Consider the following 72,089-nt stretch of genomic DNA (forward strand, 5'->3'; position numbering starts at 1 on the left):
TTTCTGGAAAGCCCCTGAGCAAGGTCTGAGTAGCATCTTTATCTACTGTTGCTTTGTTTATAGATACCACTGGCTTTCCCAAGTTGCTAATCCCTCAGTGGGTTCAGATTGCGTTCCTGAGGATGGAGTGGTGCAAGAGGGCTTTCCAGTTCTGGACCTGCTTACTCCTGCTCACCCAGCCTACCCCAGGCCCTGATTTGGAGCAGGCTCCGGAAAGCAGGAGAGAGCAGTCCACTCTCATTAGCATCCTGAATTCTTCTCGTCTTTTCCCAGGAGGAACATAGTCTACCTTCTTATTTACTGCTGGGAAAAGTCTTACTTGGTGTTTTTAAGCTCCAAAGGGATTGCTTTACTCCTGGCTTATGATACTTGTTTAAGACCTCTCAGCATGTCTACCAACAAAACAAGGCCTAGCACTGCTATAGCAAAACCTCACTTTGGGCACCAGTTTTTCTATTACAGCGTATGGTGGTCTGCTTTAGAGAAGGGATTCAGATACCATGCTGTGGTTCAGATACCATGGGATCTTCTTTCTGGTTGCCTGTCTTGAGATGAGCGAATCCTGTTGAAAGGGAAGGAAGCTCTGCCATTTGCTGCTGGCTTCTCCAAGTACTCCTCATTGAAGAAGGGAACAGTTTGGTGGTAACTCCTTCAGCATCCACAGGGATATCTGGCTGTCTTGCTGGGGAAATTATCAGAACACCCAAAAGATGGGTCCTTCTATAAAATCCACGTTTATGAGTAAAGGTCGGCAATCTCAAGAAAGCATCCTCTAGGACACTTCTGTTCTTCCTGCTGCCTCACTGAGATCTCCTCTAGTTGATGGAACATTCCGGGCTCAGCCCTTGACTGGCCGTGGCTGTCTATATCCATTCCCAGGCCACCCGTTTATGGTTTGTTGTTTGTGAGGTCTCTTGCCTGGTATCCTTCCTCCTCAAGAGCTTTGTGCTTGGCACGCCTTGCTGGGCCTGACCGCCTGGTTTTGATTGGCTCTCTGCCCTCTGTTGGTAAAATATCGCCTGCCCAGCTAGGTCTTCTCAAACTATAACGCTGCACTCAGCGCTTCTCTGGCAAAGGCCTTCTGCTGTCTGTGTTTACCAGAGTTCTAGATTCTTCCCCACCTCCTGGCCTCTGGAGCCTGTGCTTTTTATGCAGTCGGTGATATGTAAAATATGTTATAATAATCTTACCATAGAAAAGTCACTTGGCTACTAAATAACAATGTAAGAAATGTTAAATTCATATCTACTTATACATAAAAGTATTAAGCTACAAAATTAATAATTAGTAACTCATCTAATTTGACTAAAATGTCACAACACAAAACATTTTCCAAAAAGATGTGTTTTAATGGTGAAAACAGCATTCAGTACATATTTTTATGATATTAAACACATCCTATCAAATATGTAAAGTTTAACTGATAGGAGTACAGTTCGCTTTATCATGAAGGGCTTAAGACTTCAGTTTCTAAGAAGGCTGAAGAAGCTTGTCTCAGAAAAGGACACTTGGGAGTGGATGGCATCCGAGCAGGGACATAAACCATCCTGCAAACAGAATGTCCAGAAGGATAACACGCAGGAGCACTGGAGCGCCCTCTAGTGTAGGAAGTCAAGTTTGAGAGTGAGAATTTCCTCAGAAATTCCCCTAGATGTTATTATAGTCTTTTACTTCTAGGTCTTATGAAAAGCAAAATGAGCTGGGAGGTGGTGGCACACATCTTTAATCCAAGCACTCAGGAGGCAGGGGCAGGTGGATCTCTGTGAGTTCAAGGCCAGCCTGGTTTAAGAGCGAGTTCCAAGACAGGCCCCAAAGCTACAGAGAAACCCTGTCTCAAAAACAAAAAACAAACAAACAAACAAACAAAAAAACAATAAAACTGATCCAAAAACAAACGTTTGGTTCAAGCCGTTTCAATATAGTAACACACACAATTCCTTTAAGAAAAAAAAGCAAAGAAGAGGAAGAGGAGGAAAAAGAAAACCAAAGAACAAGGAGAAGAGGAGGAGGAAGGGGAGCTCATACTAGTCATTTAAAACACCATCCATTTGGCAGCGGCTTATCTTCTAAAACCAAACAACAAAAAGTAAACAAATCCCCAGTACAAACTGCCCCACACAGCGAGAAGATCAGCTGGCTTTATGAAACTCGGTTTACCACCTGCTGGAGTCCCAGCCCAAGAACCAGCCCGTGAATGTGGGCGGCTCATGGCCCTGCTTGATGATGACAATCGGTGTTCTCTTATCCCTTCCAGAAGGGTCTGTCTCAAGGTATGTTTTGGCTAAAAAGAGTTGAAAAGACAAAAGTTCAGTTAGTTTCAGTTCAATTGGAACAAATATACAATGAAAATTCTTTCATACAAGTAAAGGGTTACATTCTTCTTGTCCCCAAGTAGTCTACTACAAACAATTTCCTAATACAAACAGTGTTTCTCTCATCGGCTATAAAGAGTACATTATAAAGTCTCATTTCGACTGAAAGAATTCCAAAATTTATGAGATTATCCTTATGGGTATCCTTATCGTTCAGTAAATAGAAAACTGTGTTTAAAAGGACACCAAAGCTTTTCAGAAATAATCATATTCTAAATTTCAGAAAAAATTACTCTAAGCTGGGTAGTGGTGGTACATGCTTTTAACCCCAGCACTTGGGAGGCAGAGACAAGCAGATCTCTGTGGGTTTGAAGTCAGCCTGGTCTACAGAGTGAGTTCCAGGACATGCTCCAAAAGCTACAGAGAAACCCTGTCTCAAATAACTAATACATACACACACATATATACATGCATTCTAAATTAGGCAACAAAACATTTTTTTGTATCATGAAATTTTTCTCACTTTAAAAGATACTATTACTCAAGTTCTGACAGACAACTGGAGCTCTCCGATTTGATATGTACTTTTGGAAGACAAGCTGAGACGGGCTAGGGACAGGCAGCCCGGCTATGATAACCACGCTGGGTTACTGCTACAGTTGTACCAGGACAGCTTACCAGACTTCATTGATTCCTTTTTCTCAACTTCATTGGCATCTTTGCCAATCCAAATGAAGATCTGAAAGACAGAAGGAAAGCCTGTGCTGTACAGGGGGTGCTGACTTGGCGCTTTGCCCACACTGCCCCCTTTACCTTGAGAGCCCCACACGGGAAGGGGGGACCTGAGGAAGCTCATTGCTTCCTCAAGGCTCCATCTCACCAGGAGACCCTTGCATTTGCATTCAGCGTCTCTGACTACAGTTATATTTGAACGTGTTTGCACAAGCTATTCTAGTTACAAAGTGGGCTTGCTTGCTTTCACAAGATCAACAGCTTCTTGACAACAGGCCGAAGCCCTTGGCCTAAAGCTGTACAGGTGGGTGCTGTAGAATTCTTCTCGGAGTGAGAAATCACCAAACTCTATGACATTCATCTTGAGTGCAGTCTAGGTCCCCAGGCCCACTTATTATTTGAATTACCATTCCTCAAAGCAAGTGCTGTCCACTCTCAATCATAAGGACAGCCTCTCATTGTGAGCAAAACATACCTGTTCCCACGCATCGAGCAACATGACGTCGTCTTCTGCTAAGTCATCCTGCGTGAATTCTCCAGGAACTTCTTCAATCTGAAATGTTTGGGGAATTTCATGACCAAACAATACAGCAAGAAAGTTTCTGATACACAGGAGACAAATGCTCTCTTGTACTTTTGGTGACAGGGAAACACTTGATTAGTCACATTTTCCTCAGTTGAGGGGAACAGATTTATCTATGTAATCAAGTATCACATATTGATGGTACAGTCTGGTCTGGGTAGCGCCTAATATAAATACAGCATTAGAACCCCTTTAGGATGGACAAGAACAGTTCATGTGAGCATAGTTCCTCTTTAGGATGGACAAGAACAGTTCATGTGAGCACAGCTCCTCTTTAGGATGGACAAGAACAGTTCATGTGAGCACAGCCCTCCTGTACTTGCAGTTCCCATGACAAAGGCTCCACAGATTTTGTTGCCTGCCTAGTCTCAATACATTTGATATAATTGTCTGTGTATGGAGTTACCTTTTATAAGTTATAGTTAAAGAGTCAGTAATTAATTTAATCAATTAACAAATTTAATAAGGCAGTATAATATATATGGAAATTTTCATTGTTTTTAGTTCTAATGGAATACATTTTGCTTTTTAAAAAATGATTAAATGATAAAGTTACTGCAGTATCAATGTGAATAAACACGTTAATCTGTGGTTCAGTGTCTTAGAGAATTCTGCAATTCTCCCTAATTATTAGGAAAATTTGACAGTTTAGGTTTTGGTCCCCAATTCCATGTACCTTCCATCTGAGCAGTGAGTCACATGCATGGAACTGACCTTGGCCTCTCCCAGTCCATATTAACAAATGTGACTCAGCAGTACTTTCCCGTGCTGCTGACTATCACGGGAAAACAGTGTAGAGAAGCTAACCAGGTAGCCTTACCCTCTAATGTGTTTGTTGTGCCCTGAGGAGATTCTGAAATCCTTAAGATAACACAAAAAAGCAAAAGCAAAACAAACCAAAAGCAACCTAACATGTTTAGAGAGGAATTAATTGCTTTATATTGTGGGGCGATGTGTGGGAGGAGGGGGAGGGAAATGGGAAACGGAGAGGAGGCAGAAAAAAATTTTTTTTTAAAAACAACTAAAATAAATAAATGAATAAATTTTCCAAGAAAAAAAAGATTATTAATAATTTTTTTTTGATTTTTCGAGACAGGGTTTCTCTGTAGCTTTGGAGCCTGTCCTGGAACTAGCTCTTGTAGACCAGGCTGGTCTCGAACTCCGCCTGCCTCTGCCTCCCGAGTGCTGGGATTAAAGGCGTGCGCCACCACCGCCCGGCTGATTATTAATAATTTTGTGTGTGTGTGTGTGTGTGTGTGTGTCAGGGGTGTGTGTACATATGGCCCTAGGAAGTCAAAAGAGAGTGTCTTGGATTCTCTGGAGCTGGAGTCACGTGTGGTGGGATCTAACTGAGGAGAGTTCTGGGACTGAACTTGGGTCCTCTACAAGTGCAGTCTGTGCTTTCAACCACTGAGCCACCTCTCCGGTCCCTTACTGTCTTCTTATAGAATATTTATCAATCATTTAATCATTAAAAAAAAAACTTAAGTCAGAAGAACAATATTAGGGCACCCACATTTGTAAAAGAAATGTTGCTAAAGCTTAAATCATACATCAAATCACATACAACAATAGTGGAAGACTTCAATACCCCACTAACACCAGTGAACAGGTCTGTCAGAGAAATGAGGAAAGTGACGGATGTTATGACTCAAACTGATCTAACAGAAATCTGCAGAAGGTTTTTTACCCAACCACAATACACCATCTCAATACTTAAAGGAGGTGAGTGGCTATAGCCTAGAGTGAATTTCACAACCCAATATAAAGTCATGTACTGTTATGGACTGCATGTTTGTGGTTAGCATCAGGAGGCAGAGGCTGATGGGAGGTAATTAGGTTTAGTTGAGGTCACGAGGATAGGCCCAGTGACAGGAGCAGTGTACTAAGAAGAGACAGATTCAGCTTACCGGGCCACGTGATAATGCAGGAGGGCCCTCCCAGGCAACAGATATGCTGGTGCCTTGGCTTGGACCTCCCAGGCCAATAAACACCCCAATCTACCACACTTGTGTTAAAACAGCTTACACTAAGACTTTGTGGTGCACAATTTCCTCCCAGATGAAACACTCCACCTGGGAGGGAAGCTCATTAGCACTCAGGGAGTAATGTTCTAAAGGGAGGTGAAACCGTCCGTCTTGCATTGAGCTCATGAAGTAAAACACTGAACAACTTCAGGAAGTACCTAAAACTGATTAAACACACAGGTGTCTTCCTCCCAGAACATGCCTAGGTAGCAAGGACTGCTGAGAGACAAGACCAGGTAAGAAGCGCGGAAGAGACTTTCTCCAGCCCACTGAGCTGCCCACAAGCCCTGCCGTGTGCTCCAGGTTTCCAGCTTTCATGAGCTGTCGTCCATGCAGGAGTTGGCGCTGATGCCGTAGCTCTCTTTGAGTCACTTCTGCTCCTATAAGTATGACTAGTAAAACTCAGTGGCTCACCAAATTGGACTTGTGGTTTCCTTCCTTTGGACTGTCACTGGTTCCCTATCTGGGGTGAGGAGACATTTGTTCCTGTCTCCCTAGGATAGTGCCACACAACAGACGTCCCTAGTCTTCTAGGTTTACTTTTGATTGCCTGGATTTCAAAGGACTATAAAACAAAGCATTTCCATGGATGTCAGTTCATTTTCAGGGGACCACAAAGCTCTCTGTGACTTTTTTCATTCAGTCAACCTGGAGAAAACTTCTATTCCTCTATGAAACTACCTGGAAATCTTATACTTGGTCCCCCAGGAAAGTATCTAATTTCTAAATGAGCAGACCCAGTCACCCACAGTTCACAAAGAAACACCAAAGGCTGATACGGGAACAAAGTACCTATTTTTAAGGGCATTTTGTTATCTATTACTTTACAGTTTTCTAGATGTTTCTGTATTGGTCATATCATTGGGCCTTAAGCTATCCTGCACAGAGTGAAGACTGTCAACCACAGTTGACAGAGAAGCTCACCTAGGACTCACAAGGGTCACAACGGGAAGTTCTGGGAGCCAGCACAGAAGACCTAACGCTAGGCTCTGTCTATTTAAGACACTTACAATGAATCTCCCAGTCTTGTTGGAGCAGCCGTACAGCCGAGGTGGATGGTCTTCAGCCCGGGTTTCCAGCAATGGTGAGGTCTGGTAGTCTCCTCTCCCTCCAAGAGCATTCCAGAACTCCTCTGTGGAATGCACAATGAATGAGTCAATGCATATTCAGGAGCACGTGCTTGGTATGATTTTACCTGAATGGCAATATTGTCTCACCCTAATGTAATTATACCAGATGCCATCAACACGTTTGCAATTAAAGGAGGCGTCCTTGCACAACTCTAATGATACAAAAAATGACTACTTATTGACTGAGGTCAATTAAGCACACTGAATAAGAAAGTGGCGACCCTAACCCACTGCGCACACCTGGTTCTTCGCCTTCCTGAATCCTTGCGGTTTTGCACTTGAGAACATCAGTCACATACTCCGCTCCTTTCTCCTCCTCCTGACTAGCCCCTTTTCCGATCCAGGTGAAGCCATTGTTTTGTGGCAGTTTCAGGACAAAAACATCGTTGGAATTCAATGAGTTTGCATCAACGTCAACCTAGAGCATGAGAGAAAAGTAACACAAGGATTCAAATGAACTACGGAGGCTATCAGGAGATTCTGCCTAAACCCAGGGAATCAGTTCAGGACAGAGGTGCATTACATGCCTGGAACACTGGAGGAAGGACACCTTGGTCCTGGTCACATGATGCTCAGCTGCTTTCAGACAGTAGAGCAAAGTTTAAAAATTTGGCAGAGTGTGGTATCCCAAGCTTCTAATCCCAGCACGCAAGAGGCATAAGCAGGCAGAAATCTGTGAATTCAAGGCCAGCCTGGAATGCACAGACATCCCAGAGCAGCAAAGCTTACATAGACAGACTCTGCCTCAAAATTAATTAATTAAAAATAAATAAATAAAACAGTCAAGTCATCAGTCAGGAATTGAGGGTTTTGGTCAAACATGATAGTTCTCACCTATAATTCCAGCACTCTAGGGTGAAGCAAAAGAATCATGAAAAGTCTAGCCTAAGCTACACAGAAGACTCCATCTCAAAAGCAAGGCAAGAGGGCAGAGAGTCAGTTGAGTGGTTAAGCACACACACTGCTCTTTTGGAGGACTTGAGATGGATCACCAGCACTTACAATGGGCAGCTCCCAACTGGTATAATCCAGCTCCAGGATATCCAACACCTTCTTCTGGTTACCAATCATGGTAGGCAAACATGGCAGACAAACCTAGTAGATTTTCACATAGACACACACACAAACTAAAGATTTAAAAACAACCCAACTGAGGACTTGACAAAGTAATGAAAAATAATATTCAGAGATACCACAGGGGGCATGATACATGTGACACCTGAACAGAGGGTGCAACATCAAATGCTAAGCAAAGAAAAGCTGGTCCCTTTCCTCCCCACTGAAGAGAGGGACCCCCAAGCCCATAAAACAGGGAGGGCAAAGCAATGGCTTCAGGAGCACTACAGTAGTTTTCTGACTCAGAAAAATGCTGGCTCAAATTATAGGTCTGTGTAGGGGATGAAAAGCAGCCCTAGCGCACACCTTCACTTTAAGCAGAAGCTGAAGACAATGCCTCAGGTCTCCCAAGAGCAATTTGGATTCCTGTGCCCACAGATGAGGGAGCTCAGATGGGTTAGACACTGGCCAGTGGATGTGGCCCATGGAAACATCAGACAGGGCCAAGACCCCTGCAGTCTCTGGCCTGGCCATGATCACCAGCATTCCAGGATGGGCTTGGATCTACGACTCTGTGGCTTGGTGACATTGTGACTACGTCTGTGAGACCTGGTCTGAACACACAGTCACATAACTAGGCGGGATTCTCTAAGTCCTGTGGAGCTGAGTGCCATATGACTCCCAGGGAGACCAGGAACAAGCAAGCAGTCATCCAGACTGAGACAGAGCAAACCAGGAGGGATGAGGGAAGCAGGAGAGTGGACAACAGAGACTACAGCCAGGAGCATGTCAAGAAGGCTGGGGTGAGACACTGGGCAGATGTTGCTGCTCGGCCCACCTCATGGAACCGTCCAGATCAACTCCTCTGCTGCAGGAGAGATGGATCTTGCCAGTTTGTGACAACCTGACCTAGAGAGAAAATCTAGAGGAGAAATGGCTGTTGGAATTTAAAAGACAAGCTCTGGGGATTGGCAGCATTCTGGCAAGCATAATTGTCCTCTTTCAGCAGGAACGAGGCCTCCTGGACCCAGCTGAAGGAAATCATCATCAGGTGAGTTGGTGGAGAATGCTAGCCACCAGGTCTAGATTTCCTTTCTGTATGTTTCCTTTTGAATGCAGACGAAACAGCCAGAAATACGAAGAAAGGTGACAAGCAGCCAGTGCCCAAAGTGGTGTGAGCCTGGGGAAGAACTCTTTCCTGTTTAGGAAGCATCAGCTTTCCAGGAGACAAGACAGAGGTCACATAAAATCATTGTGACTGATATATGGGCAGAACTGGAGGGGTAAAGGCAGATTCGGGATGCTGCAAGAAGGCGGGGGGGGGGGAATTGTTGAATTCAGTTGATGACGTCTCCTAAAGAAACACCAACTACGGAAGAGACCATGAGTCTTACAGTGTAACATAGTAAGATGCTAATCTAATCCGCATCATTTCAATGATAGTATTTTGTGCTGCCAAAGCAAGCTCAAGTGGAACAGTATGATTTGGCTCTCCCATCTATAAATTAAACGAGTGTCCATGGAGAAAATAAATCCACTGTCAATAGAATGGATTTAAAAAAAAATAGTTATGATTGAACACATGAGAATCTGAGCCCAGAATCCTGTAAGTGAGATCAATATGGAGGCCAAATTTAAATGATTGACCACTTAGGATCACCTTGACCTGGAACCCTTAAGTGCCTAGAGGGCAGGCAGAGTAAACCCCAGGAGAACCGCTCTGGAGGGGTGGCTAGGTTTCAGAGGAACGTTCAGGAGCCTCACGGACACAGCCACATCATCAGAGAACTATGTACAAGGAGGAGACGGTTGGAAGAAAAGGAGCCTGTGGCTGAAGCCATCACAATGAGAGAAAGCAGGACCAGCTTCTCAGACTATGACAGCTGTGGGGGAGGGACCACAGCGGGAGGGGCTGCCTTGGTGGAAGGTGGGAGCACCATAATAAGAAGAGAAATGAGGGGGGCCTGAGTGAGCAAGAACACTGTCCTGCCTTCCCCATCCAGGGGTCCTTTAGTGAATGGAGCCAGAGAGGAATCAGTTTCCACTGCAGAGGGTTGGTGGAGGCAGTCCTCAGAGGACAGCCAGAGATGAGGCAGGAGGAGTCTCAGAGAGGCTGCAGTAGACTGAGGAAAGATGGGCTGGATTTTCAGAGCTCACTGAGTGACTCGTGAAAAGTGAAAGGGTTTAGAGACAGCTCCAGATCTGGGGAGACACGGAGCCGTGGAGCCATGGGAGAAAGCTGGATTTCAACGGTGGCTCAAATTCAGACTGTGATGGATTACTCCAGTGTGGCCAGATTTTCTTGTTCAAAGGGCTTCCTCCTAGATATCCCCAGGTTTCGTGGCCATCTGACCATGCCTCATGATCCTCCTACCCCAAGATGGAGCTGTAGCTGCTTCCTGCCCCTTGCTGCCACAGTTTTCCTGCCTGTGATATTCTCACGCTGCTGACGTAAAAGGCATTTGTTTGCCAGTGTGTAGAGGCCAGGCATGTTGGCAAGTGCACACACGGTGCGCATTCACAGAGCATGTAGCCTTACCTCCACAATTCTGGTGATAGATGCCAGGTTCCTCCGGACTTGAAAGAGCCGAGTAGGGGGAGCCGGCACCTGCCCCTCTTTCTTGGACGTCCCATTCTTATAAATAATGAGCGGTTTGTCTTTGAATAAACTCAGCAGGTGAGCGGGCTCTTTGCCTTGAGAGACGCGGACCTGAGTGCACAGGGCAGGGGAGCAGAAATATAATGAAGAGCCTCCAGAAGCTAGGCAAATGGGAACTTAGGGGCATCCCCAACTATAGGTTCCCGGGAAACACTGAAAATAACTGATGTCATGGGTTCAACAAGCCCACATCCAAATGGGTGAGCAGCTACTTATGAAGCATCTTCTGGTGTGGTTGCTCAGTTTGGAAAGTGCAGGACGGAGCACTGAAACCTACAAATATGTCACATAACCTTCAAACACCGGCAATCGCCAGCGTGAGGAAGGGGCACTGGCTGCCGTCCCTGCTTTCCTCCAGAGAGGACTAGAGAGGGCAAACGGTGGATTAAATTGTGTAATAACTGCATAAATATTGCCAAGATACTCTACCAAAAATGCTTGCAAGAGCAAGGCCGACCTCCACCTATTCTAGAATCATCACTGTGAAGTTGTGCCATCTAGTGTGAGTCAATAAGAAATTAGCATTTCGTCAGCCGTAGGATTCAGCGGGCTCGTTCCTGGAAGCTTGTGAGTTGTATGGCATCTTCTGTACTGAGAAATCTCGAAGCACGATGTGTGGTGCAAACATTTTGATTCATTTGTGAGGAACAGCTGTAAGCTCAGCTACACAACAGAGGTGATATCCTACCCGACTATAAATACTGTATATTCCCGTGATGAAATACTTGGTTAAGAATGGAGCTGCATGCATCTAAAGAATCCAGCAATCTTGTTAATCAGTTTTTTATAAACATGGTTGGTGTGCCCCTTTACGCACGAGTCAACTTGTTTGTGTGTCTATTAACTCAGACCAAGATGGAAAGAAATCAGCTAAAGACCAAGTTCAGCCTCCACGTCAGCATCTTATGCCTTAAGGCATCTGAATCGTCTCTCTGCTTAATTATGGCACTTGAAAAATCAAACCACGTATTTATAAAGGTTTGAAAAACAAAACACTAAACAAAAGCCCTTTTTTGTTTTTTGAGACAGAGTTTTTCTGTGTATCCCTTTACCCATCATAGAGAAAACTCAAAACAAAACCACCTTTTATGGCACAGAGAACCTGAGTTCGCCTGACATCAGACACGAGGTAGCTAAGCTGCCACATCCTTGTGACGAGAACACTTCACGATGCTGAATCAGAACCATCAAAATCAGGCCAATGGGAACTGTCTAGAAGATGTTTTTCCCAGCTCATGCAAACAAATGGCATCCCCCCACAAACCCACTAGAGAATACAGCCAGGTGGTAAGGTAAGCAACAGGGCTATAGAGAGAAAGGAAATAGAAGAGACACAGAGAGAGAGATGTCCAGCTAAAACAAGCATGTGCAGATGGCAAGAGAAGACAGACACACTGCGGGTAGAGAGGAAGGGACGAGAGCATGCATTCTTCTCCTTGCCTTTTTCAGGACCTAGAGGTTGCCTGGGTTCTTTCCTGGGTCCCTCTTTCCCCTAAAGCCAGCAATTCTCCGAAGAGTCTCCATCAGCCTGCATCCTTCTCACACTGCTTGTCTCAGCAGTTGACTCCTAAGGACCCTGATGAGTGCTTTGCCTCATGCAGTAATCCCGGGTCATCTCCCTAACTTGAGGCCAGATGTGGAGTGATTATGAATCCGTCTTCGATTTTAATTCTCCTTTGCTTTGTAACATAACATCTTCACAGGGTCTCAGGATTAGGATGTGCACATACAAACACATAATTCTGTCTATTATTACTGTTCGTTCATAACTGGAAATGTCAAGTGATTTTAACATATGGGGGAGTCTCTATGCTTTCTTCTTGGTCTCTGAAATTATTAGTTTGTTGATGTCTTTATTTTGCCTTTGGTGAATCTGAGATCATTAGTGCATTATTTACTATTTGAATTTCAAAATAAAAAGAAATCAACATAAAAGTTTCAAAATCCCTTAGAATGTGGGAACTGAGCCTCCCTTAGGAAGTGGGCTAGGAAACTCTGGCATCGTATGAGATGGAAGGTAAAGTACACCAACCTGCACAGCCTGTCCTCCCAGGGACCGATCCAACTGCACAGTCAGGAATGCAGACATGGTCAGCTCATCTCGTGTAGCTTTTGCTCCTTGCCTAGAGGAACGTAAGCAAACCACACTGGCTTGTGGTTAACTTCCAACACCCTCTTACATTCTTACACCACTCCAAAAAGAGACCTAAGGTACTGTAAAATATCGAAATGAAGCATATGGTGCAGATCATGACGAGAACAATTAAAGCTACTGGCGTATTGTTACCTACTAATCCTGGATTGCCCTGTGGACGTCTAGAGATATGTGCAGTGGGTACTTACATATCCATTTGAAAGAAACATGGCCTTAGCCCCTTGTATGACTTTACTGAGTCATCATGTCTGCCTAACCCCTGTTATTTTGGGAAATCATCCCCGTGGTCCACATGATCTGAGTACTAGCTGCCTGCTGTAGTCAGGGGTGCTCTGGAAACACCCACCATGTGTAGATGATCTGGCCTCTGGGGTAAGTGTAGAGGATAATGTAGCAGTCGCCGCCAAAGAACTCGCCGTGGGACTGCGGGTCGATCTGCGCTCTCCCGCTGCTCTCCACGCGCCAGATCTGAAAAAGAGGGATGAAACAGAGGCTGTTGGAAGCTTACTGACCCAAAATACCATTCATAAACTATAAATAGCTCCCACTTCAGACTCGGTATCAAGCAATGCTTAAGTTATTTTTCTAACCAGTTTATAATCAAGTGAAAACAAGGTTAATGAATTTGACAACTTCTTGACTTTGAAAATCTGTTTCTTGTGCTTCCTCCTCAATTTTTAGCCAGTTCTGAGAATTTTGTTGTTGATGGTTTTGCTTTTAAATCGTGGTGCCATTCTGCTTTGAGACAGGATTTCCCTATATGTCCCAGGCTGATTTTGAACCCATGATTCTTCTGTCTTAGCCTGGTAAGTGCTAAGATTATGGGCATGTGCCACCATGTCCAGTAGTTCTGAGACTGTTTGTCTCTCTCTCTCTCTCTCTCTCTCTCTCTCTCTCTCTGTGTGTGTGTGTGTGTGTGAGAGAGAGAGAGAGAGAGAGAACACATGTGTATCTTTAAATTCATGAAAATAATATGATACTACTACAATAAAAACTGCAGTGCAGTTCAGAAATGGGCTTCAACTTTAGAGTAAAATATGTCTCCATCATTTGTGAGTGTCCAGTGGACAAGAGGCCACATTGTGCACCTGCATAGGGCACAATTCCTCCCACACGAGTGCCGGAAAGGAGCAGGGCAGTACTGGCTTTGGAATGTGGAGTAAGCAATTGGAAAGAACAGGGCAGGGAATCTAGGGACCAGCATCCCTGAGCCATCCCTCTAGAGAGCAGAGGGATCAGCAACACAGCCTCACCAACCCCAAGAGCCTACACAGAGCCTCCAGGGTGTAGCATCCCCAGTGTGGCCTAAGAGGCCTTCCCAGAGAAGCTGTGGCAGAGCTGAGACTTCTCTGTAGGCGCAGTGGGTGCTGGGAGCTTCGTCCATTCAAGGGCATTCTAGCCAAGCTGCCTGTGCCAAACTCCAGAGAGGACACCCAGGCAGGAGAGGTTGCAACCAGGAAGTTGATTTCCTTTGGTGGTGGCATCAGAACATCTATGATCTTTTCATTTCCCACTCCCAACACCTGTGCAGCTTAGTGTCATACTTCAGTTCTCTGAAAGGACGAAAACTTAATCCCTAAATTTATCAGCATATCTCGTTCAAGCATTGTGATGAGACCTGGGCATGCAGATATGAAGGCGCTAACTCATGTCCTCAAGAAGCTGAGAAGGGGCCAGGAGAAATCTGTTAGGAAATAGCAGTTCCATGGCACTTATGAGACAAATTCTGTGGAAAGTATCTTCTCCAAGCACCGAGAAAGGCCTTGGAGGCGGAGCTGTTGTTGGATGGAGTTGCTAGGAAACAGTAGTTCATGGAGGAGTGGGATGCTTCAGATGAGGATGACCAAGACTAGCATGAGGAGGCCAAGGCTCAAATCCTGACGGTCCCAGAAAGGAGAAAGGCCTTCAGTAAAGCCAGGGGGCCATGAAGATATTTTAGAGGAGAGATGTATCATCCAGTGATCATTGAGTTGGATCCCTGGAGAGTGGACTGAGTTTGAAGAGATTTGATCTTAAAACAGCTGAGAATTTTAGCAACTAAAATGTTGATCAATACAATCAAGTCGAGTGCTCAGAAGAGATCTGCTTGTAGCTCATTTTGTTTCATGAATGCTTCCAACAGGTAGAGGGAGAAAAAACGGCTGGTGCATTCTGAGTCCAACCTTGTACAACCCCAGACATGGACTTTCTGGTAGAAAAAGCTGTCGCCCCCACCACCACCTTAACGTCAGTGTACACCTGCGCAAACGCAACTGGCATCCAGCAATAGTTCTCTGGCTGTGGCTCCCACCGCTCCGTGTAGTCTTGGACCACCTGCCTTACTAAGTAAAATTCACCCTTTACAAAATGTTCAAAGATTGCCAAAGCTATGTTCTCCCTCCCAGACACTGCCATAAAGAGGCCTAAAAAAAAAAAACACACACACACACACAAACAGAAAGAGACAGACAGACGTGAAAATACCTCCACCGGCCTGATAAAAACACAAACAGAAAGAGACAGACAGACGCGAAAATACCTCCACCGTGCCAGAGCCGTCGTCCACCATGTTGTGCTGGGCTGCCATCTGCGGGGAACTGTGCAGTTTGGATGCATCGAATGGAATTTGCTGTACGTGAGCCACTCTCTCTGTGACGTAGACCTTCCCAAAGCCATCGCTCTGGTCCCTATCTTTCCAGTCCTTAAAGAACTGTTTGAAAATTGGCGTTTCTCCGCCCTCGGGAAGAACCTGAATCTGCAATTCAAAATAATAGTCAAGAAAAAATAAGAGACAGAGAAAAATATCTACGGCAGGAGAAAGAAGGAAGCAATGAAAATACCGTCCTTGTTTCTATGACTACACTCGTAACCCTGTAAGTCTGTGCAACTATAGTCACCCAACCTAGGGTTTTCTCACGACCAGCCGCTGAACCTGAGTGACAGACGAGAGGAAGGTTACCCGTGTTCCACCGCACAAATGTTTGTTCACGTTAGGTTCTCAAAGAGTTGGCCAGGAAGAAATGATCTCACTGTATGATTTGTACCAGGGTAAATATGGAGAAAGGGAGTAGCTAGCTAGTGGACATCTGAGCTGATCTGGAGGAAACCAAACCTGATGAGGTGTGACCCAAGTCCTCACAATGGTCTAAGGAACGGCTAATGGTCTTTATGGAAGTTATTGTTATTATTTTTTCTTGAGACAGAGTTTCATGCAACTCAAGTTGGTCTCAAACTCTCTCTGTTGCTGAGAATGGTCTTGAAAGTGATCTCCATGCCCGCACCTCCGGAGGGCTGGGATGACAGGTGTGCGCCACCACACAGCCAGTGTCAGGCAGCAATGGAACTGGAGTCCAGGCTGTCACACGCTGGGCATGCGCTCTCCCAACCACATCTCCTGCTCTGGGTAGCCCTACCATCTGATCACCACTGTCTGCATAATACTCCTCACAAAAGGACCACTGGGGACATGACACAAGGCAACACATGCTCAAGTGGAGAAGGACTACAGACATACACACACAGACACACACACACACGCACGCACACACACAGACACGCACACACAGACACGCACACACGCACGCACACGCAGACATACATGCACATACTCACATGCACACACGGGCACACACGCATGCACACTTATGCACACACACTACTTTGAAACAAACTTTCCACGAGCTTTGTGGCAACTACATGCCTCTCAAGTTTTAAAGGGTTTTCTGGTGATTTCTTCCCACACATACTTGAGTATTGGTAGAATAATTCATTTTCTGTAGAAACTCCTCGGCTGTCTTCATTGCAGTCTTCCTCTCCTGCGGGTTAGCATTTTTACCTAACATAAAAATAAATAAATAAATAAAGAAAGAAAGAAAGAAAGAAAGAAAGAAAGAAAGAAAGAAAGAGAGAGATATAATTACAGATGGGGACTACACTACCCTGTACATGGCCATACCACCCCGAACACGCCCAATCTCATCTGACCTCAGAATCCAAGCAGGGCCAGGCTTGTTTCTCCTCAGATGGGAATACACTACATGATTAAGAAATACTTACATACCAAAAATACACGTAGTTATCATTTAATTTATATATATAGCAATGGGAGAATGGTGACATTCCCTGGTGCATTAAATACATTTAATATCACAGTAATTGATGGTGTACTCAACTTCTGTTACTTGAATGCTTTCCTTAGCTCCCTAACCTTTGGTGAATAGTTCCGAAAGTTTGACCCTGGCTGCATCTTTGGTGAGATATTTACAAACTCTATCTCCAGAGGGAGCCTGTTCTTTAAACTCAGGATATTTCCACCACCCCCCCCCCCCCGGAAGAAGAGCGTCCGTGTGAGCACAAAATACAGCAAGCAGAGCAGGGTATCTCTTACCTTTCCACACAAAAATTTGTTTGGCGGTACCGTGGTCTAAGATGAAGCATTCTTCGGAAAGCAGCATTGCCATGGAGAAGGGATTTTCTTCAGCCACCAGGGTCACTTTCATGGATCCACTCGCGTCGGAAACCTACCAGAAAAACCAAATGATCTCTTTTTGGGAGGAAACAGACGTTCTAAATCTGCTGTGGTGATAGCTACCCACTCTGTGGGTGCAGTGAGCATGGACTGCGCATTTTGAGAACATGAGCCTTATGATATATATATATATATTATATACATATATATATTCTCAAGACAAAGAGACAGAGCATCCCTGTGCCCAGCTGTATCCCAAACACTTTTGTAAAAAAATTCTTAGAGGCAGAAGAACTACTAACAGAAAGTTAAACTTTAACACTGTCTAAAACATCGAAAACCTTGTTGATAATCATACTGTGTGAGGGCTCTCACAATGCTAGTGTATACTAAGTTCCCTGAGCCCTTTTTTCCATGATCATTTATTTTAAATTTTGGAACAAACTTTCCAAGAGGTGATGATGCTACACTCATTGCGGCCCACACAAAGCTGAGCATAAACTCGCTTAGGCTTCTGTCACTGGGTCCCTAGCAGGCGGCAGTCGCCGCACCGAGGAACACGAGTAGATTTTTCCATCTCAGTCCTGAAATTCAACTACGCTTTGAGAGAACCATCAAGGCAAATTGCTTGCTGTCACAGGCAGAGATACAGCTTTTACGGAGGCTTTGGAGGTGGTTGTACAAAGTTGAAGGTGGCATTTCTTTATGAACCACTGCCGCGCACCGGGTTTTACAGTCAGTTGCGGGCTGCAGGATGATCAGTTGCATGTTTGTCGGATGTGAAGGCTCCGGACCGAGATTCAATCAGTAACCAAGTTTTGCAGCTGCAAGGGGAGTTTGCATTCTGTGTATTTAGAAAGTACCCGCAGTGATTGGCTTCCCAGTCTTAGGTATTCCCAAATGTTTTCCAAGACGACACAGCTTACATTGTCCACTACACAATAGCCCCACTAGAGGGAGCCATAGCTCAAGATTAATACTTTCTTACGTTGAAATTCATTCATACATAACACTATTCAAGATAGGAAAAGAGTTTTGATCAACAGTGGGGAATAAATGACATTTGTTTGTAAAAAGAGTAATGAGCCACAAACTATGTAGTCAACAATGTCTGTACGGACCGTGTTAAAATTATCAGTGTTTAGCAGATATGATTATCAAATCATATTTTCCTTGCTCACCAAGGAAGGAAAGAAGCCACTTTCCCATTATAAAAAGGAAGTTCTGCTTCATAAATTAGTAATTTATCTTCATTCAGAACTTTGACGTTAGTAAGCTAGAAAGTTCCTTAAAGGTGTTAGGTGTGGTGGCACACACCTTTAATTCTAGCACTGCAGAGGCTAAGGCAGGTGACTCTCTGTGAGTTCAAGACCACCTTGGTCTACAGAGTGAGATCCAGGATTGTACAGAGAGACCCAGTCTCAAAAAGGAAGAAAGGAAGGAAGGAAGAAAGAAAGAAAGTTCCTTAGAGACTGCCAAATGTAGTTTTTCTTCTTGTTGAAGAGGAGAAAAATCCCTAAATTGTGCAGGGAGGTTGCCACCTACTCCAAACTACTTACTTTTAGGAAATTCTAAGAGGGGGAAGGGCACAGAAAATTCTCATCCTCACAGTCCCCTTCCCTGCTGAGTTTTGTGGCTTTTTACCAAGGTTGGATTCAAAATTCTGTTGTTGGAAGAAACCTGAGCAATCAACAAATAGGACCACTTCTTTCCTCCTCCTCCCTTCTGATCTCCTCCCTCCCCCTCCCTTCACCCCCTTCAGATTAGAAAACTCAGATGACTATGTCCCACACAGTCACTAGGTCAGTCAGGGCCTGGTTCAGGACAGGCTCCACCCTGGCTCCTTCCAGCTGACTGACTGGGACAAAGAGAGCACTCCTCGTACCGAAAGGATAGTCTGAAGATGAAGGTTTTACAATCCCATGGAGCGTTTATAAGAAAAAGCTTACAAAATGTTTTATTCTTCAAAGGAGACATTTTAACAGCTATACTATATCAAAATCTAACAAACAAGGAGGTACCTATACCCTACTGTGTAAGTTACAGCAGGAACTCTTATCATTAATGAACAGAGTAAGAAGGTACAGAAGTGAACATTTTAGTACACGCATGTAGAAAATCACTCCACGCTTCCCTATGAGGGCAAGATGCACTCTCTACTACATACAGTAGGGACCGTCTCTCCGAAGCCAAGCTCAAAATTCCACACCTGTGCACTCACCATATAGAGCTTCGCCATCTTCCTGTTACTTAAATCTGCCACGGCGTCGTCATCGTTGTCCCCATCTGGGAGTTCAGGCTTCTTCCCTAAGACCTGGGAAAGGGGGAGCACAGGAAAAGGCAGTGAAGAATTTTACAAACAATGAACCACCTTACATTCATAAAGACATCAACTATAAAACAAGCAATTAAAGTACCCGAGGCAGGAATTTCTTGTCAATTTCTATAACCCAGACCTCTTCCCATGAGTCAAAGCTGCAGGCATTTTCCCATGGCGTGAGATAAGCTAATGCTGCCCCTGCTGTTGACTCGGACTTCCAAGAGAGCCCGTGTGAAAACCTAGGTGCACCCCCTCTTATTCAGACTAACAGGGATTAAGTAAAATGAGTTCCTCAACTCAGCTCCAGAGCAGACAGAATGTCTTCCATGGCCTCTGCGTGTAGAAATAATCTGTAGTTCCTAATTCATTACTGGAATTATTGTTTGGAGATAAAATATTGTGATGGTAAATTAATCTCAACCTGATCTAGTATCGCCTAGGTGACAAGCTCTGGGCGTGTCTGCAAGACGTTGTGTTGGTTAGGCTGAGGTGAGAAGATCTACCCTAGATGTGGGCGGGGCCACTCCCTGGATTGGAGCCCGGAAACTGTCAAGAAAGAAGCTAGCTGGGGACCAGCACTCATGACTCTACAGGTTCTACACTCCCCAACCATGACTTTTGACTTTTGACGCTGTGACTTCCCTACCGTGACTCAATGCGCTCACAGTGTAAACTGAAAATAGCTCCTTCCTTTCATAAGGGGGTCTTGATAGACTCCTTTGTCAAGGCACTGGGATTGTAGGTACACACACCACACCCACAGCACAAGTACACTTCACATCTGACAATGCACAGACATGGACCACAAACAAGCTTTGTTTCGTGCTGTGCTTCCAACTTCCGGAACAAAACCCGAGACACAGTATTTATCATCTACAACTAACTATCAGCTGCACGGATGAGTGCATTTATTGATGCTTTGTATGCGTGATGCAAACTGAAAGTTCAAGTACGTTCTTTGGGAGACTATTCATTTGAATCTGCTTTGCATTTGTTTAAACTAAAGCTGCAAGATATAAGAAGTTTAATTCATCAGTTTAATTGGCATAAATAACACCGGACCGACCTAAATAAACTCACTCTAAGTAATGTGATTGTCAGAGTAGACATTTAAATTTGAACTCAGAAAAGGGACAAAAGGTATCCACAGAGATCCAACAAGTGGCTGGTGACAAGATGGGTGCTCTTAGCTGTTCCTCTCGCCACTCCCTCATTCTGCCATCGTGGACTCTAGCCTTCTGGAGCCGTGAGCTCAGTTAAACATTCTCCTATAAGTTGCCTTGGTCACGACGCTTTGTCACAGCAATAGAAGAGCAACTAAGACATCAACACAGCATGAAAATACCTGTTACTGAGTGCCAGACAATACCAGAGTCCGTAAACCTTACACGAGCATGTGTAGTCTCAAGTTGGAAAATTCTCCTGGGGACTTGGGCTCTGGGAACCTCACATCTTTTCTTTATGTGCATATATTGTTTATGAGCAGTAAAATATTTTAATTATTATATAGTCTAAAAGGCTGCAATAGAGTTTCTTTTTTTGCTAAAAGTTGGATCATATTCCAAATTAAAATACTTAAAATTAAAATCTCCTTTTAAATGCATTTGTGATTGATAAAAGCAAGTGTGGCACTGAAGAATCGCTCATCTCCTCGTGAAGCCCCTGTAAATCTGTCCCAACCAAAACAGCCGCTGGGAATCAACAATTCTGGTTAAGATATAACTAATCCCGGCAAGGCCCCCATTGGGCCAACTGAGTCTGTTTAATTTCCAGACAGCAATTCCCACCTTAGCCAGGTGTCTTAATTAGCCCTTTGAAGGATGCTAACACAGTTGGGAATTGAACCAATGTGACTTTCTGAAAACAGGCCAACTCCAGGGTAGCGGCGGCATATGCTACTGTATCCCTAAGGGTCGTCTTAAGCCTCAGTTCAACAATAGAGCATTTACCAAGTAAGTCACTGGGGAAAGAAAGTGAGTTTCCAAACACCTTGCCCGTCCCTGAAGGGTTCTACACTCTGCCTAGAAAGAACAAAATAATTAAGTTACATCACTCTAACCGCTATCCTGCGCGTCCTCATCTTTGAAACAGACTGCTCGTGCCCTTTTCTGTTTCGTTCCAGGCAAGATTGAACATAGGCGTAAAATGTCTTCATTTTCAGTTCTGTGCGGTTGGCATCTGCCCCACGAGTCCTCTGTGTGTGGAGTAGGGTGTCCTGACAGCGCAGTGGGCAAGGAAACAGAAGAACACTGTCGGAGTCTGTCCCTAAAATCTCACCTTGCTCCTGTGCGGTCCTCGACCTTAGAGCTTGCTTCTCTTCCCACGCCTGTCAGTGAGCATCTCTATAAAACATCACCACCATACAGCAAATTCCCAACCATCAATGTTCCTTCCCCTGTTTGCATAAGGATAGCTCCATCCCCTCATCTTGAACTAGAAAGCCCACCCTCCACTCTGTCACTAAATGTTACCATTATGGTCATGGAAGGGATTCTTCATATGGACTCTAAAGAAGGTCCCATCCTTCCTGCCATGGGCCACAGTTCTGCTGCCAGCTCCCTCCTGCCTCCAGCCTAACCTCATTCTTTCTCCACAAGCTGCCCAGCACACTAGCTGCCGACCTATTTTATACCATCCCTGTGCTTCAGGAATAGAACTTGAAGTCTGCCCTTTGAAGCACGTATGCAGCTGCAGGACATTGTGCTAAGTGAAACAAGCCACACACAGGAGGAAAGATCCGACATGCTGTCACTCATATGTGGATCTGAAGTATTTGAACTCATGGGAGCTGGGGTGGGTTGTGGATTCCAGAGATCAGAGCCTGGTAGAAACACGACTGTCTGGTCGTGTGATCCAAATTGCAGGTATAAGATGAAAAAGTTCTAGAGACCTAATGAACAGCCCAGTAACTTGTTAAAGGAATGCATACATGAGATTTTCCAAGAGAGTGGGTCCTAGTTTTACATACATACACACACACACACACACACACTATTTGATTGTGATAGTTCCTTCACAAATATACATGAACACCAAAACAAAGTCTGACTTTGTCTTCCTTAAATACAAGTAGCAACATTTCAGTTAATTCAGAGGTGAGTACTATCCTGTCAAGCCATGACCACACTGAAGATTCCTTGCATGGAAAATGAGGCATCCCACAAATCGTCATCTCGTTAGTATGTGTACCTTCCCTTCAGCTTTCACAGCCAGCTGAGGAAGCTCTGAGGAAGGCTTCAATTTAATCCTCAGCAATGTTTGCATCCGTGTTCCTCCACCTCAAGGAAAACCAATCAGAAGATCACAGCACACAGAGCATAGAAATCAATAGTAAAAACATAGGCAGCTCCTCTGCTGTATTTACTTGCTGCAGCATATTTGGCGCCTTAGGTAAGATAAATATTTGATAATGGGGAAGATGCCTAGAGAAATAAACACAGGGAATTCTGAGGAAGGGCCGTGGCCTCCTGTGGCAGCTGCCTCTCCCCTGGACATGAGATCCCAACGCTTGCTCTCAGCTCTGAGCTTACCAGCTTCTTCAATACCCTTTGTCCTTTATTGCAGTATCAGATATATGGAAGGTCTTTGTATTAGGTTGTGATTGGAGGCATTCAGGAGTGAAGAATATGGGACACGTGTGGGATGATGAGAAGGGTGACGCGATGGGAGCATCATGAAGTGATCTAGCACAGGCTACCCACGAGCACTCACTGCAGTGATGCCCCCCACAGCAGTGATGCCCCCCACAGCAGTGATGCCCCCACAGCAGTGTTCCTGCACGCTCTTGTGGCCAGCCATGTGTCACTACGGATCCCATGGAGTGTGGTTACTGCAACTAACTGAGTTAAACTCTGTGCTTCCTTTCAGCTTAATTAAATTAAACTTAAATGATGACATAGATCTTGAAGAAGCCGTGTGGACCATGAGATTCTGGGAGGTCTAAGAAATGCCTGGGGAAGCTGGATGTTGGTCTAGTACTCAGTGTTGTTCTAGCGTCCATACATGAAAGGTGTGATTTCAAGACTTCCGGGAGAGCTAACTCATACGCCACTGGCATTGCTAATAGGAGGTCCTATACAGAAAGTTAATGCAGGAGCTATTGTGTGGAAAAGAAACTCAAAAACTGTTAAAATGTATAAGACAGGAAGCCAACATTTGATATTTTTTTCTTTGCAATCAGAGCACCCACATATTCAAATCCACCAATTGCTTTCACCAGTTGCATATCAGAACGATCTGGGCAGTTAGAAAAGAGAATCTCAATGTCTGAGGGCAGACGAGTGAGTCAATGCCTTACCCTATCACTGTCTCTGCAGAACCTAAGCCCTGCTGGCCCCTCTGATAATGTGATCTAGGGACTGGGGGTATCAGTACTGTCAATCACCCAGCTCCAGCTAAGCATGCTGATGCTTGCTTTGCCCGCCCTGCACACCTTCCCCGGGCAAGAACGCTAGTGGTCTTGAAGCTGCTCGAAAGCAAATACCAGGGAAATTCCACCCTTTCTGGACACGACTAATCATTCTCCTGTTCTCCTGTAAGACCTCAAGTCCACTTTGAACACCTCTCTCTGTGAAGTTCTTGAACAGATACTGCCAACATTTGCCTTTTGAATGACCATTCATTCTGCGGGGTTAGGAAGGCTGAGCTACAAGGAGCATTTGCAAGACCCCCTGAACTTGCTTCTGCACTTAAAATGGTGTGTTGATGGATATCACTTAATGTGATTAATCAAAAATGTATGTCACATGATTGTTGATATTACTGGCACACTGTGAGCACAAAAGCTAAGCCCTTCAAATGTGGACTGTTACCCTGGCTGTATGGCCCTGCATATTCCTACTTGAGTGTGTTTTATTAAGGCAGGGTCTTCACCTTGTAGTCCTGGCTAGTGTGCAGAGATCTGCCTGCCTCAGTGTACAGGAACTGGGATCAATTACCTCACCCAGCTTGAATCTTTTTCATAATGGCTTCACCATGAACTTTAACTATCTTCTCGTGAACTTATATTTTCTTGTTATTCTTCATCTTAGTCTAATGACTTTCCTAAGCAGATTGCATGTCAAAACAGGATGTCTTGTTGATATTTTTTTTTAACTAACTAGAGGCAAAGTCTCTCTCATATGTCTCAAGCTGACCTCAAATTTACTGTTTAGCCAAAGATGACCTTGAACTTGCAATCTTTCTGCTTCCACTGCCCAGGTGCTGGGACTACAGGTATGCACCACCCAGTTCAGGTTAAGTGATGTAGGGACCAAACGCAGGGCTTCCTCAATGCCAGGAAAGCACCCTACCAACTTGGCCACAGCCCATCAACTGCTCAAATCTTATATTTTATATGTATATGTATAAAACGACAAGGTGAAGAGGAGTCTGTTTGTCCCTCTCTCAGCACAACAGAGAAGCCATACTAGCAGCAGGGCAGTGGTTGACCACGCCCTGACAAAAGAACAGAGCAGTCATCTCTTCCCTCTGAGCTGTCTCTGTATTTATGGTGTGTACAATGCCACTACAACCTGGTTATAAAACAAATTCTCCTCTCCTCCCATGTGTTAAACTCTTATCTCCTCCCACAGACTTGCACATAGGACTTTATTTTAGTGAAGCAAGAGACATCAGTTAGGCAAGATTTACTCTGGGAGTGCCTGGGGTGTACCAACCAGTTCCCTGGAAGGTGGGGGATGGGGAGGAACTATGATTCTTAACAATTTAGCTGTGGGCCTGCACTCAGTCAGCTTTCAATGCAGGGATGTAAGTGGGTTTCCCTGGTCACTGCTGAGTGCCAGCATGGGCAGTGACTCCTAGATGAGTCTGTAGAAAAAGATGTTCACATGGTCAGGCAGTTATTTCACATTTCAGCAAATAGGAGAAAAGAATGAACCAACCCTTTGACCTATTTTTAACTCCAGATATATCTAAAGCGATCGTGTGGATTCTGAGATTCAGAATTGTTTAAAGAGCATCTGGTCTTCCAAAGACCAGTGGCCTGTTCCCAAAGCTGTTTCTGCTCTATAACAACCCTGAGCCTCTTTCCCCAGCAACCACTTCCTTGTTTTCAGTAAATCTGGAGAGGATTGCTGGGGAGAGGTCTCAAGCTTGATGAGAGGAGGAGTGGGGAAAAGAGGACTGCTCCCCGCACCCCAGTTTCTTCCCGTGGGCAGAGAAAAATCTACACAAGTGTCCCTCAGGCGGAGCATCAGTGGACCCTCCATGGACATTGCTTTGCTCCCCTCCTTTCCGTGTATGCAAGTAGCTTTTATCATCCATCCCTTCAAAAGAAGGTAAAGAACTCTGGCTTATAAGTAACATTTAGCTAGATTAGGCCAGCTTCCGTTTTAATGACAAAACCTCCTATGTTGACATAATCCAGAAAAATTCTAAGCACAAAAATTAAATTGCACACACCCAGCGTGGTTTGCATGCACTGGGATAGGATGGAAGTATCTTTACATCTTTCGTACTAGGCTTAAAAGAATGTAGTTTTTTCCTAAGACAATATCTATCCCAGTGATGCTGAATCTAATGCTTCCAGGGAGAGGGGCAGCTGGACAGAGACAGTAAGGGACCTGAGACAGAGTAACCATCTGGTCTACCCATGGCAAACATCCTGCTATCAAGACTATGAATGAGAACGGAGAAGACACAAAATATGATCAATTTATCAAAGTAGTCTGCCGAAGGGTTTTGAGTTATAGAAAACCCCAGGGTTTCTGACATTCTGGACAGTTCAGAATGGATAACCTAAGCTGGGCAAGGGGTCTCAGGTCTTCTCAGCATTTGAGGTGCTGAGAGAAGAGAATCGCTGCAAGTTTGAGGCCAGTCGCCTGAAGTCTTCTCAGAAATTACTTAGTTAATTAGACAGAGAAGCATGTTTGTTCTGGAAGGTTCCCCAGCGCCTATTCTTGTTTTCACACAGCCTCTGAAGGACTCACTTTTCCCATCTATAAAGTGGGCACATTGCAGGTGCTGCAGTGGCCCCGCCAGGCCATCCTTGCCCTGCCTCGGAAGTCATCAGGAGACTGCGCCTGAAATGTGAAAGCCTTTTCTCTTCCAGACAGTGTCACCAGCTACAGAACGCGCATGTGCACAAGCTTGCTAGTGGTTTTGAGCAACAAACATCCAACGACTGACCCTGAGCCAATGAAGGGTAGACTTGTTGCCTAAATCTTGTAGTCACCTCAGCCTTCCCTGGGCCAGTTCCCAAATGTGCCCCACACTGCTTCTCCGGGGTCTTTCTGGGACTAAGACCTGGGGCCTGCTCCATAAGTCACTGACAAGTGACAAGGTCTCATTTGACCCCTATGTGTGCCTTCAGGAGTATCCTCCAGATCGTAACCTCCCTTCCCTCTAAGTCAGGTTTTGTGGGGACACTACCCAAAGGAGAGTGTAAGAAATATATCCATATCCCAGAACTTCTTCCTGAGGCAGCTCTTCCTAGGCGATCCATAGAAGATGCCTCTCACACGTGAAGGATGTTCATGGTGGCAGTTACTGCCTCCTTCAGAGTAAATGCACCTATTTGACTATGTAACTTCTAAACTAATAAAAAGTTATGCTATCAAGAGTGAATGAGGACTAAAGAGAAAAATTCACCCTATGACAAACAGGCCATTGTCCAGCCCCAGAGCTCCAGGGCAGACAGTAAGCATCGCAAGTCAACTGTGGTGCTCATGGTACCCCCTCCCAGGAAGTTTCTAAATAGCTCATTGCCTCATCTACACAAATGCTATCATTACATTTTATTTTTTGTTAGTGGTTTGCTTCATAGCTTATTCTTTGTGACAGAACACTAGCATTTAATTTCTAGAGTATACAAAGCCGAGGACTTCATTTAACTGTACTTACACGGAGTCCATGGCATACAGATGTGAACACATTTTCACTTTAGTCATAAGGTTGAATTGTTTTCATGATTTATAGAAATATGGACTTTCTAAAACTGATGGCTTCCTCTCCCCTTGTTGACGGCAGAGTACTATAGTTATCTGAACAATGGTTTCCTTATAAGGTCATTTTAAAATCATTAATGGCTCTGGGCAAACAATATTAACACCGTATTCAGATGTCCTCCACCTTAGGGAGAAAGATCTTCATTCTACAGAAGCAATTTCTAGTCGTAAAATAAATGCTAAAGGAATATGAGCTGATGAATCATGAAACCCTTTTAAAACACAGGCTCAAAAAATTCTAATCACGAGAGATAGCAGGAAGCTGACATAAACTTGGAGTTACTGTCTGTTGTTTTAGACTTAAAAACTATGCCATTATGAAACAAATGTAAAGGAGCATAACCATTAAAGAAGAAATTTGGCCATTAATATCTTGGGGTAGATTAATTTTTGGCTCAAAAGGACTGAAGCCTGCCATCTTACTATGAGTTCCTTACTAATACTGATAAGATGGAATCAATATTATAACATGAGGTGCAGGTAAACGACAGAGCTGAAGCCTGTCGTTCTAGATCAGTTTTTATAGCAGTTTATCTAGTTTAATGTTTACACGAACTTGTTGACTCAGAAGTAGACTTTGGGGGCAAAGTTTTACTGCTCCCCTGCTAGTCGCTGTCTTGGAATGACATCACCCCACTTGCAGACGCTTCTGCCAGGCTCTCACTTCCACAGCCAAGAGGAAGTCAGTCATTCAGAAATGATTGCCACGTGGTATCATGTCAAGCCCACGCTATGAAAGTGCTGTCTTATCAGTAAGGTCACAAGTCACCCTGTTGAACTTTGAGGAGACAATGACAATTATCTAAGACTCTGTCACTTTATTGCAGCGTATGCATACGGCTGACCTTGCTATATCTACACAGTTCTTATCTTGGTTCAAAATATTTCAATTCCTCCCATCAGAATTTGATAAGGGACAAATGCCTATTGGAGTGAAATAAATAACAGAAATTCAGATAATAGATTCATCGAATTAAGTGACTGAGTCGTCTGGTGCGACAGGCCTGTAATTCCAGAGACTGAGGCAGGGGGATTGAAAATTCAAAGCCTGCATGAGCTACAAAGTGATGTCAAGGCCAGCTGGAACAACTTATGGGGCCCTTAAATTAGAAGAGGGGGAAAACGGTGCATATGAGGGGTAGATCCATGGCCGAAGCTTAGCACCTGGGTTCAGTCCTCACTACTGAAAAAAATAAAAGTTAAATGAATGTCGTGTTGGCTAGTGCTTGGCAATAAAGCAGGAGGAAGTGGCTACAGCAGCTATAGTGCAATGTTAGCCCGCGCACTTTCTCGGCTATCAAGAAAGAAGCTATGCACAGCATCATTGCTGCAAAAGGAAAGTGGAAGAAAAGATTTTCTCGCAACGCAACAGGGAAGAGAAAGGGGAAGGAGCCTGCTTTCTGGTCCTGCAGCAAATATTTGATTCCTTTCAACGATCTTGAACAATAAACTAAACTGTGAATGAAAGTCCTCTCACCTGGCTCTCATAATAATATTAGTTCAATGAGATAATAAATTCTTGCAACCATCTTCCATGGAGGAATGAGGGTTTGACAATATTTAAGGCACTGTTCAGTTTCTCAAGAACTAACAGAAAGGTCCAGGAGAACAGGGGAAGAGTCAACACTGAGCCGTGGGCTACCTGGAAAGCACACCAAGACAAACATAGTTTTCTACCACTCTTTCTTATTGTTTCTCATGTCAAATGATTTACTGTGTCTATTGACCAAATAAATTTCTCAGGCATCTCAAATTTCCATTCTTACAAAGTACAGAGTTTTTGCTAACAATAAAATACATGAGATAGTTACAGAAAACAGTTTAAGGAGTGATTGTTTTAACATGTGTATTATAGACACAGAACAATCTTAAGTCTTTCTTATATTTAAGGATCTCAAAACTTCCATGCTTGCTCTCTGATGATAAGAAACAGGGTGATTTCATTTTTATTAATAGTGTTTTCCCGTGAAGCTTCAAAGCCTTTAAAAGTACTGTATACATTGTTCCAAAATGACCACAAAAGATTTTCACACCAGAACCTCGGTTTTATTATTATACTTCATTCTGACTCTATAGAGATAAATGGAGAATGGTTTGCCTAATCCCTAGGAAATAATGCCTCCTCCTCTCCAGACAGGACAATTGAAAAGAGGTCAGATTGAATTAAATGGGTAATCATGCTTCAATTAGAAGAGTAACGCCCAAATCCTGGGGCTGGAAGGATGGGTAAGTGCATACAGAGGACCAGAGTTTGCTTCCCAGCACCTGTGTCAGCTTTATCAAAATCCTTCATCTCCTTTTCCCAGCCCGATTCCTCTCTTTGTGCCTTACATGCTGAAATACGCAGCATGGATGGGTGCTAGGAGTGAGTGTCCCAAAACTTAGGGCATCAAGTTCAAAATTGCTCCGATCTCTATAAACTGAAGCTGTGTGATACTTTCAGAAACACTGGAAATGGGCACAGCCTTTCACTCTTAAGCTGTGGGAAGGAAAAGACATAAGCCAGATGATTGAGAAAAGAAACTGGATCTCTAGAGCTGTGCAATCCCTTCGGGTTCTGGGAGCATTCCCCTTAAGTCAGAGTGGTTGGTGGGCGGTTTGCTAACAGATCTTGAAGGAGCAATACTGGGGTGACAGCCAGGCCAAGTAGCCAAGGCCAGTGAGCAGCAGTGGTGTGGCTCAGAGGGAGAGGCAGATCACACGTTCGTGACTGCTGGACACATCCAGGAAGCCGACCTAGGAAGGGAAATTCTCCAGATGGGTGACTGTGTATTATTATCAAAGGGACAGTGGCTGCATGTGTTCTAGAGCTCAGGATTTCACCTGGGAATGTGATTATCTCAGAACACAGTAGTGACTTTTCTGGGAGTTTATCTGTAACCAGCTACCAAAACAACAAAGACAAGTCAAATACGGGAATTATTCTCCTCTAAATGCTACCTTATACAAATGTAGTTGGTCTTACCATGTATTTTGAATAAGAATATGGCTTTGAACTGAGTGGTATTGGCCCACGCCTGTAATCCCAGCTCTTGGGAGGCAGAGGCAGGTGGATCTCTGTGAGTTAGAAGCCAGCCTGGTTACAGGATAGGCTCCAAAGCTACAGAGAAATCCTGTCTCAACAAAAGGGGGGGAAAAAAGGCATTAAGAATAAGACCTTGTTCGTGTATTTGCCAGCACTGTCATCCCAACCTTGAGAGAGTAGAAAGGGCACCATTTCTGTATGTGTGTTCTGTGTTATCTAGACACGGATGAGCAACGCACACGAATGTGGAGGCAATGTCTGGCCTCAAGCGCTGTGGCACGCGTTAATAAGATGCAGATTTTATCTGGTAGCGTACTTTGGGGAAACACCACTAAAATTTTTGCTCTTTGACTAAATCAGATTTAGGAAAGTTGGTTTAAGAGCCATCTGGACTCCTCGACTCTAGTCTTTACTCACCAGATTCCCAGATCTGTATTTTCTAAATATCAAATCAACCTGAAAGAATACTAGAGAAATTATTCTTCATTATCATTTATGACTGATAAAAAACAAGGACACCCCAATTCACAGACTAGGCCAGGCTTTAGAGGTTAATCTAAACTATCTGTGACTATCAAAGAGCTTGAACTATGAATTTCATAAGAAGGATCCCAACAAATTGACAACTGCTGTGTGAAGTGTGGGGCCCTCAGCCCCCATCACTACTCTTTGCCTTTTCTGGAGCTTAGCTCCTTTGCTAGACAGTAAAATGAACTGAGACTATGATCTTTAGTGATAACGAACCTGTGATGTTTGAACGAGAACAGCCCTTATAGGCCCATACATTTGGACGTTTGGTTCCCAGCGAGTGGACTGTTGAGGAAGGATTAGGAGACGTGGCCTTGTTGGAGGAAGTATGTTGCTGGGGGAAGACTTTGAGATTTCAAGAGCTCAAGTCAGGCCTAGAATCCCTCTCTCTCCCCCTCCAACTTAAGAATCAGAAGCAGTCTCTCAGCTACTTCCCCAGCGCCCTGCCTGCCTGCCACCATGAGGATTGTGGACCCACCCTCTGAAACTGTCAGCCAGCCTCCAGCTAAATGCTTCCCTTTCTGAGCTGCCTTGGTCATGGTGTCTTGGCACAGCAGCAGAAGAAAAACTAAGACCCAACCCAAATGCTCAGTAAACACCGTGAGACTCAAAGTGATATCCTGATTTTCCTTCCAATTTTCTTTTTCAAGAATCTGAAACAATGTTTAGACATACGACATTGCAGGACCCTTAGCGCTGTTTTTATAAAAACAAGAAAGGAACCAGTTCAGCCCCACAGTGGCTACCTGTATCTCCGGAGCTGGTCTTATGGGTAGTATTTGCCACCATCATTTATAGAGAATATAAAGTCAAGTTCGCTGCATTACACTTAAAAAGAATTTGACTTAGGAAAAAGCTCGCCCCATCTCAGTCTGGCATCTCACCAGATGCCATCTTAAAACAAAACAAACCAACAACAACAAAAAGTCTATAACCTAGATGATCAAACTATTATATCCTTCAAAATACGCGTTAATGAGTTCAGTGGCAGATGACCAGCCTATCATACTCAAGGCCCGAGATGTGAGCACCAGTACTGAAGAAAGGAAGAAAGAATCTAAGTGGGTGAGAGATCCTAGAGAAAGCAGGTGTGACGGAGTTCCCACCGTACCAGCATTTATGTGGCAATTAGAATGTAATTGGCCCCCATAATGCCATAATCCCATAATTCCATAATCTCACGATTAGGAGGTGTGACTTTGTTGGTGTGGGTACAGTTTACACACTACACATACACCTATACACACACCATACACCACACACACACACACACACACACACACACACACACACACACACACGGCTCAGACTGTTCACCGACAAATCACAATACCTTCATCAGCTCTGATGGCTCACTTCCTTCTTCCACCACAATGAGCTGAGATCGTCCCTTCCTCTCATTGTCCCGAATGCCAATGGCAACCTGGCTGGCTTTCAGACGCTCGTATTTGTTGCAGGAGGAACCACACCACTGGTAAATTTCCTAAAAAAAAAAAAAAAAAAAAAGGCGGATCATTTGACATGAAATGTTTGTAGAGGACTTTCAGCCTTAGTATGAAACTCGCTGTGATTAATAAACATGGTTTGATAAAATACGGAAACATAATAATGTTATTATATGTCATAGATACACAAAGGATGCTAACTAGTAGAAACCCACAACTGTCAAAGTGCAGAGAATTAGTGTCTGCAGAGGGCTCAGCCATAAACCAAACACCGGTGTCACATGCTCTTTGACAATAGCTCAGAGAACACAGAGGAAGAAGAAGTGGAAAGATTTAAAAAGCCAGAGTTCAGGGAGAACTGGGATGTTACTTATATAAGTTCTGCACAAGATAAACACTCAAAATTCCAGCATGGATTCAGAAGAGACACACAGCCCCATCCATCCCTAGTTAGGAGCCTGACAGTAGGTAGCTGCTAGGAGAGAAAGCCAGTTCTCTTTAGGGGTGTGTCCAGTGACTAGCCCCACACCCATGGGCATAAGGCAGCCTTAATTAGATCCTGTGGAATAGATAGATAGATAGATAGATAGATAGATAGATAGATAGAGATAGAGATAGATAGATAGATCATGAAGTTGGGAAAGGACCACAGGGAGTAATCCTGGAGGAGTTGGGAGCAAGATAAGAATGATCAAAGTGCATTGTATACATGTCTGAACCTCACAAAGAATACATACAAATGTTATACTTTTTAAGAAGAAAATTAGAATCAGCTACTAGTGAGGTATACAAAATTTTATGTATTTATCTGCATCTTATTGATTTGATGGCATTATAAGGAAAGCATTTAAATGAAAACTACAGATAAATATCATCACTCTTCTTACTTATCTACTAACTATAATTTATATAAGTAAACTTACATAGACTTACTTAGATTAAAATTTTTAAGGTAGCCAAAATCTGTTAAAGTATTAAACTCTGATGCTCATAAATTTTACATAACATTTTTGTAAAAGAATTTATTTACTTGTTCATTCATTTAAATTAGCCAACACAAATTATGTATATACATGTGTATGTATATATGTATGTGTATATACATATACATATTTGTATATAGATATAAAATCCCATACAATATGGAACTTTAAATAGATATGTGTTATTGAATGACTAAATCTAAGAAACTAAGAAATATAACATCACACAACAATTCTCTTTTGTTTCTTTTGGTTTTTTAGGACAGGGTTTCTCTGTAGCTTTGGAACCTGCCCTGGAAATCACTCTGTAGACCAGGTTGGCCTTGAACTCACAGAGATCCACCTGCCTCTGCCTCCAAAGTGCTGGGATTAAAGGCATGTGCCACCACCACTGACTGAGTCACTCAACGATTTTTATAAAGAACCATGAGAAGAGTTAATGACCTTTGACTCAGCAATAATTCATTTTAATAACTGTTCACAAAACATGGTAAACTTACATGTACAAGAACTGCAACCATTATGTGATGTTAGTGAGGCGGTACAAAGATAGTAAGTATTCCGTAACAGGGTAAGCTGTTTACATTAAGATGCACAGAAAGAGATGGGTGCTAAACTACTAAGATTATTAACACAGAGATGCAGAGAAATAGGAAAACGTGTTTATTATATCACAGAGATTGTACTATGTGTTACTTAGCCTCAAACCTTACAGATTTAAGTTTGAGAACAGTGCTCATAATACACACAACTGCATCTGTACAATAAAGACGTCTGAAAATTCCTTTGAGAATATAATCTCATCACTTTCCCCTTTTCTTTCCCTCCCTCCAAACCCTCCCATAAGCCCTTGCTCTCTAAAGTGAAAACTTTTATCAAAAAGTGACTTAGCAAATGAAAGAAGCTAGCTGGTTCCCGGGCACCCAGCCTGGGCGAGAGCTCCAGATTATCACACTGTGGGCGATAGAAACCCACAGGAGCTTCCTGTGAGGGTACTCTAGCAGCAGAGAAAATCACTAAATATGCTTCTAAGACCAGGAGTTTCTACGGCTCTGTACTACAGAAAGGTTAGGACCTGAGTTGCGCTAGCAAAGAAACGCATCCACAGAGGGATTGCCACGGAACTGCCATACAGGACACTCAGGATTCGTCATCGCAGAACAAAAGGTGTGTTTTAATCGGGTGTGGAAATCTCTCAGGTAAACTAGGAAGAATAAAATAATCCCACAGAATAATACACGTAAGCAGAACCAAAAATACGCATTGGCTACAGAGAAAGGTATTTAAGGAGACGTCGCTTTAAGTGCTATGGAGGCGTGGCTAGCTATGGAGAAACCCAAACTGTCTCGTTCTTTTATGAAGAGCTCGGTGTGAGGGCCATTCTGGAGAAGGAGGATAAATATGACAGAACCAGTAAGGATGTGTAGAGAGACACTGTACTGGTGTTTCATTTGTGGGTCAATAAATAAAGCTTGCCTGAGGATCAGAGAGTAAAACAGCCCCACTGATGAGCCTTACAGACCAGGTGATGGTAGCACGCACCTTTAATCCCAGTAGCCACATAAATTTACCATAGGAACCAGGCAGTAGTGGTGCGCACGCCCTTAATCCCAGAACTAGAGAGCATTATAAAATGGGAGGAGACAGCTCTCAGTCTCAGTCTCTCATTCTGAGATTCCAGGAGGCAGGATCGCCATTTCGGACTGAGGTAAGACTCAGTGGCTGGCTGCTTTGCTCTTCTGACCTTCTGGATGGACCCCAGTTTCTGTCTTTGAGTTTCTATTAATCGAGCTTCAAGACACCTGCCCTAACATATTTGCATCACCATGGTTTTCCAGTTTCCACAAGTTTCACCTGGTGAACTGTGGAGCAGTAGTTAGCACGGTAGCCAAATGTGAGGAGGGTTAAGTGTGAGCAAGGAAGGCAGCGACTCCTTGGTATGTGACAGTGTGTTTTCAGATTCTGAATATACATATTAATAACATGTATATGTTTATATATGTAACATACTAACAACAGAAAGCTGAAGGCACCCTCACACTGTGAGACATCTTCATCCCAGAGACATTCTGTCACTCACAAGCAGTGAGCTAAAACAACAAGCTTTCTTGGGGGTACCGGGACAAGCTGGACAACATGGGCTTGTGCTGTCCTGTCCCTTCTCTTTATCATGTTACAACTGACTTCATCTTTAGTCCTCTTGAAGAACAAAGCACGCCCATGAGCAACTCGAGCTTTGATAAGAAATACCAAGAACTGTGTCTTCTAGTCCATTTATTCTAGAATGTGATTTCATTACTCGGTATCATCTCTTTCATGTTTCGAATAGAGTGGTTTGTTCCCATTAATGCCTCCCTAGTCCGTTTTCCAAACCTGCACATTGGAATTTGAGGCATGCATGCAAAGCCACTTGAATTCAACACCAAGGTCAGCAATTATAATACATGAAAACACGTGGTTTCCAGTGACTATTAGTCACTGAGAAATAAGATCAATGGAGCAGAAAAGGGCATTTTAAAAATACGGAGATATATACAGAGCCGGGAGTTTCTTTCACTATCACAGTTCATGTCTGAACTGTTCTGTGGTATGAAAACACAGAAACTCCTGGTGTTAGAAGCATGCTTAATTTTTTTGGTCTGCTGTCAGACTGCCTTCACAGAAAGCTCTACCTGAGAGGATCACTGAGAAACAACTTACTGCAAGGTCTCTGGGAGATTCCAGAACTCACTAGCATCAAAACCATCGTGGGTCACCGTGGGCACACAATATATACATGGCGCCCAGCCCACCATTCTGCCAAGTGCAACCCAGGGTCTCAGAGTCCTGTCCTGAGCCCAGCTGACGACAGTTTGCAAGCAATTCCTTTCATAGTAGATGTGAGGGAGCAAGCTTAAGTGAACACTAATTCATAACACATAAAACAGAGAAAGGCCAGAATTAACTCTCTAGGTCTCTCAGATTAATTAGTGGCTTTCATAACAGATTTCCCCCATTGTTACATCATCATCTAATTCATTTATATTCTCGTTATCTCCTTTGTATAAATGACCTCTCTTCTATTTCAGAGACTTATGTAAAATCCTAATTGTACCATCTTTAAAGCCTAATGGAAACTTAGTAAAGAAAATAAATAACAATAATTCCATGAACATTATTACTTGTAATAAAATTGTATGATGGTCTATGGATTCCAAAATCTTATCTGTATTTTTTGATGGAGCTTTTCATATGCATATCAATTTACAAATAAAGTCAATTATCAGTTGTATAAAATATTCCTCACTATTGTGTACAGAGACCAGTTTCTCTGTTCAAATTAGGGGGGAAGTAAGCATTACTCATATTTAAATGAGTAAGGGTTCTAAATGAAGATTTCCTTTGAGCTTCAAAATGACTACAGAACTAGAATTGTAAAAAAAAAAAAAAACATAACAGTTTGGCACTAAAGTGAATTGTTTGTGTTATGCTTACTATTTATTATTTTTGTCATTTTCTTACTAGAGTTAGTTTGCAATGGTAAAACGTAAAAGTCAGAATAGTTCTGAGAGCCACGTTTGATGTGCAACTAGCTGACTGTCTGCTGGCAGTAACAGGTTAAGCTTGCTTTAAAGGTGTAAACAGGGTCAGATCTAGTGCTGGCCAGGTGAGGTGCAGGGCCCGCTTTCCTGAGTGCTGACAGGGGTAGGGGTGAGCCAGCTCTGAGAGCCTGAACATGGGAGATCCGGCCCTGTCCCTCACCAGCAGCAGCACTCTGAAGAGTGGCCCCTGCACCTTGCTTGGGCAACACAGTAGAGCTGGCCCTGGCAGTCCAGGTGAAGGAGGGCCTGCCCTGAGGGCTTGAAAGCAAGAGAATTGCCCCCCAACTTGCTCGTTGCTGCAGTGGGTGAGCTAGCCAGGACAGTCAGTGCTGGGGAGCTCAGCATGGGGGTGAACTAGCCAGGACAGTCAGTGCTGGGGAGCTCAGCCTGGGGGTGAGCTAGCCAGGGCAATGTAGCAGAAGCCAGGGGCTTGCAAGGAAAGATAGGTGTGCAAAAGGGTTTATGTGTGACTCACTGTGTCACACTACAGATCCCATGATGGGATTTTTTCCCTTTTTTTCCTTCTTTTAAATTTTATTTTATTGGGGGGTTTGCAATGGCAGAGGGTGGATACAAAGGGATGGGGAAATGAATGGAATGGAGATGCATGATGTGAAAAACACAACAGACAAATAAAAAGAAAGTTAAAGAATAAACAAAAGTGGAAACAGAATTGTAGCGATCCCTTCCATTTAAACTTCGCCGTAGGATGCTGTGCCTAGGGTGTTTCATTTGAACAGAGCCTTCGCTGTGTGGGAACGGGGCGGAAGGATATTAATAAACCACGCTGCCCAACACTCGTTCTGGTCAGGGTAGACGGAAGACTCCTTAGCTTTTCCACACAGGGAAACTTTGTATTCAGTTGGCACCACGCTTGAATAAACTCTCCTATAACTCAGGCTGATCTGTTTTCTAAATTTGAGTCCAAGGCAATTCTGAGTAGAACTATAATTTAAAAAAAAACAAAGTCCAGATTGACAGGATAGTTTAATGTGTGCCATTACAAGAAAATGTCTGCTATGGTCCAAATAATTTTGCTTATAATACTTGCATAGGATTTGACTGAAAAACTTCCATCAGTTTGAGGATACTAGGCACTGAAAATTGTGAAATAAACATGGTTTTAGAGGCAACTGTTTTGCCTTCTAAGATGGTCAGGCATTTAGCAAATATTAGATGTGGTATTTCTTTGGACACAGACTATTAAAAACATCTCTGTAAAGATGGACACATCTGCACAGTTTAGAATGATATTTGCTTAAGTTTTTAGTTGTTATACACATATTGTCCATGCATACCCTCCTTAGAAGTTCACAAAATGATCAGTAACTTCTACCATCCAAGCTGTAAGAGGAAAACAAATTCCTCTGCAAAACTGGGAAAGGAAGAAATAAGGACAGAAAGAAAAGACCACCTATTATTGACAATTAGTCTGATCCATGAGTAACCAGAAATAGAAGTGGGCATAGGATAATTACAGAAACAGGCACATTTGAGGAGGGGCGGCCTATTACTTATCTACACAACCAGCATTTCAAAATTTTCCTTTCAACTATGTGGTCAAAGTTAATAAGCAAGACATCAAAGGGCAGCCAGGCACCACGGGGGACAGGAAACAAGAGCAAAAATTAGCCAGTGCTCAATGATGCCCTTGGAGGGCATTGAAAGGGGCACAGAACAGCCTTGTGGTGTTGACTCACAACACTGCAAACTTGGCAGAGCTACACTGCATTGGAATTCTTTCCTAAAATTTTACAAAGGAAGAATGGTGGCCCAGACTTCACTTCTTCACCTTGGTTTTTCCTGTGTTTAATTTTCCTTAGACATAGTTAACTAAATACAGAAATCCATCAAGAGACTCCTTTTGTCCAGAAGTTCTCTAAGCTTCAAACAATGATTTTGGATTCTTCCATATCACCATTTAACCTCTTTGGTTTTGGGGATAAACAAATGCATATTTATACGCTATAACCAACTTAATTTACCATTCTTCAGTGGTATATGTATTTATTTCTCCTAAATCCATTTTGTTACTTTTTACTTTTATTTTAAAATCGCAGTGTGTGTGTGTGTGTGTGTGTGTGTGTGTGTGTGTGTGTGTCTGGGGTGGTGTCTGGGCATGTATGCATGCGCATGGAACACGTGAGGAAATCAGAAAATAACCTGCAGCCTTCAGGAGTTGGCTGTCTCCTTCCACCACGTGAGTCCTGCGGGCCAAGTGCAGGTTGCCAGGCCCAGCAGCACAGTCCCTTAAGGGCTGCTCCCTCTCACAGGGGGGCTTCTTTAAATGAAGGGTGGAAGGTGAATAATTGATACACAACGCCACTGAGTATTTGGGGACCGGAAGTAACTGCATCCTCACTTGGGCAGAGCAACAGTAACAGAGGAGAAGCGATGCGATTTAGAAAGACAAAACCTGCAGGACTGACGGACTCTGTAATTCTAAGTAGTGCCCTAGAGCAGTGGTTCTCAACCTGTGGGTCGTGACCTATTTGGGGGTGGGATCAGAGGACCCTTTCACAGGGGTCCCCTAAGACCCTCAGAAAACACAGATGTTTGCATTAGGATTCGTAACAGTAGCATAATTACAGTTATGAAGTAGCAATAAAATAATTTTTTGGTTAGGGTCATCACAACATAAGGAACTGTATATTAAAGGGCTGCAGCATTAGGAAGGTTGAGGACCGCTGCACTAGAGGGACAGAGAAAGGGGAAGTAGCTTGGACAGTTCTTGTCTGCTGATGCCAATGCCACCCACTGACACCAGGTTTCCTGCTTTGCGTTTCTTGCCACACCAGCACCAGAGAGAGCAGGCAACCCCGTGTTCTCTGGACGAGGAAAGTGTTTGGCAAGTCAAAGGGACCTTCCAGCCACTTATCAAAAGCCATTTCCAGCCACTTTATCAAAAGCTGTTTCCAGTAGCCGTGTCCATCGGCGACTCAGCTACTCAGATGACTCACACAGCCTTCGTGCCCGCAGCCCTGAACCGCCCGGCACCAGCAGAGAGCTCCCACCCGGAAGTGGTTCTCAGCATCCACCCTACCCCAGAATAGGCAACCCAGGCAGAAGGAGCTTCCAGATCGCCCAAGTGTCACCCCGACCTATAAATTCAGAATCCTTTGGGATTAAATGACAAGTTCAGCATCTAAATATTTTTTTCTAAAATATCCAAACATGGAGGCACAAATGAGAACTGAAATAGAAATCCTAACGTCACCGCCATTGTCGTGCATCGACTCCAGGGAGACTGTGCCTTCAGCGTGCTCCCCTTCTACCCTGCCACGCTCTGTGCCTCACACCTAGAGGTCAAAAGTCAGCTCTTCACCCTTACCCACCGCTCGCTGAGCAGAGAGGCAATGCCATGGGCCCTGGCTTGTACTGCAGGGCAGAGTGTAAGGATCTCAGGTTGAGTTTATTTGTCTTCTTATCTTTGCCTTTCACCACAGGCTCCCCTCTTAGGAAATGGCTATTGCGCACTACTTTGGAGTAAGGGCTAATTTATTCAGAACAAAGAACAATTGTTGAGCCCATCTTTTTTTTTTTTTTAAACTTTTTTTTTTCATCTAAAGCAAAGATAAAAAAGGTAAAAAGCCTGTATGAATTTGGGATTGTGACAAAAAAAGACTCTCTTTTGTCAGCAGAAGGGTTGATCCTAGGGCACCATGTGTAAAAGGCAAGCACTCTACCGCCGAGCAGAGCCACAGCCTCAACAGAAAGATTTTTATTCTGAGAAGAGAATGAGAGAATGATGTCTAGAAGGATGGTTTGTGTACCAAGAAGCACGGTCGTGTCCTTAGGAGCTAGGAAATACTGGAACCATGGTTCCTAACACTCCACTTGTTGGTTTGGTTGGTCAGTTGGTTGGTTTTTCAAGACAGAGTTTCTCTGTGTAGCCTTGCCTGACTTGGAACTCACTCTGTAGACCAGGCTGGCCTCAAACTCATAGAGATCCACCTGCCTCTGCCTCCCAAGTGCTGGGATTAAAGGCGTGCACCACCACCGCCCAGATCACAGTTCCTAATTCTTAGGCAAGACTATAATACAATGTAAGGAAAAAAAGAGACAAAGGAAAGTGGACTGGAAGCAGTGATCCCCATATGCTTGCCCTCAGTGGATTTGTCTTCAGCATAGTTTGGATAGACATCACAGCCCGGGATGCTATTGGGAAGAAGCAGGGCCTTTAAGAGATGGGGCCTGTCTAGTCTAGTGGTGAGAGAGTGGCGTGACCTTAAAGGAGACACTGAGATCCCAGCCCCCCTTCTTCCTCCATTTTTGCTTTTCAGATGCCATGAGTAAGTTATTTCCTTGGCAAGACATTTTCCACCATGATATGCTCTCAGATAGACCCCAAAGCAATGGGATCAAGCGACCATGAACTGAAACTACAAGCCAAACTAATCTTAATCTGTGGCACTTTTGTTAACGGCACACAAAGATGACCAAATTCATCACTCATATCGTCATCCTTGAGCATGAGAATTAGAGCAGAAATGACTGTGGGGCATGGTCCAGACAGTCAGGCCACTGGTGGACGTGGTCCAGACAGTCAGGCCACGGGTGGACGTGGTCCAGACAGTCTGGCCACTGGTGGACGTGGACAAAGTGGCTCTACCCTCTGTCGTGGCATGGGAAGAACTAAGCAGTGATCCTGTGAGGAGATATAAACAGCAGCTGATAGGAGAATGTGATGTCAGAAGACTAAGTTCATAGCAAAAGGCCAAAGAACAGAGGCCAAAGCCCAAAACTCAGGAATGAACACAGCTGGGTGCAATGGCGTACACCTACAATCGCAGTCCTTGCAAGGTGGAGGCAAGAGGACCAGAAGTTCAACCTTGGCTATACTAGAGTTTTGAGTCCCGTGTGGGATACAATAAGACCCTGTCTCAAAAGAATTGTTTGTTCCCAAAACACTAGGAAACCATATGGTGGCTTTCCCTGTGGGAGGCAGAGGCAGGAGGGGTGTTTTGAAGTTGAGGTGAACCTGGGCTAGACAAATGAATTCCAGTCAACCTAAGCCACAGAAGGAACACATGACTGAAAAATAAGGAGACAGACACACACACACAGGAGGAGAGGACAGAGAGGGAGAAATAAGAAATCAAAACAATAAACAGAACCGCATTGGTACAGTGAAGTTTCTAAGTGAATTAAGGTTAGTCGACTCATACCCAACCTCACCCTATTCCTGGGCACAACATTGTGTGTGTGTGTGTGTGTGTGTGTGTGTGTGTGTGTGTGTAGTTTACATTTTAGACCTGCCCATGGAAAGAGGCCTCTGAGGATAGAGTAAGACTGAGTTATCAATGGCAATGAAAACCGTATCTCTCATCACGAGCTCCCGTGAGCCCACGTGCTTTCTGCTGCATAGATACATGTTTGTATCCATATCTGCTCAACAGTTCCTGTGGTTCCAGGCTTTGTGCGAGGAACAAATCCTTCTGAGTGACTGGAGGGAAAATGCAGCAAATGCCTCGAGAGGTGGGACATCCTCCATGCTGACAAAAAGACAGATAAGCAGAGACCTTCTGCCACAGGCTGGTCGAGGCCGGAAAAGGAGGTCAGAGGACATCCTGCAAAGAAGGCAACATTCGTGACATGTGTCTGAGCACGAGACGCTGTTGGGTGTCTGCAGGAAAAAGGTGCTGCAGAAGTGGAAACTATCCCAGGCAAAGGAAGCTACCTGAAGAAGCAAAGACATGGCCTCTGGAGAGAACACGTCCAAGGTGTCTTGAGTAGCAATGGTGATGAAAGGATGGGCAGGTCTAGAGTAGACTTGGAAAGTGATTAACTGTAAGAGGCACCCTGGAAGAAGTTTTCAATATGACTCCTGGCTTTGGAGTTTCACAGCCCCAATGAGCAGTGGTTCTGTTACAAGATAGGAGAACAAGAGAAATGGTTTGAAATGAGAGTGAACCTGACCGTCTTTTCATTTATCTATTTATTTATTTAGATGTTTTTGAACTTGTTCAGTTTAAGGGTCTCATGATAAACAGAAGTTAAAATATCTGGGCAAATCAGACATACACTGAGCTCAGGGACAGACTATGAAATGGAGAATTGCCAAGGCATAACATTTAAATTACCATGAGAATGGGTACAATCCCAAAAAGAATGTGATAACAAGAAAATAATTAAAAATAGTGCCACCTAGAAAACACTGCTTGGTGGCAGGTGGGCACACAGATCAGGCAGATGAGAAAGGAAGATGAGCCAGCCAGCGAAGGAGTGAAGATGAAAATAGGAAGCGGTAACACACAGTGCCCATGACAGCCCAGGGAGGGGGATGGGGGGTATGGACAGACGCACGGACAGACAAGGGTGACGGTGAGTGTATGAGGATATAGCATCCATGATATCACAGAAATCATTTCCAAAAATAAACCAGACACTGTGGACTGGTGCCTGGTGAATAAGGAAGTAGAGACTGCTTTTTCAAAGCGAAGTGGTTGGACGTTGGGGGAGGGTGACAGGTTCCAGGCAGCAGAGCAGGGTCAAGCCTCATCACTCATCCAGTGAGTTAACAGGGAAACATAGCAAGCAGAAGGCCAAGGCCAGAAACTGGCCACAGGAATTTCCACTCCGCGGGAGGCCTCCATGCCTCCTTCTCCACTTGTGGCTGACTCACAGGCATTTGTGAAAGCCAGCCACACGTCCTGGGCCTGGAGAGTTATGAGTGCATTGTTGGATTGTTGTTTTGTTGGTTTTGAGGTAAGGTCTCATTTAGCTCAGACTGACCTTGAACCTACTCAGTAACCAAGGATGAACCTGAACTCCTGACCCTCTCCCCTCTACTTCTCAAATGTTGGCTCTGGCGAAGATCTAGCCACCTCCCGTGTTATTTTTCTAATGACAAATATAAAAACCACTCCCTAAAATAGCCACTATTTTCTCTACTTTCATACTGACTGATCAAACTCGTAACACTACAATCTCATGTCTCATGCTCAGCAATTCACACCTTAAGCCGAGAGAATGTCCCCACACCTAAGATCCCAGGAGAGAGCGTTTCTAAGGCACTTAGAATTCACGTTAGTAATACTGTTTATCACAAAAGCGACATTTCTCAAACATTATTAAAAACAGGGTTTAGGTTATAAATATAACCTAAGTGTTGTCCAGCTGGCTTTGCTTCAGCAACAGCTTTGGGCATTGAACTTGCATCTGTCAAACTTGCGTGGTAAAGCAAACTGCACAGGCTTCGAGTCCGTGCCCTCTAAAGCAGCTAGTAGTCTTTGAATGATTAGCTTAAAGCTACCCTTGAAATATTAGGGTTCAGAATAATCTTGTTCAAGGTCCCTCTTTGTTCACTACGCCACACCCCAAAATAAAGTTATCAAGATAATCACAAAGATCTTATCACCACCATTCAAAACCTTGAGCAACAAGTCAACGGGTTAAAGGTTAGTGACTCAGGCACAGATCTCCTGGTCACTTACTGCAGAGTCAAGAGGATCCTGCCTGGGTACCCTTCAGGGTGCAGGAAATTTCCGTGCCCTGAGAGGTAGCTGAACACGCTGCCTCTTCATCTCATCTATGAAGCCTAAAAGCAGGGAAAACTTGAGTTTTGCTGAAGATAACTCTATAATTTGGGAGCTGGAGAAATGGCTCCGCAGTTAACAGTGTATACTTCTCTTGAAGAGGACCCCAGCTAGTTACCAACACCAGGACTGGGTGGCCCACAGTCATCTGCAATTCCAGCTCTAGGGGCTTCAGTGCCTTCTTTGGACCCTGTCAGCACACACGCGCATACTCACACACAGACACACAAGCAAACACACAACTGAAAACAACAATAAATCTCTACAATAAAGATTATTTATTGTTAAACAAAATGATGTCTTTGAGTTATGCATACCCTGAACCCTTGAGGTTTTATGGGCATAGACCCATAGGCTGGCATTGCCTATGAGAAGAAGCACGTGTCATTGGAACCTTAACCTGCCTACCCCATCCAACTACCTGGCCCGTTGTGAAACTCATCATTCGTTTCACAGAGTAATAATTTCACAAAAATGACTCTCAGTAGAACCCTAGACAGAGAGACTTGCATTGTCAGTTCTGAATTCAGCAGATTCTGAAACAATTTCAAGACGCTCAGCCCCACGCCATCTCACACAGCACAGCACGTACTCTGCGCAGTGACAAGAGTGTGTGACATAGAGATTGAAGCCTCAGGCCCCTCTGGGGTCACCACTCAACAGGAATCACCCACACACACCTTCGAGGACTTTGTTCCTTCAGAGAACTGAAGTGATGACTGCTCTCTCTCAGGCATGAGCATGCTGGGTGAATCCCAGTCAGCTGAGGCTAGAGAGAGCATCAGAAGCCAGGTCAGGATGTGGAGACTAAGAGGAAGCCAAGGTTCCAGAGGTTAATCATTTGCCCAAGGTCAAAGAGTAGATAGTTAGAAAGCTGACTTGGAAGTCATTCGTGATAACTAAATGGATTATGGCATTTGGACAACAATGGGGTAATGCATCCCCTTCAGAACGTAAAATCTTGTGAATGCGATGAATCAGGGCACTGGAAGGGGCTTTTTGTTTAAGGTCTCCAGAGATCCCCTAATCAAATTACCTTCACAGATGAGAACCTGAGACCACTGTAACAAACTAGAACTGAGGTCTTTCTTCTTTGTCTTTGAAAATGCTATTATTTCATATGCAAACCACTTGTAGAAGGCTTTAAAAATATGTATTAAAAGCTAAAACAAACACTTAAAAGTGCGCAGGTTTAAGGGACAATTGCAGGTGATTTTTAGAACTGTGTAGCTTAATAATACCTTTGGGCTTTTACTCCCGATAAGTATTTCTTTATTTTTGGTGGCAATGAAGGAGTAGCCATCCTACCCAAAGCACTCTACCGATTCAATGCAATCCCCCATCAAAATGCCAACACAACTCTTCAAAGATCTTGAAAGGACAGCTTTATGTGAAAACACACACACACACACACACACACACACACGATAACCAAAATAATCCTGAATAATGAAAGAACTGTTGGGGGTATCACCTTCTCTAATTTAAAGTTGTAGTACAAGCTATATTAATAAAAACAGCATGGTGTTGGCACAAAATCATAAATGTTGGTTAGTGGAATTGAATTAAAGATCCTGACATAAACCTACACACCTATGGACACCTGATTTGGATGTGTGGAGAATTCAGGTAGATCTATGCTTATCACCCTGCACGAAACCCAAGTCTCAGTGGTCACAGACATCGACATAAAACCAGATACACTAAAGCTGATAGACAAGAAAGTGGGGAATGGCTTTGAACGCATTCGTATTGGAGATTCTCTGAACGGAACATCATTAGCACAGGCATTAAGATCAGCAATTAATAAATGGGATACATTAAACACAAAAGCTCGTATAAAACAAAGGATTGAGACAAAGTGGCAGTCCACAGAATGGGAAAAGATATTTACAAACTCCACATTGAATAGAGGATTAATATCCCAACTATATAAAGAAATCAAAAAACTAAATATTAAAAAACTAAATAATAAGAAATGAGGTAAGTTCTAAACAAAGAATTCTCCGTAGAGAAAACATAAATGAGTGAGAAACACTTAAAGAAAGGTTCAGCATCTTTAGCAATCAGGGAAATGAATCAAAACAACTTTAAGTTGCCATCTATGCCTGTCAGAATTGACAAGATCAAAAACACAAGTGACAGCTCACGCTGGCAAGAATGTGGAATAAGGGGAACACTTATCTATTGCTGGTGGGAGTGCAAATTTGCACAGTCACTATGGAAATCAGTGTGGCGATTCCTCAGAAAGATGGGAGTCAATCTACCTCAAGATGCAACTCTACCATTTTGGGGCATATACCCCAAGAAGGTTTCGTTTTACCACAAGATTACTTGCTGAACCATGTCCACTGCTGCTTTATTCATAATAGCAAGAAATTGGAAACATCTTAGATGCCCCTCAACAGAAGAATGGGTAAAGAAAATGTGGTGCATGGAGTATCACTCCACTGTTTAAAAAGATGACATCATGAAATTTGCAGGCAAATAACTGGAACTAGAAAAAAAATCACCCTGAATGAGGTGACCCAGACCTAGAAAAATAAATGTGGTATGTATTCATTATATGTGGATATCAGCCATTAAGTATATGATAACCAAGCTGCAATCCCTAGAACCAGTCTTTTACGTCTAATAAGCATTTCTTTGTTTCTGGTGTAGGGTAATGAGAGAGTAGCCCAGTAGCTGGTTTGTGCCCAGACATAAAAGCCAGGTCTCAAATATGGCTAGTGGAATGGATTGGGTTTTAAAGTTGGAAGGAATTCCTCATGAAATTGACTCAACTCAGAATAAGAAAGCAGCCATTCGCCTGTTCAGACACCCAGTGCAGGACTGGGGACTGTATTTTGAGCATTGGCATTAGTGGAATCTCATTAGCAAACACAAGCTGCTATGAACCAGAACAATCAAATTATAGGCTAACAGTATTGAAACTATAGACACACCCTAACTTAGAGGAGCAGGTGAAACTTGTGCTTCGGGGCTATTCTCCAAACTATAACCTTAACACACTTCAGGCCTTTGTTGTTGACAAATTAATTCTATTCACACGAAACTAACCACAGAGCTCCACTTTTAGAGTCCTTACTGCTCCCTTCGCTGCAGTAGAATAAACCTTTGGCGTCTGTCTGCTGCTTTATCATAAATACAGCCAGCTAGCGACAGTAAAACAGTGCTTAGAGGAGAATCAGATAAACCTGAAGTCCAGCTCTGCCTTCACCATTTACAGGCTGTGCAACCCTGAATGGGGTCTCGGCAATTCAAACCACGTGCTAATTGAAGTCATGGACTCTCTGTACGGCTTGTTGTAGTGTAGGAAATGACTCTCAGAACATGGCTGTGAATTACATCAAAAGAGGGAGGATCCATCTTCCGTGCCTTTCTATGCCACGGCACATGGTTCTTCAGGAGCAGGGAATGCCTTTTACTATGACTTTGAAAGTCTAAAAGACACCATATAAACCAGTTCTAACATAAGGCCTTAAATTCTTCTTTGTTATAACAAAAAATGATTAAGAAATGTGCCTGACATTAAAGGAGCCTATTTCCTGGGAGAAAAAGTAAGTTTGATACAAAATACCACTGCCTGTGCTATTAAGATGATGAGAATATTTGTACTCCTGGTTTTTCATCTAATAACCTTAAGATCACGGGAAAAATATGAAGCATTATGGCACACATACGTACTCATGTATGTTTACATTTTAAAATATTTTCTTCTTAATTCTTCCGTATGTTTAGAATCATTATATGGCCAGCTTAGATTCTGGAACCTTTGATTGCTTAGAGAATCATTTCCTCCACCTCAAGCCGTATTTCCTCACCCACAATCAAAGACAAAAATAGCCAGTGGAAATCTGTCCAGAGTGATGGGGAAATATGTTGAATATTGTTCAGTTTCTGTTCTATGGTAGGAAGAACCAAATCACTCCTCTATTCTAAACCTGTCAGAGAACAAAAAAACCTTGAAGTCTCAAATTGTGTGTCATTTGCACCGCTGCCAAGTGTGTGGACGTGGTTATCTTTGAAGGTGTGTGCCCAGGAGACTTACGGTGCCAAGGTCAATGATGAAGCAGTCGCCCTTGTTGAAGCTGTCCCAGCTGAGAGGAACCTCCATGGCCCTGACCACTCTCCGGCCCTTCACATGCAGGAGTCTCTCCGCTGTCAGGTCGTTGGTGAGAACGTGGTTTAGTCCGGAAGCCACGCCTCCAGCCTGGTCATGGGGAGGAAAACACAACACAAAACAGAGAAGTGAGACTGACGCAGACACAACAGGCGCAAGGCAAGAATGCACGGGCCAAGCCTGGGCGAAGACGCCACGGCAGGACGGGTGGGACGTGAAACGAGCAAAGAGAATTATTGGTAAAATCAACAGGCCAATCGGTTACTTTGCTCTCCCCCATCATAAAAATCTAATATAAAATTAAAAATATTCACTGAGGACCCGTTGCATAAAAAGAAAAGTCAACGTTGGTTGCCCTCGTGTTTCCCAGGTGACTCATGAGCAGACAGACTGTAGCAAGAAAGCAGCAGGAGGCTGGGAAACTTGGAGACGAGGCGCCTCAAGTACAGTAGCTCAGAACAGGTACCCAGCCTTCCATTGTCACTCACAAAGGACAGGGTCCCAACCATCCCCCTGTTGCAGAGCAGAGAAGGAAAGAGATGTGGCTAAGGGTGGGCTGTTCCTAGGAGGGGTACAAAAACAAACAAAAAACCCAGGACTGAGTATTTTTGTTTTAAATTAAGGCAGATACAGATCCTGATTCTACAGCCCCAAACAGAGCAAAAAACAAAGGGCACTGAAAGTGCATTTCTGAAGAGAAGACTGTTATTCGCTTCAGCTTTGTGAGTACTGCCGTCACCTCTCACATCCTTCTCTTTTCCTAATTAGATGTAAGGAACTGTTTCTTTACTTTCATAATCAGCAATAAGATGACATACATAATTATGAGGCTGTATTATAAGCTTACATATCTACATACCCTATTATGTTTATATATCTATATGCACATATCTATACATATATACATTACACACATACATACATAGACACACATTTTTTTAAACAGCATTATTAAGTTGCCCAGGATGGCCTCAAATTTACAACCATCCTGCTTCAGCTTTCCAAGAACACGCCACGTTTTAAAAATAAGTAGAAATGCATTGTGATCTGTTTCATTAAAAATAGTAAAGGATAGTATGTGAAAAGAAGAAGTTATAATGTAGAATCAAATCTAGACTGTGATCTCTGGCCTCTTTTTCCACATATAAAACATTCAGCCTAATCCCATGGAGTGAACCATCAGAGCAATTTATACCTTGAAAATTTAACATTCTTTAAAAAAAAAAAACATAATCCGCTCTCTGGCCCGTGAGATGGCCGAGTAGGTAAAGATGCTGGGCGCCAGTCCTGACAACCTGAGCTTGATCCCCGGGACCCACACAGTGGAAGGAGAGAACTGACTGCGGCAAGTTTCCTCTCACCTCCACAAAGGAGGCACAGCACACACACACACACACACACACACACACACACACGCACACTCATAAATATATAAATAAATATAATTTTTAAAATTAAAAATAATACTGCTTCTAATATTTGATGCCACAAGTTCTGTCCCCCATTTACCCAAAAGAAGCTGTCTGTTGTCAGGCTGGCAAGGTGCTCAGTGGGTAAATCATTCCTGGCAAGCCTGCTGACCTAAGTTGAATCCCAGGAACCTACAGAAAGGTAGAGGGGGAGAACTGACTCCACCAAGTGGTCTCCTGGCCTCCACACACATGCAGTGGTAAGTAGCTCTTTCCTGAACACTGCCTGGGTTAGCACTAGACGCTTCCAGACCTTTTATGCTCCCACCTAGGAAGGGTCACAGCTAAGCAGATGACCCTTCTAGTCAGTGGGACCCAGAAGCACGGGTTTGTGAGAGAAACGCGTCTGCCGGTCGCTGTCTACAATCACGACTTGAGAAAAGAATCTGAGCCAGAAATTTAATGCCAGGGAGCAGTGGTAATGGACTTTGGTAGCCACTTTGCTGGCCTTGAAAATTCCCTAAAGAAAAATGACGTAAACTCTGAGGCGGGAAGATGATCCTGGCAGCTCCCAGCTGAACCTTTACATGGTGGACGGCAACTTGGCATGATTTTGATAGACTTGCTAATGGCAGGCTCTCTCAAGTTTGCCCACTCAAAATAAACACTAAACTGCTTCCCGGGTACTCTTCCATTCTATCTCTGTCCTAATGTCTGAGTCATTTATTTATGTTGAGAGAAGCAGAGAATGGTGATTACCAGCTTAGGTGTCGAGGTCAGACAGTCAGGGTCAGACAGTCACATGGTCACTGACTAGCAGAGACTGTCGTAAGTCACATAGACTCTCTGAGCCTTGCTTCATTTACCTGACAGGGCAGAACCAATGGTAAATGCACCAATGGGGATATATTTAATATTGTTTTTGCATGTCATGATTAGTATAATCTATAAACTTGAAAGTAAAAACGGGCTGAAGCAGTACCATGTGGTCACCTCTTCCATTCTGAGTGGCTAGCTATCTCTGATGTTAGCCACACATCCTAGCATGCTGTCATTCCTGCAGGCACCCACATTAGCATCATGTGGCTGATCAGAGAATCAGCTGACCCCGATGGTCTATATGGCCTCCACTTAGAAACATCCCCTTTCTGAAAAATGCTGATCTGTGGCAACTTTGAAGTTGATAGAAGATTATTACTCAAACAACTACAAAGTTACTCTTTTATTATCCCTCCTTTTGCATATGTATCCTAGAATTTGGTTTTCAAGATCCTGTTACTAGCCTAGTTCATCCTGATTATGTGGTATATTAGAATCTTAGTGTTTACCGTAATCCTTAATCCCCTTATCGTGTCCGTTTGGGGAACTAGTATGAAATACATTGTACATCCCAGAAAACCAAGGGTTTTGAAAAGCTTCTGCACTCCCCTGCAGCAAGCTAGTTGGCTGGATGAAATGTTTTCTAGCAAGGTGACTCCATCGGACCTACATTCAGAAGTCCTGTTTAGCTCTAAGGTCTTAGGTAGTCCGCAGGAGCGAGGCAGCAGGGGATCACCTGATGGCCCTTGTTTTCCTTAGAGAGGTTTTGCTTCTGGGTATCTGTCTGTGGAAGGTGTTTTAGCTGAATTCATGGGCAGGGAGGGAAGGACTAGGGAAGGATGGTTCAAGTGCAAAGCTTACTGCGAGAATTAGGGTGAGGCAAAAGGTGTCTAGCCTTTGCATTGCTTTAGGAGGTAGACCTATTTATTAATACTTACACAGTTGGGGTTTTTTTTGTTACCAAGGAGCTGAGAACGTGTCTCAATTGGAAGAATGCTTTCTCAGCATTTGGAAATTTCTGGGCTCTTCATCTGAAGCACAGCATAGACCAGGTATGGCCGCACACACATATAAGCCCAGCACTTGAGAGGTAGAGGCAGAAGGATCAGGAACTCAAAGTCATCTATGACCACAGAGTGTTTGAGATTAGCCTAAGGCTACAAGAGAGAGTGTCTTGGACTTTCTGAAGCTGGGTTTCCTTTCCTGTGTACCTACTGACAAATATGAAGATAAATCATACACTCACACACATGCACGTACATTCACACAGAGTCTAAAACCAAACGAAAACCAAATCCGTGCCCTCCAAAAAGTTGTGATCCCTGAAGACACGCAGTGTGAACAACCAGGAAGAGAACCCCTTTGAAAACGCCACAATGAACCGCGTCCCACAGAGGCGCTTACCTTGTACTTCAGACCCCCTTTGAAGTAGCCCACGAAGTCAGTAGACTCATAGCCTTGAAGTTCTCTGCTCTGCACGGGCTTGCCCCCCAGATAGTCGTCCATCTGGACCGTGAAGATGGCCGCTGCCGTGCTTTCATCCTGGGAGCATTCCTTTCCTGAGACAAGACAGACCTCAGTTACTGGAGGAAGAGCGAGAAGGCAGACGGGGGATGTGAAGGACGCCAGACGCTCTCATGTATGTATGTACGTACATACGTATATATTTATTTATTTACATATTTTAATTTAGATATAATCATACTGCTTCCCCCTTTTCATTTCCTCTCTCCACCCCCCTCCCGTTCCTTCATTCTCAAATTGATATCCTCTTGTACTTTGACTGTAGATATAGACAGATACAGGCACACACAACTAGACTGATCCAACCTGCTGAGCCCATCTTTGTTGCCTGCGTATGCCGTTTCAGGGCTGACCCAGTTTGTATTGGGTAATCAGTTAGGCTAAAGCTACCTCTCCCAGCAGAACAATGGCAACATCAATGGACAGGTTAGCATGGAGAAGCTTTCGTTGTGGTGATGTTTCAGGACAGCAGTCAGCTGCCGAAAGACCCCTTATCAGGAGCCACATGTGATGCTATGTGGCTCGTACCCAGAAGTTTTCCATATTCCTGACTTTTCCAGTTTCTTTTTTAAAAAAATGTAAAGAAACACTACCACGCAGATCTGCTTGGGGAAAAATCGATCCACGCTAGCGGGACTCAGGAAAGCGTTCACTTCATACGGAAGTTAGATCCTGCCAGGAAACACCTTGGGCTCCTTCATCATCATCACTCTGCCAGGCTCACAGGGTGCCGGGGAGAAGTTCTTGTGGGCCATAAGGAGATAACGCCATGGTTTTTAAGATAGGAAAATGAATAAAGCTTCACCCATCCTCTGGTTTCGATCCTATCCCCCCCCTTTGTTATCTCTTCACTTTGTTCTATGAAATAGTCACTGACGGAAGGAACTAACGTGCTGATGTCTCTCAAATGCTATGCATCTGATAGAATTTAAGGCAGTATACAATTAGCTTTTACAGTTATGAAATAGAATCCACCCAGGCTTCTCTGCACCGGTGTCTATGCGGTATGCGATGTTCAGAACCAAGATAGCTTGAGGAAGACTCACAGTTCATTAAAAAAAAAAAAAATCCCACAACCCTAAACCTTCATAAACCTTACTACATCTGAGCTGAATGAAAATTATGAGTAATAATTCAAATACCAACACATTTATAGCACTCTTACTATGGGCCACACAGTACTAGTGTTGTATATGAAGGGCATTCAAGTAGCCCCATGAAATGAACCTGGTTATACCATGATACTGTGGAGGTCATGGGCACTGGGAAAGGCTGAGTAGTTCTTGAGGTTATAAAAGACTTTCCGAACAGGTCCATAGAACTCTAAACAGCAAGCACTTAGGAAGGACAATACATGTGTTTTAAAGATCTTTAGAAATGATTTGCATGTTTGTTTGTGTGTGATATGTGCACAGGAGCACAGGTACTCCAGAAAAAGGCATTGGGCCCTCTAAAATTGACATTACAGGCAGTTTGAGCCACCCAATGTGGGTGCTGAGAACACGACTCAGGTCCTCTGCAAAAGCAGGAAGCACTCCCAACCACTGAGCTATTTATTACAGTTCCTATTAACAGTAAATTCTTTGGTGGCCACAGTATATAACTTTCCCCAATGAGCCACAAGTTTAGAAGCAGTGACCGTATTTCCCAGAATAATGCCAAGTGAAATTTGATGTGCGGTGTCCTTCTGTATATGTGTTGCTTTTATTGGTTAATGAATAAAGTTGTTTCAGCCAGTGGCTTAGCAGAGTAAAGCCAGGTGGGAAATCGGAAGAGAGATATAAAGAGAGAGTAAGCAGAGTCAGAGGGACACCATGTAGCTGCCGAAGGAGACCGAAGTTGGATCCTTACCAGTAAGCCATAGCCTTGTGCCGATACACAGATTAATAGAAACGGGTTAATTTAAGATATGAGTTAGTTAGTAAGAAGCTTGAGCTAATAGGACAAACAGTGTTGTAATTAGTATAATTTCTGTGTGATTATTCAGGTCTGGGTGGCCGGGAATGAACAAGCAGTCCCCGCCTACAGAAATTCACCAAAATTGAGGAGAGGAAGCCAGTTAGCAAGACTAGGGAAATGCAAGCTCCTTCACAGTTCCCTTTCCTTGTTCAAAGGTCACCTCCATAGCAAGGATCTTCTCAGACAAAATCTCAGCAGCCAGAACAGTACTTATATGGCAACAGCTTTGTAAACGTTCTGTGGCCCGATGTGTTCTAAGATGCACCTTAAAAATCCTCATGCAGTTCTGCAATCCAAAAAGATGCTGCTTTTGTTCTTGACCCATTTTCCCAGGTCTCGTAACAGCAGATCTTGGTGTAAATTTCATACAGAGACGCTTTAAGAGAGATGTTTAAGCCAAGGTTGAGATCAAAGTTATCAAGGAAGATGTAAGGACAGATACATTCTGATCTGAGGAGTTGAAACGTGGCTCTTTTGAGTTAGGTATGAATGTGGGCATGAAGTTAATGAATGAGATGAAAATAAGTTAATTAGACCATGCTCTTGTCTGCTGATGTTGTGCACTGGGCTGGGCCAGGGAATAACAGAACGCATAAACCAAAGTCCTGGCCTGCAAAGCTTGAAAAGTCTTAAAGAAGCCAATATCAACCTTTTCCATGTGTGAAACCGAGTCAAAGTCTATTGAGTTATGATGCAACTCTAGCGGGTACTAGAAACGTTTGTGTATGAATCCTGCTTATTATGACTTCATTTGATGTCCCATGTGAATTCTGTTTGTGACCTCATCCCTTGTTTTCCTAAGCCGTCTACCGATGTCTGCCATGTCACCCTGTCTTCGTTGCTTTATATTTTATGTGTGTATGTATATCCCACTCATCTGTGTGGCGGGAAACTTCTAAAGCTGGGAAATGGGACGAATTTATAAACAAAACACAGATTTAAAGAGGTCTCACAGCTAGACCTACCTAGTTCTCACTCCCAATTTTAAAGACATTGCCACATTGGGACCAGACAGGATTCTAACTACTCAACACGATGAGTCGCGTCTGCTGAAAACATATGGAGCTACTGGCCGTTCTGTAAAAACGAGTGTGGCGCAGCACAGAGTAGGACTGAAGGTCGGGAGCACAGACTTGCACAGGGGATCACAACCACGACACCCACAGGGATGCGGTCAGCCTTACTTGTACTTCCCCAGGGTTACGTGTTCCCACGGATGGGTTTATGTGGTTAGAGCTGTGCAGTCTTACCGCGTGTGCTAATCTCCACGTCTGCCTCCAGAGTCCAGATACTAAAGAGCTCCATCGCCAAGAAGACCCTCAAGCCACTTTCTTTAATTTTTTTCTGCACATGTTTACGTAGTGTGGGCAACATACCACAGCACGTGTGTGGGCATCAGAGAGCGACTGTCAGGAGCTGCTTCTCTCCTTCCACCACGTTTGTCCCAGGGATGGAACCGGGGTAGCCAGGCTTGGCCTAAGCAGCAAGCTCCTTCGCTCACTGAGCCATCTTGTTGGCCCAGCAATCAGCACCCTGGCATTGTCACTATCCCCTTGTATGTTATGAGATTGTATATTTTGTGTTATATATCATAATCTAGTCCTTTTATGTCCCAGTGCCCTGGGTAAGGCCACACACACACACACACACACACACACACACACGGCATGACATCATTGAATGCTGTTTTTAAACATTACCATCTGAAGCTGGCAAGGAGAAGGGGTGAGGGAAGGTGTTTGTAATAAGGTGGGCAGCACCATAGCATCTTTACAGACTGGATGCTGTGAGGAACCAGAAACAAAAGCTGGGTGCAGCTCAACTGCTCGGCACAAAGCCGAAATGTCTTCCGAGGAGCAGTATGAAACATTTTGAGCCGCAGGCAACAGCTTTTTCCTTTCACTGCTTCTGGACAGCATTACCACGCTGCGTGGAAACAGCATGGGCGGACCAGAAGGAAGGCTGTCAGCATTTTCTGCTGGTCGCGGTCCCGCCTCCCTCCCTCCCACCTTGCTTGCTTCCTCCTGCCGAGTCTATCCTTTCCTTTGTACACTGGGCATTCCTCTCAGGCAGCCTCTCTTTAACTTAACTTCTTCTGGCTGACTTCCTCATTTCCTTCAGGAAGTCAAGCATTCTTTTCCCCTCTAACTAATCTTCGTGAACTCTTCCCTATTCCGATATCAGAATAAACTCTGTCAGATGGGACTGCCTCTGCCTGGAGACCCGAAATAGGAAAGGCTCCTGGCGAACACTGAAGGTGTCCTGGCTCTTCTTCCTTTGATGGAATCTCCCCACTTGCCTTCCTTTCCCTGTGTCTGTCACGGCTCTTGTCCCTGTCACACAGAGCCTGGAAACCTCTCGGGTCACGAATCACGTTCTACCAATGTTTTATCTTTTTTTTTCCCCCTTACAAATCCTTTGGGGTTCTAAATTCTCTGGAAAGTTTCATAAACTGTCTCAAGTGACTCGCAAGCTCCTGGGCAGCCTGAATTTATAGATGAATTAGATTGTCATTAATATACTATTCGCTTTAGTTTTTGAAGGTTTTTAAGATCGTAAGCTATTTCTGCCCAAATAGACTATGTCCTATTATAATTGTGAAACTGGTTCGCACTAAATGGATAATTGGAAGTATAAGTAAGTGAGCCAGGCACTTAGGATATGGAGGCAGGAGGGTAGAGCGTGAGAGGCCAATCTGGGCTATATTTAAGTTCCAGAGAGTTCTGGGCCAGCCTAGTTGTAAGGCCCTGCTTCAAACAAATGCATAGAAACAGCTTAAGTGAATCTATGAATGTGTCACAATACTTAATACTTACACAATACTTAAGTACACAATACTTAAGGCGCCTGCTTGGGCAAGAGAAATGCACTGAATTGAAGACTTAGAGCCTTTGGTGTGCGCTCTGTGGATGAAGCCAAACGCAACTTGGGAACAGCAAGCGAGTTTTCTCCCATTTAAACTCACCCTGATGACACTTGAGACACACATCCACTCCAGACCCAAATGCACAGTGTGAAGGTTGTTCTACCTAGGGGTCACTGTTTCATGAATAGAACACAGATTGCTGTGTAGTATGACTGGAGAGGCATTACCCGAGGAAACAAACAGCAGGGAGCTCAGCCACCACCGTAAGCAAGCAGCCAGGACTGTAAAAGACACCCTGTTCCTCTCTGTGTTTCCTGTCTCAGATGCCCGCTCCCGGCGGCTGCTAATGCTTAGAGAATCACTTCTAAATGTTTTCACTTGTTCCTTAAAAATTTTCGGATGTTAGAAACTAAAGCTGAACAGTGGCTTTCAAAGTGTGTGGTTTTTGTGTGCTTCCCCCCTGGGCTCAGGAATAAATATACCGAAAGACACACTTGTATCAGGAGGCAAGCGAGTTTGAAAAGAAGGCTCAGATTTTCTGCACGTTGTCAAGCGGGGTGTGCCTACTGGCACAGGACCTCACCAGGAGAGGTTGAACATTCAGGATGTTTACGGGTAAAAGTAGAAGGTGGAGACAGTGGAACACAGGGCCAGTGTCCTGAAAGCCTGGCGCCAAAGCAGCTCCAAATAATTACGACCGCTGAATGGAGCTGTTCTGGTCCACACTGTGTCCTTGTTAACACCGATGAATAATAAATGAAAAATTGTGAACGAAACAGCCTATCCAAAGAAATATACCAGCCATACAGAGCAATTTTTAAACATGGATGATGGTTGTATTCATTCCCCCAAACACGCAAGCGCTGTTGCACACGGAGACTCTTGGTCTGGAGTGGCACAAGCTAGCTAGTCTCAATTAGCGAAGAAGCCTAAGCTGGTGCCCCAAGGCAGCAAATAAAAATAAATAAAAGTTTGGAACTGGGCGTGGCGTTTTCTCTCCAGCTGCGCAGATGTCCACAAACAAGTTTGACTTCATCTCCGCCCTGCCTGAGAAACCAGGGCTGAACTTGCCCGAGGGCGCTCAGTCCTTGGCCAGCACCCTGGTTTTTCTCAGGCAGCCGCCCAGGAATAGAATGGGGTTTGGGTTAAAGGGAAAAGCCGGAGGAATGAGCATGAACTACAAAAAGAGGTTTGGTCAAGGCCAACATGGGTTCGCCTCCTGGGTGACTCACCTCATCCCATTTACAGCCGACCAGGAGCTGACCTGGGGCTAGGAGAGGGTGCTAGCTGACTGTCACCCATCCCACCCAGGTGATGGGACCCTGGGCAGCCCTGTGCCCCTCACCGCTTACCCAGCCAGAAGTGCAGGCGGTAGGAGAAGCCCCTGCTCGCCTTGGCCGTGTGCAGCACCAGGTAGGCGTCTCCGACGTAGAAGTCACCGTGGGCACCCTGCGGCACCGGCACCAGTTCCAGCTTCTCGACCCTCCACACCTGCAGCCCCGCCTGCTGGCCCGCTCGCGCAAACTCGGGGTGCTGCAGCTCCTGCGCCATGGTACCTGCGATGCTGGCAGAGCCGAGGTGACTGGAATCGCGCCTTCAGCCCAAGTAGCGCTAGGTGAGAGAGAACCCGCCCGCCCGGCTTTTAAAGGGCTCGCCCGAACCGGAGGCGGAGCCTGCAGGGCAGCCAGCAGCCACGCCCGACCCCAGGCGGGAACCTGCATCTCAGATTGGACCCGGCTGATTGGAACTCTCGGAAATGCCTCTCCCCCCCCCCGACCCTCCCCCCCAAAAAATAAGTAAATAGTATAAGAGACACTTTACATGGCAACACATGGGTTCTTCGGGCAGCACCCAGGCCGGTGCACGCTGGTCCCGCCGCTCCAGTTCCTTCCCTGGTCGGGTTCGCCCTGTGATGCCCTGGGGGTGGCGGATGGGAGTGCAGAATCTAAAATAATCCATTCACAAAACAGGTCTAGCTATGAGGGCCACAGCACGCACCGTTCGGGGTCGGAAAGACTGGTGTGTTAATTCGGCAAGCGCGGAAAACTGTACTGCGCGGTCCTTTAAAAGTCCCGCCATTGTCCGCTCCCTTGATTCGTGCTGGACAGCCTCTCCGAGATGTCTGATGGCCACAGCTTTCCTTTGGGTGGGTTTGGAAACTCCATGTACAACAGCACGTCAGGTTTTATTGAAAAGATAAAAATCTGACAAACTGTCTGCGCTACTGGCGTCAGCGCTCAGCTAACCCCTTGGCGTCCAGGAACTGTGGTAACGAGTCACCTGCCTGTGGTGTCAAGAAAGTCACTGCAAACACCGACAGCAGTGGCCCTCCAGGGATGCGATGCGTTTTGAATTTCCTGTTAGCTGACTTCAGGGCCCTCACTTCTCGTTTCACCGACGCATCTTGGCTTTGCTCACTAAAGAATAATTTGCATTCATTTTTCTTTGCATTCAGAAATAATATAGTAAAGAATTCTGTTATTGAAAATGCGAATTAGAAACTGCATACCATGTTATTAGAGCGTTAACTGTTGTTACGTCACGTACCTGTTTCACTGCTTCTCAAATTGCAGAGTTTCCTGGAAGGCCACACATAGTAAGGGCACTGGTAGATTTTCTTTTTAATAAACATTTTCAAAACAAGTAATGCTCAAGGTGTTAAAGATTGAATAGCACAAAATCTGTTCAACTGCCCAGTGTGCTGGCTGGAAATCCCAGGACTGGAGGAGGGGATGCTGAGGAAGGAGGATCATTGAGGGCTCCAGCCAGTCAGGGCCACCTTGTGATACCCTTTCCCGAAACAAGCAAATAAATGAATAAATAAACAAACAAATTGTGCAATAAAATTTCATGTGCTTTTCACCCAGCTGCCTTCCCCAAAGGTAACTAAGTTGTCATTTCATTGTCTTTTTTTCCAAAGAAGTTATTTAACCAACAAGAATATACATAAAATAGCTATTTTAAATTTTTAAACAGAAACGGCACCACACTGTTCTGAATCTGTCTCTTTTATAATGTGTGTCTATCTTGCTGCAGTTTGTTATTGCTGTTTATGGAGTTGGTTGATTTTTGATTCTGGTTTTGAGGTTTGTTTGGTTTGGTTTGGGTTTTAAGATGGGTTCTCATGTAGCCGGTATGCACATGCTCACCTTGAATTCAATACGCAGCCAAAGATGAGCCCGGACTTCTGGCCCTCTTACCTCTCAAATGATGGCTTACAAGTGTGTGCTACCACACCCCAAGTTTGGTGGGGGGGATCAAACCCAGGGCTTCTTGCATGCTCCACTAACTGAGCCACATTTCAACCCTTGGGTGCATGTGTAAGCCTCAAGTTTAGGGAAAATGGATAAAGCCACCTGGAAGTAGTCCAGGGATGTATGTCTCCTGATGACATTAGTCCTGGCAACAGCACACACACACACACACACATGCACACACGCACATGCATATGCACACACACACAAACACACATAGACACACACAGACACACCAGAGGGGGGGAATATCAGTACTCCATGTTCAAGGAACTGCCCTTTTTATAGACTCCATAGTATTCTATCTAATAAATGACTATATTTTTGTCCAAGTTCACAAACATTTAAATTGTGTCTATATTTTGCAAATTAGATTGTGAATCTCTTTCAACAAGCTTTCTCATGCGTGCCAGCACAACCAGGCTCTGCTGCCGTCTGTATTAGTTGGCTTGCTGATGGTGGTTGTGACCAAATGCCTGAGAGAAGCAACTTAAAGAACTGTTTACTCTGGCCCACAGCTACCCCCTCAGTTTCTCTACCCTCAGCTACCCCCTCAGTTTCTCTACCCTCAGCTACCCCCTCAGTTTCTCTACCCTCAGCTACCCCCTCAGTTTCTCCCCACCCTCAGCTACTCCCTCAGTTTCTCTACCCTCAGCTACCCCCTCAGTTTCTCCCCACCCTCAGCTACCCCCTCAGTTTCTCCACCCCTGTTCCTATGTATACCTTCTTTGGGGACTGGGATACTCCTAAGAAATGGGAATGTTCCTATTCTGGTAGCATCATTTGTTAGAAGTTGAGCTACTGATCAGCAAACTTTATTAGCTGCTTGCCCACTTTTAACCAGAACAATGGAAGATAAATATAGTCTTTCTGTGTGTATCTGTCTCTGTCTCTCTTGCTCTGTCTTTCTCTGTGTCTGTCTGTCTGTCCAAGCGTGCATGCATGTGTGTATGTGTGTTTGAGTATGTTTTCAAAATTTTTCGCTTTTTATGATCTAATGAGAGGTTCCCACCTTTGCTGTCCTTAGCTCCCTGGACCCAGTGAACCATCATCTCCCGTGTTCCCATTCCCCTGCTCTCGCCTCATGAAGCCATAGGCCCACCAAGAGACACACGCCTCAAAATTCCCTGGCGTCACCATAATGCACGTTGGATAGGTGATGGAGGAAGGTCATTGAGCAATAAAGAAACTACTTGGCTGGCCCTGATAGGTTAAAACATAGGTGGGAGGAGTAAACAGGAGGAAGCGGAAGTGAGGTAAGACTCCTCGGAGAGACCGGACAGCTCTGCTCTCTGGAGCAGAGACGCCAGGCTGGCTCTGCTCTCCCAGGCAACTCCGACCCAGGATGGACGTAGGCTAGAATCTTCCCGGTAAGCGCACCTTAGGGTGCTTACACACATCATTAGAAATGGGCTAGTCCAGGTGCAAGAGTTAGCCTGTAAGGGCTAGAGTTCATGGGCCAAGTAGTGTTTAACTGAATACAGTTTGTGTGTTGTTATTTCAGGCATAAGCTAGCCAGGCGGCTGGGATGTTGGGGACGGCAGCCCCGCCACTCTTATTTCAACAGATAGGTATGACTGCACTGTTGGGTTTGTATTGCCCTGTACTTATTTTTCGTCCATCTATAAATTCTGCCATCCCACAAGGAAATAGCCGATGGAAACAAGTCAAAGATTTGGGATTTGGAGCCTTATGACTAACTCGAGGTTGGTGTTTTGAGAGTTGATATCCAAGTAGAAAATACCACATTATCTTATCCTCAAAACAGCAACTATATCAAATAATACAGTTGAGACTTTCTGGGTTGTTAGAATGTGTTAGCAAAAACAACTGGCTCGGAGCTGGAGAGATGGCTCAGTGGTTAAGAGCACTGGCTGCTCTTCCGGAGGACCTGGGTTCCATTCCCAGCATCCACATGGCAACTCACAACCATCTGTAACTCTGGTTCCAGGAGATCCAACGCCCCTTTTCCTCATACACCAGACATGTGGCGCACAGGCACGCATGTGCACAAAACACCCACACACATGAAATAAAATATAATAAAAATTAAAAACGGCTTCAAGTGTTTGTCATTCTTCAAGTCACAGGATGTGATTTTAAAAGATTTTCTTTTTTGCTTTTCTTTTTTTTTCTCCTCTTTTAATTTTTTGAGACAGGGTCTTCTTATATTGCCATGGGTTTTGGATGTGAACTTACTATATATATAGACCTGGCTGGCTTCAAACTCATAAAGATGTGCTTGCCTCTCCCTCCTAAATGCTGGGATTAAAGATGGGTGCTACCATGCTGTGGTGATATTTCATTTGTATTTTAATAAATAAAGCTTGCCTGAAGGCCAGAAGGGAAAACTAAGCCGCTAAAGGGCAGGCAGTGGTGTCTCACACCTTCAATCCCAGTACTAGGGAGTCGCATGTATTTAATCCCAGCTCTAGAGAACATAAGGCAGAATAAAACAGGAACTCTCTCTCTTTCAGTCTGAGGATTTCTTAGAGGTAAAAGCTCTCTAGTGGCTTGGCTGCTTTGCTTTTCTGATCTTCACGTTGAACCCCAATATCTGTCTCTGAATTTTTTAAATCATGCTACACCATGCCCGCTCCCATACCTTTTAAGAGCACTAAAATTATTCTATAGAAAAATTGCAAAACATTTACCTGTGTGCAATGTATATTCTCCTGCAGGTCAGGAGCATCAGAAGAAACAAACAAAACATCTAGATTATGTAAAGGTTTTCTTCCTCATGTGTCCTTTATGTAAAAGACGACAGAGAAGGCTAGCGGAATGACTCAACCACTAAGAAGAGGCCTTGCTGCTTGTCCAGAGGACTCAAGTTCATTCCCCAGGACTTTCACTGGTTGGTTCACAACCACTTGTAATTCCAGCTCCCAGACACAGGCTACCCTCTTCTGATGGCCAGCACCTGCGCACAGGTGGCACACACCCACACAGACAGAAATGGATGCATAAAAAGTAAGACCTGAAGCAGGTAGTAGTGGCTCTCACCTTTATTCCTTAGCACTCAGGAGGCAGAGGCAGGCAGATCTCTAGTTCGAGGCCAGTCTGGTCTACAGAGTGAGTTCCAGGACAGCCAGGGCTACACAGAGAAATCCTGTCTCAAATAAGAAGGAGGAGGAGGAGGAGGAGGAGGAGGAGGAGGAGGAGGAGGAGGAGGAGGAGGAGGAGGAGAAGGAAGGGAAAGAGGGAAGGAGGAAATGAGAGAGAGGGAGGGAAGACCTGAAAGATTTAGTAATTTTCCTCTTAATTAATCGTACAATAAAACCCCACTATGTATTTCATCACAGGCACTCACAGAACAGTCTAATCCGCTACTGAAAGTATGTTCTTTGGTCTCTCCTCATGGGTTTCTTCTTCCAAGAATGTTTCAATCTTCTCCTGTGCCTCAGAAATGTGCTAATAGCTGCTTTTGAGTTACAAAATACAAGGTAACTTTTTGTTTGTTAGTTAGTTTGTTTCAACAAGCTTTGGGAATTACAACCTCAAAACAAGATGCAGAGTCCCCACTGGCTTTTCTTTTTCTTAACCATCTGACCATCTTTCCAGCACAGCCGAAGGCTGCCTGTTGCATACAATGTGTGGAGACAGTCCCCACGTTTTTTATTCGCTTAGAAACAGCCACGGTTGTTGAAACCAAGCATAAGTGAATGACAGGAAGTTCACTGGGGGCGAGGGGGGTACCACATGCTTCACATATGTTACTTATGACTCTCCTTTTATTATAAATGATAAAATGAGTACAATTAAAATACATTTACTTTACTGGCCCTTCTGCTAAACTGTCATGATTCGTGTCTATTTACCAAACCATTTGCAGGCATAAACATGGGACCCGTGGCCAGAAGACCTGAGGGTTGCGAACAGTAAGAGATTATGCATATCCAACCCAAGCACTCAGTCAATAAACACTGTTAATAATTAGCAAAAGTCATTTGTGAAGCTTGGAGATCAGAGTGGAAATGCGCTCTAGGGAAGTGTGTTTTGGTCTAGCAGGCCCAAGGAGACAAATTACAAGTGGGGGGGGTGGGGGGTGCACGTAATATTGTTATCATTGTTTCTGTTCTTACTCAGAGGCAGGGTGTGAGTACTACGGTGTGCATGTGGAGGTCAAAAGGCAATTCTGAGGACTTGTCACTCTTCTCCTTCCTCCTTTACTTGGGCTCCGGGATCAAGCTCACATCATCAAGATTGGACCTGCAGGTGGCGAGCACCTTTGCCTGCTGAGCCATCTCTCCGGCTCCAGAAGGGTGTTTTCTTTCGAGTTTTTGTTTTTAAGCTTCAGTGAAGGTCTTAAGCGCTGCCCCTCATGAACAGGACACTTTAATGTTAATACAGTACTGGCACCGTCGAGGCAGAGCTCAGCTCAGTGCTGAGGGGGCAGTTTCATTGGTGCGCAGGCGTACCGTCATGATATTTCTTTTCAGTTCATTCACAGCAGCATGAATCTTTATTTCTATTCGGCTCGTCCTTTTTTTTTTTTTTCTTTTTCTTTTTTCTTTGGTTTTTCGAGACAGGGTTTCTCTGTGGTTTTGGAGCCTGTCCTGGAACTAGCTCTTATAGACCAGCCTGGTCTCGAACTCACAGAGATCCGCCTGCCTCTGCCTCCCAAGTGCTGGGATTAAAGGCGTGCGCCACCACCGCCCGGCTCGGCTCGTCCTTTTTTTAACGATAATATTTTTAAAAGAAGCACAGACAATTACAACTGTTTGGTGGTTGCGTCCAAATTTTATCAAGTATTGCAATACTACCATAATTCAGTCAGTTCCCGGTCCCTAAGAGATGGCATCGTGGTGACTGGCGAGGTTGACTTATCGGAGGGTACTGGTAACGGTAATAAAGGTTGAGAATTGGAACCAGTTTCATCTTCACAGAGATTTATGATTAAAACATTCATCTTTGTCCTTCACGTGCAAGTTTTGTAGCTGGATAAAGTCGAGCTTTAGCTGCTTGACTCTACAGCAGCCTCTCGCTCTGCCTTGCGTGATTCTCTGGCCGGGCCTCTTTACCAGCAATCACAGTTAACCCGCAAAGTCTGGTGGTGGTCCCGGATTAACCAGCTCATGACAAACCACTTCAGATTTTCAAGGAAACTGTCAGCAACACTGAAATGCCAGGAGTGTGTGATTTCAGGGAAAGGACAGAGGTCAGACATCACCAAACGACCGTTTTCTTACTGAGATACTTACAAAGTAAGATTCACCCGAACAAAAGCAAAGGTTGTTTTACCAAGTAGCTTGGTTTCCTTCTGCTAACCAGAGGTCACTTCCTTTAGACAGCTTCCTTCTCTGAAATCCCAGGGCTTCTGTGAATCAGCAAGGTTTGCGTTACATATTTGAGGAAGCTCTATACTTAATATCTATTGAAGAGAACCCTTATCCCTTCTGTGCCTACACTGTTTTGCTCTTGCTGTCAGTAGGCCAATCAACAACCCTTCGTGGAGGGGGCAGGACACTTTGCCAAAGGAGCCCTATGTAGTTGGGATATGGGGACCATTTTCTAAAGATGAGTAAGTATTTCTTTCTTTGACATTCTGTGAAATTCTTGTTGTGTATTTTAAACGACAGTTACACATTCTGGTGGATAATATTGTCAAATTGTCAGGATCTAGAATAACACTGGAGAAGAATTTCTGGACATGAAGGGATAGGCTTCATTAATTGGGGTGGAAAGACCCACCCTGACCATGGGAGGCATCAATCCATGGGCTGGGGTTCTGGGCTGAATCAAGGAGGAGAAAACTGAACATCAGCGTTCATTGTTCTGTCCCTGACTTCAGATTGGATGAAAACAGCTGCCTAAGCTCCTTGCTCTCGGCCATGGTGAGCTGTGCCCTTGAACTGTGAAAATAGTGTTTTCATTTCTTAAGTGCTTTTGTTGGGTATTTTGTCACAAGAAAAGTAATTAACACACACATATGTGATGGAGGTGGGTCTTGTAATAATAAAGAAACTGCCTCGGCCCTCATAGGACAGAAAATTAGGTAGGCGGACTAGACAGAAGAGGATGCTGGGAAAAAGAAGCTTAGTCGAGGAGTTCGCCATGATGCTCCCACTCCAGACAGACGCAGGTTAAGATCCTCTCTGGTAAGCCAGCTCATGGGCTACACAGAATATTAGAAATGGGTTAGAACAATATGTAAGAGCTAGCCAATAAGAAACTGGACCTAGCCGGGCCAGGCAGTGTTTGAAAGAATACAGTTTCCGTGTAATTATTTCGGGCATAAGCTAGCCATGCGGGCGGCGGGGTGCTGGGGACGCAGCCCTGCCGCTCCTATTTCAACACATATGTTTATTGGAGTCAAATTTGAAATTACCAAATACAGGTAAGATCAAGATCACACGATGTAAAATAAACACTGACCATGTGCTTTAAAAATCAAGCCCTTAAGAGGACCGTGTATGTGTTAATTGGTAATTTTGTGCCCTGGAACACCTGGCCCTTTTGGGGGGTGGAGGGGCGGTGAGTGGGGCTGAAAACAATAAGATTCTTTTTAACTCAGCTTTCTTTTTTGAAAGCCTGACTGTGCACGAATGATTCTGCATCATCTTAGAGTCAAAAAGGATTCTACTTTTAACGAAAAATTATAAAAAGCTTTTATACATTATTTATAAAGTATCACATATGTTATACAAAAATATAATAAATATTTCTTTAAAACCTCGATTCTTTATGACTATGTTGTCCATGGTCACACATTTCCCCTCCTCTTTTACTTCAGCAAATGTATTTTAAAGAAGTAAGTGCCTATCCTTGGTCAACTGAATTCCATGTCTAAGAGATTGTATCATTAAAAATTCAATGTATTTTCTCAACAAACTGATAGATATTTTTGTAAAGTTTTGAGATGGTTTTGACATGCCCATGCACTGCCTGTCTGTCCACCTGTCTGTCTGCTCACACATCCTTCTTTCAGAGTGTTAGTGGCTGGAGCACAGGTTCCGGTGGCAGCTGCCTTGGTTCCTGTTTGTGGGTCCAGCACGTAGCTTCTCTGAAATCCCCGGGCTTCTGTGAACCAGCCAGTTTGCCAGTTCCAGCTGAGCAGCTGCCAGAACGTGGCTCTGAAACTCAGTGTTCCGAGATCGAAACTGAGAGTACCAAGAGATAGGATCGTTACAGGAATTAAAGGTGTGCATATTAAGGTCTTAACATTATTTTTGCCAACAAACATAGGTCTCAATACATTTACATTGCTCAAATTAACATGAAAATCCACATCTACCCACAGGCATTTGCGTCAAAAGGAAGTGCATGTGGGCATATAGCTTCCATTACTCATGAAAAGACATGAATGCTATTTAACTATGAAGTTCCTTTTAGGTATGTATGCCAACATTTACTTCACTGAAAATAATTACATTTCATTATATTAATACACTATTTCCTATTTGTGTGCTTCTAGTTGCCTCAAAACGCATCTCCTTTAATAATATCTCAAGAAACAAATTTTCATGCACGCTGTTGTTTGCATGTGTACAATACTAATGCTAAAAGTAGACTTCTAAAAATAGAATTATCAGGCTAAATGACTTTGGTTTGGTTTGGTTTCTTGAGTCAGGGTCCTGCTATGCAGCTGGCTTTGAACTCTTGATCCTCCTGCCTCGGTTTCTCCAGTACTGATTACAAGCATGCTAGCGCTACATTAAAAAAAAAAAAAAANAAAAAAAAAAAAAAAAAAAAAAAAAAAAAAAAAAAAAAAAAAAAAAAGTCTTAGGGTTCCTTTGAGTTTTTTTTGTTTTGGTTTGGTTTTTTTTTTTTTTTTTTGAGACAATATATCTTGTGGTCTAGGCTGGCCTCAAACTCACTGTAAGACCGAGGAAGAACATGAACAATTGATCCTCCTGCCTCTATCTCTTGAGTGTAAAATACTAGACATGAGCTTGGCTAAAGTTTTATGATGTTACCAAATTAGATCCTCCAAATCAATAGAGCCATGGCCATTTTTCCATACCTGGTTGCTAAATTCTAAGTAACTTTCATAAAAAAAAAAATCTTTACCAGTCTGATGCATAAAAGCATCTACTCATCTTTTAGAAGTGGAGACTATCTGTGATTGGTAGTAAAATCAGGCGTCATTCTGCGGGTTTGCTACCCACTCTTATTTCTCCTAGAAACTTAATATCATGCAACTTATATGTGTGCTTTCTAAACTAAGTATTCTGATTATAGTTATATATGATAAGGATTAAATGTTCCATTCCCTTGGCTTGCAGATGTGTCCTCTGTTTTCCCTAGGAAGCCTTTCCAATCACTCCCATCTGCTCTGTTATAAAGATAGCAGATCTTTCTTCATCTCTGGACTTTTGCCCCCTATGAAATATATTTGTACTGTCATGTCACAGAGAATGTAATCTTTGTCCCAACTGTAATCACATTCCTCACTGTGACATGATTAATAATCCTTGTATACATACTGAACTGAAGCACAGTATTTTTCATACATAGAATTATCACTTTGTAACTTTCGATATAAACTGCTATTTTTCCCTTTGATACGGCACATTCTCACTATTTTCTATTCATTTTTGGTTGTTTGGTTGTTTTTGTTTTGTCTTGTTTTACAGAACTTTCCAATGCTCACATCTTCACTATTTTCTATTCATTTTTGGTTGTTTGATTGTTTTTGTTTCGTCTTGTTTTACAAAACTTTCCAATGCTCACATCTTTTCCACAGGAAACTAAAAAATAAATTGAACATCAAATTTTATCCTTGATATCATCTGCTCCTCTGAGATGGGGTATTATCTCAGCATTTTCTCACATATTCATATATAGCTACAAATCATATTTCAGATATAAACACATAACTGTAGGCACCTTTAACCAAGGCACTTGGAAGGCAGAAGGCAGGAGTCTGAGGCAAGCCCGCCCTAGACAGCGAGTTCCAGGTTAGCCAAACGTGTAGAGTGAGACCTTGTCTCAAAACAAGCAAAAAATAAAAGGTGTCATTAACGAAAGAGGGGTGTGACGGGCAACACCCACATGCTTGATATTAGCAGGATAATCCCAAGCCTTTTAAACCCAGTCCTGATCCTCAGCAACGCCGAGCTGTGCGTTTGTCTGTTGCAGACCACAAAACAGGAGCCGAGCTGCACAAACACTCAGTGGAGACGCAGAACCTGAACCCAAGCGGACCGCTGAAGCCCGGGCTCCAACAATTGCTGGGAGCGCCCTGCATCTGCGACACTATTTTACAGTTCTCCTGGGAGCGCCCTGCGTCTGCGACACTGTTTTACGGTTCTCAGTTCATTTGCAGTTGGGAAGGCTCCAGTTCTAAAACATCACAGTCCACAGTGGGGAAAGAAGGACCTGGGGGCAGATCTGGCATGATGGAGCCGTTTGGGAAGCAGTTCTGGCAATACGCAGTGAAAACTGCAGGCGTGTAGTAACACTTTAACTAATACTTGTGCTCCCAGATTCTGTTTGTGTAGGCGAGCTTCCCAGATGCTCTTCGTAGATACATCAGGAGACACGGACAGTGGTACTTGCCAGAACGTATTTGTGGAAGGAAGGAAGAAAGTGAAAGCAGAGCTGGGGTGTAGCTCAGGTGGCAGAAGGCTTGCCTAGCGTGCTTGGAAACCTGCGTTCAATCCCCAGCATTTATTTCTTAACTGCCGGTGATGGCACAGACCTCATTCCGGCACTTGGGCGGAGGAGGCAGCAGAAGCAGAAGTTCAAGGCGATCTTCAGTTAAGTTCGTAGGTTAGGGCCTAACTCAAAACTATGTGTGAACTCGGCCCCTAATGACAGAACAAAGAAGTTGAACGTAACCAACGGGAATAAGGAAATGTTTGATTCCAGTGTCAGGGGAGGATGCTTGTGAGAAGAAAGACAGGTGAAGTCAGAGGAAAGAACATCATGGAAGGAACGGCAGGCAGCATAGGCAGGCTTAAAGATTATAAAGTCAATAAAATAGAGCAGCGAGCTTATGCAATCAAAAAGCATGCTCACGTTAATAGAAATGAGTGTCATGGGCTGACACGCTTGCACATGTCTGAACGTTTGGAATGTAGCATGGAAGAGTGTACATGGATTGAACATGGTAAGGACAGGAGGGGGCTGAAAATGGAGGAACAAGTGAGGGAGACCGCAGTGCATGTGACCAGGAAGGAGCACAGGTCAGTGATAAATGTGAGTCAGGCTACAGTGGCAGGCCTGGTGACTCAGACCTGTGAGTCCAGGGGTGAATGACGCTAAGGAAGGAAGGTCTAAATTTCAAGGTTAGTCTAGGCTACAGAGTGAGTTCAAGGCCAGCCTGGGTGGCTTAGAGGAACCTTGCTGCAAAATAAAAAGTAAAAAATTATCTGGTAGAGTAGTCGACTGGCGTCCGTGAGGGCCGAGGTTCAGTCCTCAGGATGAAAACCAAAATAACACCAATAAAAAGCCACAAACCAAAGGAGACTGCCAATTCTGTCCTGTGGACCTGAGATCCAAAGTCACAACACCACACCAAATAAAATAGACCGTGTCAGGCAGGACGGCGCCCCCTGCACCGACAAGGCCCTAGCAGTAGGCTAGGATTAAACAGTCTACACAGGAAGACCCTACCTCAGTAAACAAACAGTTCTTACAGCTTATTTCTATATTTCAGTGACAAATTTTTAATGTTTCTCTACCTGTGTACAAATTTCACCGTTGCCATAATAAAAAGATTGGGGATTTTGAGAGCTCATGAGAAGGATTGGAGGTAAAGGAAGTGGTTCGGTCTACATGATCTCCTCAGAATACTTTGACCATGAGTTAAAAAAAGAAAAAAAAAACCTTTAATTCAGGCAATGTTTCATATGAACTGTGAGGCCTGAGTTACTCATTGACTATTTTATTACCCTCTGCTTTAAGAATGTGTAGAGACATACTTGCATTTATGCCCTAGGCTTTTTATAGCCTAACATGAAAACATTCAAATGGGTGTTAAGAATAGTCTGCCTCATACAGCATAGATCTGAGAGGTTTTCTCTAGCCACAAATGTTCCAACAAGCCTCGGAACATATTCACTCATTGACCTAAGTGTGCATCACAAAGGTTATGGCTTGCTGAGTGTTTCGAGAAAAAGCAAGCAGACAAACAGAGAAAAACATTTCTTCCCTCCTTGCTGCAGTCAGTGGTCTCAACCGCTAGCCTCTTGCACTGATATTTTTCTGAGTTTTTTCATAATTTTTTTTAATCTTTTGAGATCATAATATATCACTTCCTCCTTCCTTTTCTTCTCTTCAGCTTCTCCTGTGTACATCCCTGCTCAAATTCATGGCCCCTTTCTTTCAATTGTTTATACATATGTGTATATGTGTATATATATATATATAATATAATTTATATATTGATGTGGGAGTGACTTCTTTCTAATCTGTTGCTTTCATTGGTTAATTAATAAAGAAACTGCCTTAGCCCATTTGATAGGCCCACCCTTAGGTGGGTGGAGTAAACAGAACAGAATGCTGGGAGGGAGAAGCTGAGTCAGGCAGTCGCCATGGTTCTCCCACTCCAGACAGACGCAGGTTAAGATCTTTCCTGGTAAGCGCACCTCGTGGTGCTACATAGATTATTAGAAATGGGTTAAGAGGCTGAAACTAATGGGCCAGGCAGTGTTTAAAAGAATACAGTTTCCATGTAATTATTTCGGGTAAAGCTAGCCATGCGGGCGGCCGGGTGCCGGGA

At 44.0% G+C, this 72,089-nt stretch overlaps 1 protein-coding gene across 1 annotated transcript; it reads right to left on the bottom strand.

The window, feature by feature from the left end:
* Positions 1-1,328: 1,328 nt before the first annotated feature.
* Positions 1,329-58,793, bottom strand: Scin (scinderin). The gene is made up of 16 exons (XM_050158717.1): positions 58,520-58,793; positions 52,223-52,377; positions 48,519-48,680; positions 32,254-32,403; positions 19,323-19,415; positions 17,021-17,153; positions 16,380-16,468; positions 15,173-15,388; positions 13,001-13,122; positions 12,532-12,622; positions 10,380-10,550; positions 7,025-7,202; positions 6,665-6,786; positions 3,520-3,597; positions 2,991-3,051; positions 1,329-2,281 (listed from the first exon to the last, which is right to left on the bottom strand). The coding sequence occupies exons 1-16, from the start codon at positions 58,716-58,718 to the stop codon at positions 2,154-2,156; spliced, it is 2,148 nt and encodes a 715-aa protein (XP_050014674.1). The 5' UTR covers positions 58,719-58,793; the 3' UTR covers positions 1,329-2,153.
* Positions 58,794-72,089: the final 13,296 nt, after the last annotated feature.

The sequence above is a fragment of the Alexandromys fortis genome, unplaced genomic scaffold (genome assembly GCF_014885135.2).
Source record: "Alexandromys fortis isolate MF-2015 unplaced genomic scaffold, M_Fortis_MF-2015_v1.1 scaffold_101, whole genome shotgun sequence".
Taxonomy (NCBI): Eukaryota; Metazoa; Chordata; class Mammalia; order Rodentia; family Cricetidae; genus Alexandromys; species Alexandromys fortis.

Coding starts and splice junctions, on each gene's coding strand:
- Scin (XM_050158717.1), bottom strand. CDS start 58,718: ATGGCGCAGGAGCTGCAGCACCCCGAGTTTGCGCGAGCGGGCCAGCAG. Junction 19,416..32,253: donor AGCCATCAGAGCTGATGAAG/GTATTGTGATTT, acceptor CCCCTTTCCCAG/GTCTTAGGGAAGAAGCCTGA. Junction 13,123..15,172: donor ACGGCTCTGGCACGGTGGAG/GTATTTTCGCGT, acceptor CCTCTTTTTCAG/ATCTGGCGCGTGGAGAGCAG.